Genomic DNA, 61,001 nt, shown 5'->3' with positions numbered 1-61,001 from the left:
ATTACTCTGTTGATTCAGGTAGCAGAAAGAACTGGAGAGGGTCAAGTGGACAGGGTACTCTACCCAACATCACAGTGCGTTGCCATGGAGATACGTAAAATTTGGTTTGATTCGAAGGATGGATAAATTAGTCAGGCATTGTATCATGATGAGGACCTAGGACAGCACTGGCAATAGGAGATGACAAATTGGGATATAAAGAGAAAAATATCCATAAGAAGAAAATTGAAGCAACATCACGCCAAATTCAATTAACCATCATGTATTTAAATGAAGAGGTTTTGAGAGCATTAGTAATTGTACAGAAAATGTAAAATACATACAAAAGTCTGTGGCATAATTTCCAGAGGAAGAATATGGAAAAAAAAAACATGGTTTTAATGGGACTCTAGACGACCCATTTTTCAGTCCTTGGCTCCACTTTTTTGACGAGTCCTTCGCCGATAATGCAGAAATCTTCTAGGATGGCCTCGATGTTCGGCACCGTAGAAACTTCTGCGTCAGTCACCTTTACACTCCGGGCGTTTATCAGAGACGTCTGAGAGAAAGAGGGGAGGAGAGGAGAGGAGGGGAGAGAGAGAGAGAGAAAAAGAGAGCTCACATAAGGACTTGTTTGTATGACATAGCCCTGTTTTCAATGATGCCTTTCTGGTGTTGTCAGCATATACGAAATACGAGGTTACTGCTTCCTGCACCTGAATCCTTTAGATCATTACAATCCTGAACACTGTCACTGTGCGGGAAGGACCAGGACGGTTTACAAATGCAGACCTTACGTGGCCAGAGAAGCATTACTGTTACACTGTCACAAGGCCCTTGGTTCAGGTTACCTTCAAACATAAATATCACACATGTTTTTATAAGGCTTGCAGTCAGGATGTTATCAGTTTAGGAAAAGAATGAAAACGCAAATTTCTTCCAGTTAAACAGTTAATTTTTGGGGAAATAAAATTTACAAACACCTTATGTAGATGAGTGAGGGATATTTTTGATATTTACGAAAACGATAAAGCAAAAAAAGAAAAAGGAAAAGAGGAACAGAGAAAAAAAAGACTGTCAGACACAAAACTAGACACATAGCACTGGTGCTCATCTCCAATATCCAATCAAGCGTCACTGAGTTGACACCTTCATTACTGTAAAGTACCTTAAAGGGTTTTGGCTCAAAAGCTTTTGGCTTCCACAGCACAGCAATCACACTTCCACCATACGGATCATAGAAAAACAAGGCCAGCTCTCCAAATGCATCCTGGGAAACACAACACGTCCAATAGAATACAATTTATCTATATGTATACACACACACACACACACACACACACACATGTATATATGTATTAGTCTAAATCTGCTTACACGCCCGCGCACACACACTCATTAGATCTTTCTGGCATATTTCTATGACTCCAAATGACTCTCCTCTTATTCCTAAACAGAATAATTATTTACCTATAAGAATATGACAACACAGATTAAAGTGGTATGTAATGACACTGTCAGTGGCCTTTATCTACAGTACTGTGGTATAAACTGATTTTGAAATGTAACCAGCTCAGGCTGTCAGCAAAGTGTAAGGGAAAGGCACAGAGAAGAGACACAGACCCTGAGCTCTGTCAGGTACTGCTTGACGGGGTCGTAGTCGATTACGGGCAGAGCCCCTCCACTGCTGGCCACTGTGCCCTCCTTGATGCCCTGGTAAAAGGTGGCACGAGGACGGTCGACGGCCTTGCCAATGAGAGGCACCTGCTTGGAATTCAGGTGGATCAGCACGTCGTACATGTCCAGAGGCGGTCGGAAAGCCACCTGAAACGGAACAGAGGGAGGGAGAGAGAAAGAGAGAGGTCAAGGAGAGCAAGGAAGAGAGAAAGAGAGAGAGACAGAGACAGCAAGACAGTTCAGGTAGGCATGCTCAAGACACACTGCTCGTCTGACAATGCAGGTCAAGCTGATCATTTCTTATGTTTTGAACATTGGGGGTTCTGCTTGGATAGGGTTCTCTCAGTAACATTCCTCAATGTTTATGTGAAAAAATGTACTTTTTAAATAGTTTTTTTAATCGATAAATTTCGCTCATGGGAATATGATCTAAAACGAGCAGAGCCACACAAAATTAAATCAAACATTTAATAGTGTGAAACAGACTGAATTTAAACTTCTGTGCTAACGGAACATTACGCACAAGAGAGCGGGCACCTGAATGGAAAAAAAAAAAGCTGGGTATGATATTTTTCTACACACAGCCTATCTATGAGACATTTTTTTTTGGTATAACAGAGTTAAATACTGACCCGTACATCCTGCGTCTGACTGGGGTCCATAAGTTGGGCTTCCAGAACCCGTAGGCTTTCCGCTGCTACCATGACGATACGCTGAAGCATCTGCGGTGAATGGCAGAGAACACAGTGCATGAGTCTAAAATCATTTACATATACATACGTATGTATTTTCTCTGTAATGATAACTACACTGTTTGTTTCCATGGCTCTTCGCTAACCTGGACAGAAGGGGCCTCCCTGGTCCACATGGAGACTTTGCTGTCATTGGGCGTAGCGATGAACATGATGGGCAGAGAGTCACGCGAGGCAGCGAAGTTGTTCTTAATCTCAGTGTAGTCAGCAGCTGAACACAGAGATAATGGGAAATGTTTAAAAAAAAAATAAAAGTGTCCGAAATGTATTGGTCAGCCTAAATACAGTACTGTGCATTATGGCAGACTGTAATTCTCTGGGATTTGGGGGGGGGGGGGGGTGGAATAACCCACCTGTGAGTTTGTTACCGAGGTTCACCACCAGTGGGTTGTTCTTCCAGTCAAAGGAAGAGAGGAGGAAGAGGAAACGAAGAAGACCCACCTGAGGAGAGCTGGAGAGTGAGAGAGAAACACAGAGAGGAATTCAAGTTCATTCAAGGAATTCAGTACAAGTCTGAACAATTATCCTGGTGTGAGTTAAGAGCATTGAGTCTTCTTTTGGAATGAAAAGATGAGAGGTATATGTGTGTGTATGTGTAGATAAATATATAAAATTAAATAAAATGTGACCTTTTCCAAAGGATGGATGGTCTGCCATGAAAGATAAGACACAAAAAGAAAGAGGGAGAGAGAAAGAAAGAAAGTTACCTGGGAGGAGTATAGGGTGCAGGTTGGAGGAACAGTGAGGCCACTAGGATATCGGCTGCATCCTGTCCTATGTCTGCACTGAAGAGCTGGGCTGCTAGCCAGCGTTTGGCCAGACGACACACAGCTCCGAAACACGGGTACTGCTGCTGCAGCCTGCCACAAAACAAACCAAATACACAACATTGTCACTCACTGTACGTGTGTGTGTGTGATATTTATCTTAACCATCTCTTATGTGTGCTAATTACTTGGTTACTTCGTTGATTTTTTTAAGCTTGTTGTACAACTTCCCACCAAGATTTGCACTTTCGAGCAACAACAATTCGACTTTATTTTGAGTTTCATTTAATACACCTACTACGGCTACGAGGCTTTCACGATCCTCCTTGTTAACTTCTGTTTTGATAAGCTATGTCATCTGCTTCAGTAATTGTCCTTTTGTAGGGGGTTTAATGTTGTGTGTCAGTTTTTGGGCTCGGGAACACAACATTCTTCCCAATAAAATTAATGGTAATTATGTTTTCTGAATTAGCTATACGAGGGGGTTTCAAGAACGCACTACAGGGAAGGTCTGCGTGTTATGTTGGGTTGTTTTTTTTGCTTTGTTTTAGTTTTTTTTAAACCATGTTGCTAATTTTGTTATTTGAAAAGAACGCCCTTCATGCATACTTCTTGGTACATTGAAAACATAGTCAGGGAACCTCTGAGGTTAGGGAAACAATTTGGGGACAGCCACACCTGTGTTGATCAAGACCGTTCTGAACTTTGGACGAGTAGATGTTTCTAAAATGTGTGTCGGAAAATGTGTTTTTAAGCCCTCAAAGATCATTGTGCAAAATGTTCAACTTTAGATAACTAGAAAAACCCATATGTACAGACAAGGGAGATGTAAAAGCCTGAAATACACTGCTGAAGGCTGAGATTAGGCTCATTTCTGGGAATTACACAGAGACTCCTCAGGCTTTAAATGAGCACTTAACTCACGTTCTTCACCTCTGCTGCTCTTGGCTAATTTTCTCTAATAAGCTTTGGCAAGCCTCTGTCTCAGACGGTGTGTGGCTATAGGGTAATCTCTGCTGTGTGTGTGTGTGTGTGTGTGTGTGTGTTTGATCTATGCTTGTGTAATGAACTGTTGAGGACTGACTTGTCCAAAGTGTGTCTGTGTGTGTGTTTGATCTGTGCTTTTATTCTGAGCTGCTGAGGATTGATTTGTGCCAAATGTTTTGCATTTGTGTGTGTGTGTGTGTGTGTGTGTGTGTGTGTGTGTGTGTGTGCAGCAGTGTGCTTTCAATCATTGTGCTCTGCTGGCAGTTCAATGGCATGTGGTACTCTGTGTGTGTGTGTGTTTGAGTTGTACATAGTAGTATGCTGTTGAGGAATGCCCTGCAGCAGTGCATAAATGTGTGAGTGCCTGTGCGTGTGAACTGTTCCTGTATAGGAAGTTTTTGAGGAATGTATGGAGGGATTGTGTGAGGACACCGTTACTCCTTTTCCACTGATGGGGTGCCGATGCCTAATCTAGAACAGGGGCCACGTATTTCCACTGAAAAAATACTGGTGCTGGTGCAAAAAAGCTGGCACCAGCACCGCTCCCCAAAATTGCTGGTCCAAAAGTTGGAATCACTGACATCAGTGGTTATGCAAATGAGAACCACACGAGAACCAGTCAGTTCAGCATGTGATGTGTTTGGTATATGACGTCCTCTAGAGAGGCGAGAGTAACAAAAATAGTTGGAACAAGATGGCGGAGGCTCAAAGTTACATGTAGCATGAGAATATTTATATGATTAAAAGATGTGTGGGTAACCATTTGTGTTGACATCAACACGATTGTTGTTTACATGTTACATGAATGTAGTTGGGGTAGAAAAAACCTTTCTCAACGGCTCTGGCTGGGGCAAACAGACCACTGCAGACCTTCATTTGACCACTCGAACTTTTGAGCTAGGTGGCAGGCTTGCTGTTTTCGCGAATTTTGCCCCAGAACGAAAAGTGGTAGAGTAAAATTCGTGAGGTGTTTCGCTGTGTGGAAGCCTGGCCTAAAAGTACATTTCTAAAAAGCAAGCAAAACAGATGCGTTCTGTCCTCCATGATTTTTTTCCCCCCACAAAACTTACCACAAGTTTTGCTACGTAACATTCGGTTCTCAAACCTGTCAAAATGCAGGCCGATTCTCAAAAGGCACCAAGGCAGAAACTGGCTTCGCACCAGCACCGTCCTGGTGGAAGAGAGCTGTGTGTGTAATCCTTACCCGTGCAGTGTGCTGGTGGAAGAGAGCTGTGTGTGTAATCCTTACCCGTGCAGTGTGCTGGTGGAAGAGAGCGGTGTGTGTAAGCCTTACCCGTGCAGTGTGCTGGTGGAAGAGAGCTGTGTGTGTAATCCTTACCCGTGCAGTGTGCTGGTGGAAAAGAGCTGTGTGTGTAATCCTTACCCGTGCAGTGTGCTGGTGGAAGAGAGCTGTGTGTGTAATCCTTACCCGTGCAGTGTGCTGGTGAGGTGTGTTCTGTGCTGTGTCTCTAACTCCAGTGCTCTGGCCTCTGGGTTGTCTCTGTGTATGAGCATGCCTTCTGCAGTCACACTCTCACGTAACACCTGGGGCTCCCTGTGATACGCCACCTGGATACGGAATGCCACCCCATCCTGCATACACACACGCGCGTACACACACACACAAAACACAAAAACAGAAAGCAGTTCCCTATTTAGTCACCATTTGATTAGTGGTGTAAGACTGCACTTAAATAAGTAAATATGTACTGTATTATGTTTTAAACACACACACGCAGACACGCACACACACACGCAGAGACAGGTAAACCCAACTGTGGTCACTGACCAGTGGTGTAAGAATACAAGCAAAACATTTGGGAATTACTTAAAACAGATGTGCACGCATATGTGCGCACTCACGCACTCACACACACACACACACACACAGACAGACAAACACACACACACACACACACAAACGTTACCTTCCAGACGTCTAGGTGTGTTGGGGAGGCTTTGCATGTGTATTTGTGTTGGCTGGAGAGTAGCTCGGCCAGGCGGATGTGGAAGGCTGCTTTAATGTGACGGATCGCCTGCTTGTCATGTGGCCACTTCCCACTGCCCTCCACATGACAGATCACTGCATGGACAAGAAACAACACACAAACTCAACACAATAAAATCTTATACCATCTGCAGGAAAAACAAAATCACTCTGTAGTGTTTTTGATGCGACTGAATATTTTGTGTGTGTGTGTCTGAGCTGAAGGCACAATGTAGCCAACATATTTCGAGCAGTGTTTCACACACACAAATGAACAAACATCTTATGCCAGTGATACAGATACAGTGATAGAGGATAGAGGCTAATAAGAATGTGTGGAGCAGTGACAGGGTGAAGGGCGCGGTCACCTTTAATGGGCGTGATGTAGACGGGACAGGGTTTACCCTGCTGTGGAACTAAAGCGCGGGATGTTTTCTCCCTCCCAAAAAACGAGTAGTCCAGCTTGAGCGGGACAGGAGGAAAAACCTAGAGAGCGTGAGAAGGTTAGACAACACCTGTTACTCCACAAACGACAAACAGTGCACAACCAGATGATGGTTTGAACAGGAAATTAGAAAAAATTACAGTAAAAAGTACTGCTTTCTGGTCTGCAATTTAATTTTTATGTACAGTTACGCAGAGACAAATATCTTGAAGTGAATAAATATCAGGTATTTTAATGATAATTTGTATGAGGTCTCTGGTGAGAGAGAATAGTATGACTTTTAGTAGAGAGAGTAGGCAGTCTTTGTGTGTGTGTGTGTGTGTGTGTGTGTGTAAATACCTGTGTGTGTACATGTATATACGTGTGTGTGTGTGTGTGTGTAAGTACCTGTGTGTATCGGAGGGCAGGATGTGCTCCCTGCACGGCGGTGACTGACAGCGGCAAATCCTCCAGCTGCCACAGCTTACGACTCAGGTCATCATAACACTGAACCACCTTCAGACTCTCCTCTTCACCTGTGCTCGGTGCCTACACTCATGCATGCGCACACACACACACACACACAAAAACATATACAAAGAAATACACACACACATGCACACTTAATGAGCTTTGCGTCCTAAGATTGTTGTAAGATAATTAGCAACACCTTCCTCTGCTCATACATAAATGCAAACAACCTTCCATACCTCTCGTCCCACTCTGATGACATCATCCACCTCTCCTCCAATGAAGCGCACACATGACTCTGGTATATCAGCATGACTGTGGAGAGAAAGAAGCAGAATACAGAGAGTTTTCCAAACCAGTTGCTGTGTGTGTGTGTGTGTGTGTGTGTGTGTGTGTGTATGTAATGGTTTTGACGGTACATGGTGAAGACATATACTGTAGTTGCAGTGGGGGTGTGTGTGTGTGATATGGTTTTGATGGTACATGGTGTAGACATATGGTTGCAGTGCGTGTGTTTGTGTGTGTGTGTGTGTGTGTGATGGTTTGGATGGTACATGATGAGGACATACAGTTGCAGTAGGTGTGTGATAATCTGCAGTGGGACCAGTCTCCTCTGACAGGCTGTGACTCCAGACCACAGCACGGCCTCTGTGATCGCTCCATCCTGGAAACGCCGTAGCTCTGACCGCGAGCCCCACAGCTGCCGAAACTCTGCCGCCTGCACACACACACACACGCATGTGCACGCACGCACACACACACACACACACACACACGCAGGCGCATGCACGCACACGTGCATGCACACAGACAGACCAATAAAGACAAGAGTGTAGCAGTTTACCCAAGTTCATATACAAACTACGAAAAGCACACTTATACAAAATGGAGATTTCCACTGGAGGCATTTGACAGTGTGCACTGATTACTGTTTCTGTGATACACACCCCACAGTAACGGCAGCTGAAGAAAGAAAGAAAAAAAAGAGAGAAAAAAAAAAAAAGCAGACGTGTGTACCTGGGGGCTGTCTGCTGGAGGCCCCCTCTCCAGCACCGAGTGGGCGTGCTCTGGGGTTAGCAGCAGGCCGAAGCTAAGGGGAGCTTGGTCCTTATGTTTGGGCGGCTCAGAGTCTACAGGCCACTGAACGAGTCAAAAAGAACAACAAACCACAATCACTGACGGTCAGACCCTAACAGAGGGCGGGGCAGGAAAAGTATGGGAACAGCAGGACAACATTTACCTCAGGATCAGGGGGAAGGGAGTGCGTGAGCAGGCAGATTCTTTCTCCAAGTCCGCGTTGCAGCAGGGAAAGAAGAAAAGGAAGCACCGTTACAACGTAGTTTCCACTGTGGTCCATGAGCTCGCCAAGCAACTTCAGCTTCTTGCAAGAGGCCTGTAGATTCACCAGACCACTCAGTCTGAGAGAGAGAGAGACAAAAACTGTCAGACACAATTCTTTACACACGAGTTTTTCTTTAATGAGATTAACCCATGTAATGCACAGTAGTGGATAGGAGAGAGGAGAGGTTGAACTCACTGGAAGATGTTATCATATGTTCTGATGAGGGGTTTGGGCGTCATTAACAGGGCCTGGAAGCCGTTCAGAGTGGGGTCGTCCCAAAACTGCAGAGACAGCGATGCCTCATGCTGGATCTGTGAACACAGGTGGGTTTCGACCAGTCAAGACGATTAAATTAAAAAAAGAGATGTCATCAAACATCAACTCGACTTTATTAAGTACATCCCATTCACGATAATAAATCCTCCAGATAATGAATCACTTGGTCCACTACAGAAACAGGCAGAGAAGAACTGAGGTATCCCAGTTTGTTTGAATGTTAGAATGGGTGGAAACGGCCGTTTTCCAAGGGTTTTTTCACACGCCATAGTGTCTGCTGTTGGCCTGACAAGCAAAAATATCCAGCCCGTAGCATTCCTGTGGCTTCACCAACTGAGTGAAGAGAGGTCAAAGGAGAATGGCAGGAATCCTACGAACGAACATGTATGGCCACAAACAGGCAAATAACAGCACTGTACAACATATGCGTTCTGTAAGGCATCTGACAAACAAACAGCTCTTTGGTCTTTGTCAAAGATGAGCTACAGCAGCAGATAACCACACACAGTTCCACTTCACAATAAGCAGAACTGACCCCACTGGACCAGTCATATCATGTAATATCATTGTGGGAGAATGTTTTCCTTTCCATTTGTGTCTAGCACATGCCATTTTGGATCACATTCCTTAAAAATAACAGTGTACTACTTTAGACAGAGGTTATTTTTTTCTTGACCTCACAACACTGTGTATCGCCTTTATGGTCACAGTTCACCCTTTGCTACATTGATGCTGCCAGAAGAATAATGTTCCCCTTGTATCGTCTCAGAATAGCTTCAGGAATATGACAGCGAGTTCACTTTAGTTTACGGGCCTGTGCTGTTCCCAGACCTCAACACAACACAGCATCTTTTGGTAAGATGAAATAGACTATTAACAGCATGAATATATCATCTAGTACACACAAATTGTGTAATAACATTGCATCGACACAGACCAGCATATCCTTGGAATGTTTCCAACATGATGCAGGGTCCATGCCCTGAAGAACTGAAGCTATATTGGGATCAAGGGAGGTTCCACTTAACAGGTATACCAAGTAAACCAGTCACTGAGGGTTAATTAATAGGCCATGTGATGTGGTCTGGGATTACTGAACTTCGGTCTTCAAATACAGGTTTTCTGAAAGGACACTAAAGAAAAACACAAAACCCTGCAGGACAGTGCCCCTCCAGGACCAGGTTTGAACAGTCAGGTGATAACAGCAATGCTCACCTGTTTGTAGGTGCAGGCAGTCATATCTGCACACATGTTGAGGTGCCCTGAGGGGTCAACGAAGACAACCTGAAACGCAGCCTGGAACTCAGCCACAGAGGGCTGCAACAGAGAGCAAAACAAGTACAACCTCACTGAGAGGAAAAACTCAAACAACAACTTCCGATTGATGATTTCACAGTTTGTTATCATTACATGAAGCAGCGACTCAGGTGTCAACATTCTAAGGGTCATGACGAAGATCTTACGTAAAGTTTTCATTTTTCTTTTTCATTATTTTTCTGTGTTTTTCCTTTGCTTCTCTACTCCTAGAAAACCTGATCGATTTTCAAACGTTCCATAAAGTAATATTGTTCCTCTCACCGCTTTTGAGTCTGGATCCTTGGCCAACGTAATTCCATTCTCTGTGAGATCTGTGGAAGCTGTAAGAGGAGGCAAGCACAAGTGAGACACAATGAAGTGCAGACACTGATCGGCTCCCTGTGAGGATTACACCTTTCCAATAGTTCAGATACACTTGAGCATGGTCTCAAACAACCAATCAGACAACTGCTCCTGATATATGTAAATACCACAGATGAGCTCATTGCTCAATGACCGGGGGTGAGGCAACCAGCACAAACCACACATTCAATCAGTCCCATTCTTACCCAGAAAGTGGAGAGCATTTCGGAGGAGCTGGTAGGCGTTCATGCTTTTTCCCACGCGGTGTGTGGAGAGGAGGTAGGCCAGCAGCATGGAGGCGAGAAAACCGCTGAAACAGCCTGTACCCTGAGGAGAATGGAAACACAATGAGAGACCAGGATTAGACATAACATAGATTGTGACAGCACTCACTATTCAAAACCTATATAACAATACACACAATTACCACTGTCACAAATAAAGAGTTATAATCATGCTTCCTTTGCTGTGAATGAATTTATTGAATTAGGAATGTCAGTGATCACCATCGTGGTAACAGTTGCAATGCAGTTACCCCATAAAAACTTTTTTTTTATGAAAGGTGTGAACATGGCGAATTTCTACAATTACAATTTTGTTCATTCAGCAGATGGTCTTATCCAGAGGAACTTTTACAAAGTGTGTTCATGTGGGCAGAAGGGAACAAAGCCATGGTCAAACTCAAGTTACCTGGTCGAGCTCTCTCTGTCTGAGCCACACTTTCAGAAGGGCGACGCCGTCTTTAAAGGCCGGGCACTGGTCCCTGACTGCAGACAGGAACTGGAGGTGAGCCTGGGGAAGGTGGTCTCCCAACACCGTACTGTTATAATGAGGAGTGGGAGTCTCGCTGGTCTCTAGAGAGGGCAGGTTAAAAACTGTCAGTTAATTAAGCCCAGTATGAATGGGTGTGTAGATACACAGAGTGGAGTCGATGTACTGGAATGGTTTCTCCCACCTTTTTCTGGTTCTTCCATGCCGGTAAACCACTCTTTGCGGATGTTGTTCTTCTGTGGGTGGAACCGACTGGGTTTGAGGAAATCGGGTGGAGGGATGGCGTGTATACGCAGTGTCACACTGCTGCTGTCTTTCCCTGAAAGTAAAACAGACTAGAAATCACTGCTCAGCTGTCACACTTAAAGTGCATTAAATTATTATAGTGAACGGGTTTCACATCCTTTGAGTCTAAAACGACAAAAGAACTACAGCTCCCTCTACCTGGAGGCGTGACGAGTAAGAGCGGGCGGAGCCGGTTGCCATGGAGACAGGAGAAGCGCAGCGTTCCGACAGCTGGAGAGGAGAGGAGATGCTGGGCTAGGCCAGCGAGGTACAGGGCCCTCTTTCGAGGGTACCTCTGATTTATAGCATCCATGGGGTGCAGGATAGCCTGAGTCACATTACAAAAAAAACCACACAGACACAGAAGAGTGTCAGCAGCTATTAGATGCAATTTGAATAATTCATTCTGATGGTGGAATGAAGGAATGCTAGATCCAGCCAAAAAGAAAAAAACCCCTGCAAAAAGCAAGCTAATTAAGACAAAAAAAAAAATTCATCAAGAAAATATTTTTTTCGTTCTGAATATATCTTTGTATATCTGATCCACTGTCTGCTCAGCTGAGATTAATGATAACAAAACAAACATGGTCGTCTGAATTGTCTGAGTTGTTCTGTTACTCACAGATGGAATAGTGACGGCCAGGTCGACAGTGACCCGTGGCTTGATGCATGTGCCCAGTGGGTAACTGCCAACCAGAGTGACAGATGCTGGGGGCTCCATGTGAAACTTGCCCTTGACTGCTTTAGGCACCAGGAGAAACGGCACCTGAACATCTGTTAACCACGACAGGTCTGTCAACTGAGAGACAGACATAGAGAGAGCATGAGAAGGAGATTGGACGAGACATGCATGAGAGAGAGAGAGAGACAGAGACAGAAAGAGATTGTGCATCACTATTTGTCCAGGATTATGCTTTCCGTTGTCCATGAGTATCATTTAACACTGACAATGACATAATGACTGTTTAATGGACACAGTCAAGGTTAAGCCAACCAGTTACATCTCTGTAGCATCTATGTTTTATTCCTGCTTGCCTCTGAGCCAACTAACAGTTCTTCAAATCAGAGACACTCACCTCCACCACTGGAGAGTGAGGCACAGAGTGCAGAACATCTGTGATCTGTAGCACGAATGAGTCCACCAGTTTCTTTCTGCGCTCACTTAAGGCTACCTCTTTCAGCAACTCCTCCATCTGTGAACATAAATTATCAGCAATGTAGCAGAACACAAAGGGAATAGCTCATTTATGTCAAATCTGGAGAACTTCACAGACAAACACATTCGGTCTAGATTAACACCACAGACAAAGGATAATTTTGTGTCCAGTGCTGACCTGCATCTTGAGGAGGCTGCAGTGAAAAAGGCTTTCAGCTTCTTTAAGCTGGTTCAGCTCCTCTACTGTCGGCGGTCTGTACAGCTCTCCGCGGGTCAGTTTAATCGGACGCAGGACTCCATCCTCCGAGTCCACGGGTGTAACGGTCTTTTTGGAACGTTTGCGTTTCTTACCGTTCTCTTCCTCCGTCTCTCTGTCTTTCTCAACCTCCTCCTCCCCCTCGTCTTGAGAGGAGCCGGACTCCTCCATCTGTGGTATTGGATTTTGATGGTTAGTCATTTCGTCTTTATTACGGATTTAATAATTCACAAGTAAACGTGTCAACACAACTGGAGCAGTAATACTGCTGCGAAAGCACACGTGTTTACGTAGTCAGTGAAAGGATCAAGTCTCAGACAATGCTATCGAGGGTAAAGCAGAGAGGCCAACGTGACGAAACAAAAAAGACTGAATATGCATGTCAAATATTTAGCTAAATAATGTATGGCACAAGACTTCGCTCATTGACTAACGTGTCATATAACTTTGGTTTTGCTGTCAGTGATAATTAACGTTAAGAAATTTCACCAACCTCGTTTTCCAGATCCTCAGGCAGCGGCGAATTCTTTCTCTTCATCTTTATGCGTTTAGACTATAAATAATAAGTACTCGACAACACTCTTCTTTTTCATACATACACAACTTTCATTTGGGGTATGTCGCATCTCACATGGAGAGCATGGGACATAAAACTTGATCACTGCTGTTGAGTTAAAGCCTGTCTCTAACTGGTCAAGACCCTGATCTGCTTAACTGTGATTGGTCTTCTCATTTGAGAAACGCCTTCCGAAAATAGTAAAGGCTGGTTGCACGTTCACGAGGCGATAGTTCCGCAAAAACTGTAGCGCCTCTAGTGTTTGTGGATTAAATGGACATACCAGTTAATCGCAGCTCCATGGAACGAGGCTTTACATTGTAATGCATTTGCAAATATGGCAATTACACAAGTCTTTGCTGACGTTTAATTTTAATTATGTTACGCTTATGTTCTAGGAACACTTTAATCAAACAGGCAGACGTTTCTAACTAGATCATATGGTAACTTCCTTTTAGAAGCAATTTCAATGTACTACCCTCATGGGCAGCTGTAAATATGAGCCATGGAAATGTTTAATCCAAATTCACTAACAAAAATACATACGTTACTAGAATACAACTGAGTAATTGAGTAACTACTGCCCTCTTATGGTCAAAACAAAGAATCAGGCTACACGATGACAATACCAAAACAGGCTGGCTAAAGGCCAATTTTGAAAGTAAAGTTGGAAGACAGAAGAAAAAGAACAGTCTGACAATCATTCAACAGAAAATGGCTTTAATTCGTTTATTTACAAAGAATACAAAAAGCCCAGAAAGGGAACATCAACTTTGACACAAACGCTCAAGCATTCATCATCATCACTCACTCTGGTTAAAATAACAATAACCTGTGAAAGACAAATAGGGTATGAATTAGGTATGATTAAACATGTGCATGGTAGTAAAATGTATCACAACACTTTACTTGTATTAAAGCTGATAAAATAATGGGAGAACAATGGAAAACCTAACTTCAAAATGTAACTGGCTGTGAATCATTATAAGATGCACAAGAACGGCAAAATCAGTCTACCTACAGTTTACACACGAGACAAAAACACAGATGAATTACCAGACTTAGGGCTTTGACTGCCAGGCTTCATTTGTGATAGGACCTCTTCGACGCTGCAGCCTCTTTGCGGCCTTGTTTCAATCCCTGAAACAAGACATGAGAAGTTATACTCCTCTAAAGATCCACCACACACGTGCACAGAGTATAAAAGGTGTAAACCAGTCAGGACATGGTGAGTCAGTGGTGCTGGTGATCATGTGGGATCTGTACCAGGTAGTATCCAGTGTGATATCCACTCATGTACCAGGAGATGAGCATGCTGCCCAGAGCCTCATCGTCCTCCAGTCCGTCTGGGCTCATCAGGGGTGGGGGAGGGATCATCTGGGCAGGCAGAGAGAATATAGGCCTAGCTCATCTGTTCCCATTTACATATACATATACAAATGATTCACTAAAAGAAAAAACTACTCTATCCAGAACTTAGACTATTCCATAAAAAGCATGAGGCAGTAGTTACAAATAAAATGCCATTAGACAATGTTGGTTGTGTGTTGGTTGACCGTTCTCCTCTGAAATGACCTCATTATGAATAAGTATTAAGGTTTATTTCACAAAGCTTAGTGCTTTACTAATTTTACTTATGTGTTCCAGTCAATATATAATATGTTCTAATAAGTTGAAGACCACACTGTGAGATGATCACTTTTTTGTTGCATTTGAGCGCTCAGTCTTTGCTTTGTGACAAGCCATTATCATGTGAAAGTCCATCCCAATAAAGCTACCATGAGTCTGCTGTCCACTGCATTTATTATCACAACAGAGCACAACTCAGTTCTCACAGATTTTTCTACTGCAAGAATTTCCACAGCTTAAATATTACTCTGCCATTCAAAAGACGTGGTACCGAGTAATGTCAGCGTCTTACCGGTGGACCGGGAGGAAGCATGGGAGGCCAGCCAGGAGGGGTAGGTCCAGAGACTCCAGACTTTCTGCTGTCACGCTGAGACAGACATAGTCTTAATGGACACATTATACAAAACAAGATACTAGCTTTTACCTCAGGAAGAAACAGTGCAGGCCAGTCACATTTCTTTGTTCTCCTGTCATCTCTGACAGTACTTTATTCCAAACCTTTCTCACCAAACACTGGTCAAGGGCATATTTTCTTCTGTTGCATTTTATTTTACTTTGATCCAAGTGAAATTTAGGATGAACGTGAATTAGATATTTATGATTAATTGTGAACAGCTGCGTTGTACACAAAGGGTAGTTAAAGATTAAAATGTACGTTTTACTTTCTCTTTCAATGTACAAGGTGCACTTACCATTCGAAAGCTGGGACCTGGAGGGAGACCTGGGGGAAAACCAGGACCCCAAGCAGGAGGCGCAGGGGGTGGGTTCAATTTGGGTTTAGAATGCTGGTGGTAGCTGGAATGGTGAGGGGTAGACGATCTATCACTTTCTTCAGTTGAAGACTCTACATCTTTCACCTGAATTCAAAGTAAAATGATCAACAAATAACTAAATGTCATGGTCCTATCATATCTCACAAACGTTATGATAACGACACAAATTAAAACTGACTAAATATTTCATCACAAAATTGAACAAGTCACTTACGCCTGTGGTCTTCTGAACTTCATCGTTGACCTCTGACCCCTCAGATAGAAGGTCACAGAGGTTCTGTTCCTCCTCATTTCCATAGCCTGTATAAACAACAACGCAGGTGCCTTTCTCCTGGTCTATTGAGGAGATTGTGGCTGGATACAACTGCCCATCCTCTGACCAGAAGGCATAGCAAGAGTCCCCAACCTGCCACTGGTGGGGGAAAAAAAAGCTTTTGTTTCACAAGATGAATTTATTCAACGTTTAGATAGGACAACACAAAATATGGAAAAGCACAGAAACTGAATGGAGTGGATAAAATTTTAGAGATGAAGAAAAAGTAAAGTACCTCTTTATCAGGAGAAGTGTTACTCCGCTTTCTGCCTTTGTTCTTTTTGTTATTTTTACGTTTCTTTCCAGGCTTATCTTTCTTATGGGTCTCCACGTCATCCTCTCCTTTTAGTGATTTCTACAGGTGTCAGAAGTTGGGGAAAGAAAATGAGAGCACTACACTTACATAAAAAAGAAGCCTTCTGCAGCTGATAAACTGTCGTTTCTGTTTGTTTGTTTTTTACCTTAAACGATGCAACCGCTTTATCATATGCCTTTATCAGAGCGGTGTCATCCCAGATGTCAGAATCGTCACTCTGTAGCGAGGGGAAACATTTAACTGACTTTTGGCTAACTTGATATCTTAGCAGACACTATTTACTTAGCTGGCGTTGAAACCATTTGTCATCTGTCGTATGCAGTGAAAGACTGGGGCAAATTCACTCCCTACATCCGTGCATTTTATTATTTTTCTTGTAAGTTACCTTCGATAACATGTTACGTTAAATTAGCCAGCTAGCTAACAGAGATCTGACTACTGACTCCAGCTAGCTAACAAAGAATAACCAAAATACCGTGGTTTACTTAATTACAGTTTCAAAACACTTACTTGACCGGTTCCCCGAGTAAAGATAACTTCTTCACACCCATTTGCCATGGAAAACAACAGGCTAACACAACAACTGAGGTTTACAAATTTACTAAATACAGCGTGCGCCACCGATGCGCCAGCTATCAATGACGTACAAAATATGCGACAGCAGGGGTTCAGTTGGCTGCTTGGCAACGAGAGTTTGGCCAATCTCACGGCGTTAAATTGGCTTGTTGCTGGTTGTTCTCAAGTGAAACTGAAAAACTAATAATGACCCATACTGCTTTAAGCTCTGCTCAGGTTGTTTTAGCTTCGTCCGGTGACGAAAACCATCCGCCGGAGAACATTTCTGATGGGTGAGTGCCGTTTGATTGTGTCAATGGCAAGTCTTGTTCGCTAGCATGCCTTTTTTTAGCGAACGTGAACGATTAAGATGTCATCAAAAAAGTCTTGTCTGAAAGAAGACAGCTGTAGACCAGTAAACCGATTATTTCATCCTCACAGAAATACAGAAACGTTTTGGATATCTACGGGCATGTTTCCACAGGAGTTCATCATGCGCTTCCCAGAAGAAGTGACAATTTCGGCTTTAACAATGCACAGTTACAATGGTATGTGCGGACGCATCACTTTGCACCAGTGTTTGAATGCATTAGTACTAATAGATGCATCGTCAGTTCATTGAACATGGCAGTCAGTGGAGTGGCTACAACATGACCCAGAGTAATTGCCATTTGTTGTATGTGATCGCGGCAGTTTCACGTTAACAATTTCACATGCATTTTGTTGCAGTTAAAAGTTGTAGAATAGAGAGAAGTACCTCTGAAGAGGCTGAGAAGTTTGAAGCAGTTGAGGAAAAAGGTACGTGCCCGGAAAATAGCGACCGAGCGATTCAGTATTATTTTAGATGAACCAAGAGTGCACGTGGTAGACACATGTAAATCTGACCTTGCTTGCAGAGTTTGAACACACGGATGGACATCTACAGACAAATGACATTTCCGTGAGTGAAGTTTCCCACATTTGTCTTTGAATAATGCATTATACACACGTGCATTCGTGGATTAACTTGTTTACTTCAAAAATATGTCTATTATTTTCCATAGGTCCCTGGAATCAGTGCAACGCATTTACGTTTTGTAATCCTATCAGGATATGATCATTTTGTATCCATACACAAAGTGAGTGTGCAGTGATGACGGCAGCAGCTTCTCTGGTGGACTGTGGTAATTTCAAAAGGCCTTTTCTTGAGGTGATGACTCAGTTTGCAACACTTGTATAGTTTACAATATTTCATTAAAATACAGTGTTCTTGTCTTCATTTAATTTTTTTGTAATACTATAACTTCTAACTTTAAGGGGGCAGATATCCTGTTAGCACTATTTCTGCTTGTATCTGTATGTAGTTCACTCTCTTACTCCCTTCAGCTTTTCTTGTATCTGGTCTGATACTGAACGGACACCAGTGGCACTTATGCCACAGACATATGTCTGGCTACATGCTTGGTTCTGTATTCTACCTGTCTTGGAAGTCACTTTGGAGAAAAGGATCTGCTTAATAAATGTAATATTTTACTGACTCTACTGAAAAAATATCATCCATCTGGTTTGGTAAGAGGGCGGCACGGTGGCGCAGTGGGTAGCGCTGTCGCCTCACAAGTTCTCGGGCTCGACTGCCGAGCGGCCAGAGTCCTTTCTGTGTGGAGTTGCATGTTCTCCCTGTGTCTGCGTGGGTTTCCTCCAGGAGCTCCGGTTTCCTCCCACAGTCCAAAGACATGCAGGTTAGGCAAATTGGACACTAAATTGCCCCTAGGTGTGTGTGTGTGTGGGAGCGTGTTTGTCTGTGTGTCTGCCCTGAGATGGACTGGCAAGATGTCCAGGGTGTTTCCCATCCTGAAGACACCTTTTGCCCTATGAGCACCCCCACGTGACCCTGATTGGAATAAGTGGCTTAGATAATGAGAGAGTGGTTTGGTAATAACCCTACAATTAATGGTATATATAAATGTAAAGCAGACGGCAAAACTGTCAGACTCACAAGGTCCTTTTATTGTTAATGGAAAAAGTACTAAGCACCTGACCATGGTTTATGAAGTTCCTTTCTCAAAAGAAAACAAAACAAACAAACAAGAAAAAAAACCACACACACATTCCACCTCAGATGTCTAAATCTAAGTAAAGGCAGCACAGGTGGTGACATCCTCACATCCTGAAGACACCAAAGCGAGTCTTCTGTGTGGGGGCGTTGAGAGCAGCACTGAGACTCAGGCCCAGTACCAGACGTGTGTCAGCAGGGTCAATGATCCCGTCGTCCCACAGCCTGTGTCAGCGGAGAGAGACATTTATTTCACACTGTATTTACAGTACTAGAGACATGGCATGTGGTGTGTATATATATTCATACAGACAAAGAGTATAGCAGTACAATACAGTCTTTTAGTGCTTGTATTAAATTAGGTGATAGAAAGGCATGTCCAAAGTCCGGGGCCATGCTTTTTTAGGGCTGTGCTCTTGTAGGATTTTGTTTCAGCTCTCATTCAACATTCATAAACTACTACTCAAAGCCTAACTAGAGCTTGGTTAGTTCAATTAGATGTGCTTCTACATGGCTGCCGGCCTAACCTTTGAAAAACTTACAGGGGAAAGGGACACCTGGTGAAAATTCTCATATAGGTGAGAGTTTACCTGGTGAATATTCTGTTATAGGGGAGACTTCACCTGGTGAATATTCTATTATAGGGGAGACTTTACCTGGTGAATATTCTGTTATAGAGCAGAGTTTACCTGGTGTATATTCTGTTACAGAGGTGAGGGTTTACCTGGCACTTGAATAGTAAGGACTTCCCTCTTCCTCAAACCGTTTAATGATGGGTTCCTTCATGGCAGCCTCCTGCTCTGCTGTGAACTGAACAATAAGCCATTTTGGATCAATGTTTCTCATGTATATAACTCTATTAGGGAAATAAAATACACCAGACCAGAAAAAAGGAATACTCTGTTTTATACTGTCAGTAAGCCTGACAGTATGAATCAGTCTTTTCCTTACTAGAGATGAGGTCAATGCACTCAGTTAATGCAATGAACTGACATTCAGTTCTTTTCTAACATTCAGTTCCATTCTTGTGTATCACTGCTTATTTCACATCAAGATTTTTAAACTGAGTGACTTCTGACTAGTGAGAATGAGAGTAAAGAATGAGTTTACCTCAACCCAACTCTCTATTTTCTTGCAGTGTGTAAATATATCCCAACACATGTGTCCTGAGAGAAGTGATTGAGGACTGTGATTTCTGCTGTGGAACAGGTCTTTACCTCTTTGCCCTCGCGAGCTCTCTGGTCTTTAGTGATGGTGGCCAGCACAGTGGCAGCCTGCTCTCCTCCCATTACTGAGATACGAGAGTTTGGCCACATGTACAGGAACCTTGGGCTTTAGATGGAGAGGGCATAAAAATAAATAAATAAATACATACATAAAACGGGACAGTCCGTGCGTGCTACGTATTCAAACACACCTTCCATGGGGGGAGAAGCATGTATGGATGAAGGAATCAAACTAGACCCCAACCCCCCCCCCCCACTATTTCCCAAATTTCCCTACCTTGGGATCAATAAAGTCTTATCTTATTTCACACACACACACACAGGTCATCACTGTCATGTACAGACAGGGGCAGTGGAGTTACCTGTACGCTCTGCCACACATGCCGTAGTTGCCCGCCCCGTACGAGCCTCCGATGATCACAGTTATCTTGGGCACGTTGGCACAGGCCACTGCCGTGACCATCTTGGCACCATCCTTGGCGATACCGCCGGCCTCATACTCTCTCCCTACCATAAACCCTGGAAAAAAAGACAGAAGAGATCACACAGGAGAAGAGTGTTATACTGACAGTTTTAAAGTTTGGACATTTTGATAAACGGTGAGGTAACTGAGAAGAAAGACTGCTAGGGTGCAGTGAGGTAATAAAGTGCATGTATGATTTACCTGTTATATTTTGGAGAAAGATTAGTGGAATGTTTCTCTGACAGCACAGCTCAATGAAATGAGTCCCCTATTAAGAAAAATAAGAATTAAATGTCAAGCATCAGAAAGACTATAGTCGAAGAGTAAAACAAAACATCTGCAGAGTGTAAATTAACTGTAGGTAACAGGCTAACTCGTTAGCTCAACATTCACCTTCTTCGCCGACTCCGAGAACAAGACCCCATTGTTACCAATGATTCCGACAGGATAACCAAATATCCGTGAGAAACCTACAGGACGAAGACAAACACAACCAAACACAGATGTTCAGGATCAAGGCAGAGAAAGAGTGTTTTAAGAGCTTGTTTGTGATTAAGTTTGAAAATAAGGAAAGATTGAAATTACTGAACGCATGCACCTGTGACAAGTGTGTCTCCATAAAAGGCCTTGAATTCATCAAATTTACTCCCATCAACAATTCGGGCAATGACCTGCAATTAATCAAAATCAACCACTAACTTAAATTACATCTGCATATGAAAGATAAACCCAATCAAACTTGCAACTGATAGATTTATATTGTTTGTTGATATATGTATATGACAAACAACTAGAAACCACAGCTGAGGCAGCCAAAATAATAAAAAAAAACATTTTAAACATGTATGGCAGGTGTACAGACCTCTCTGATGTCAAAGTTGCGTTTGAGGTTCTCTCCCACAATGCCATACAACTCATCAGCTGGAAACAGGGGGGCCTCTGGGGGCTCCACGGTGACCTGGACAGAGTCATTACAACAAAAATAAAAGTGAATTTTACCACTCATGTGAAAGAACAACATTTCACATTTCTGAAAAACTGCTAACAATACACACACACACACAAAAAAGACATGGATGTTCTGTCATCAACAGACTAATATGCCTTAATCCACACTGTGGTTAATTGCATTAACTACATTTATTACCAAGTCAGAATATGCAAGGCTTCAGACAACTGCCCTTTACAGGCTTTCTGATTAAAAATCACACTAGTGAATCCTTAGTCAGAACTACGTGATACTTACAACTAGCATATACTAATTGGCATGTGTATTCAGGCACACTGGAAGTGTGTAAAAAAAAAAAGCAGGTACTTCCGAAAGAGAAAACGCTTATTCAGCTCATCCTTACATCCACTTTCTTTCTGTAGTTTAGGCTGCGCACAGCTTTCCTGGCCAAATGGAGAGAGTGGCTGTCATCTAATGCATAGTGGTCTGTTACCCCTGACTTCCTGCAGGAAAAAAGAACCACATTCAGTTTGTTTTTAGTCTTATAAACACTTACAGAATGCACATTCAGAACATACCAACTCATGTATCAAACCTGCAGTGAAGGTCAGCCCCTCCAAGGTCTTCAGCCGACACCTCCTCACCTGTCGCAGCTTTCACCTGAAATACACAAAGGAGTTTCAACTCATGCACGTTTACACAGGGATGGGTTTCCTCAGTTTGCCAAAGCAGCTTTTTTTGCAAGGTTGATTTGAGGGCTGTTTGAACATACCAGTGGTGGTCCTCCCAGAAAAATGGTCCCTTGTTTGCGCACAATGATGCTTTCATCTGCCATGGCCGGCACGTAGGCGCCCCCTGCTGTACAGGAGCCCATTACAACTGCAATCTGCAACAAAACCATGGTGGGAAAAAGAACCCTAATCATAAAAACTGACATGGGGAGTTATTGCCATTAAACTTAACACTGCATTCACAGTTTTGAGTCTCCTTTAATGCTGTCTCCCAAAGTCTGATGATAAAATTTCCTCAATATGCCCTATATAGCAAGAGGTCTCTGCTGTCCAGAGTTAAAAGAACAAACAAAATTAGGCTACAACTTAATCACCCTTAATATTTTTTTCCCCTCAGTTCCACGTCAAGATGAAGGAAAAACAATTCATTAACCATGCTAAGAGTGCACGGCAAGTGCCTGTCTTGTTTGACTACAATTCTGCTTTAAAAAAAACAAAAACAAAAAACATTAGCCATATACATTATTCAATATGTTATTTGAAACTACAACACTCAACACTTACAGAAATTTCTGGCCTTTCAATATCAGAATAACCGTTACCTGTGCTATGCCCTCAGAGGACAGGCGTGCCTGGTTATAGAAGATGCGTCCAAAGTGATCCCTATCAGGGAACACATCAGCCTGCCTGGGTAAATTGGCCCCTCCAGAGTCCACTACAGGAAACGAGACCAGGGTTGTCATAACCAAAGAGCAACACCATGTGCCAGTGTCATGACATAACCAACCCAGACCACATTTGAGTATATTCTGTACTAAAGCAGGACCTCACCCAGGTATATGCACGGCAGGTGATTTTGTTGGGCAATTTCCTGTGCGCGAAGGTGTTTCTTTACTGTTACTGGGTAATATGTTCCTCCTTTGACAGTGGCATCATTTGCAACTATGACACACTCCACCCTGTACCAGGATCAGAGAAACAATAGAAGTGCTATTGTGCTCAGTAATATCTGGCATTGGAAATCAGTATCTGATGAATATTATGGAAACAGGGAAGAAATATGTAAGTGCTGGAGCTGGACAGCTGAGAAGTTAGGGTCAGTTCACCTTACCCTGAGACTCTGCCAATGCCAGTGATGATACCTCCCGCTGGCACCTCCTCTTTACCATATAACTGATATGCAGCAAACTGGGAGAACTCCAGAAAGGGAGAGCTAGACAGAAGAAAAAGTTAAGTTTTGATAAAGAAAATACTTTTTGAAAAAAAAAAAGGGGGAGGGGGGGGCTTATATATTTCCACACATTTGTGGAGCTAACCACGATAAATTCTACATTCTACGACACGAACGGCGTTCGCTTTACCCTGGGTCCAGGAGTCTGTCAATCCGTTCCCGCGGTAGGAGCTTTCCTCTGGATGTGTGCAATTTGCGTGCTTTCTCTCCTCCTCCTACGCATGTTGAACATACATGAACTCAATGCACTACTGAGGTAGTTATGAATATATACACGCAGACTACATACAGAGCCTAGTGCAAGGATAGTGAACAAAATACCGCCAAAGGTGCCACGAGTAACATAAACGTTCACTTAACAAATCTTACCGAGTTTGATCTTGTCTGCTCTGTCCTTCAACTCCTTGACTAGTGCCTGCATTCGCTCATAGTTTTCCTATGATAAAAATGTTTGACAGATCAACATAACGTTCGTAAACTGTAATGTAAGGTGCAAATGAAGGACAATGATTACACATAAACTAACTTCATCAACTTGTACAGTGCAATGACTTTTCAGAAACTCTGTTAGACAGCTCTAGCAAGCTTGCTAACGTCATTGTCGTGGAAGTCGTAAGGTGGACAACACATTTACCCATTCATATTTGGGTACGCCCGCACAAAGGCTTGCAAATGAGCTCGTATGAGATACATGCAACAGTCAAGGGCATGTTCGCTTTTACTACGATCCTAGTTTGGATAATCTGTTTCTGGATACTGTCCATCCTACATCCCAGGGCTTTCCACTGGGCCTACCTGATATACGGACGATTGTGAATCTGGTTGCGAGCCTAACGTTGCCACTTTATCCGCATGGTAGAGTCTCGCGACGGCTGTTTGCACGCTCCTGCTCCAAAACAAAGACACCGATGGCCTGAGCGATTGTAGAATCATGTTTACTTTAAAATTTGCTTCATAACATAGCCAACACACAAGATGAGAGACCCAACTATCCCTGCGGTAGCCTCTGGAAATACATGCATAAGTTGACTTGTAGAGCTGAAAACTCCTCCTCCTCTAAAATTTAGCAAATAGAATGTGCACCTCATGGAACCGCCCAGAATTTATTTGATTGACAGCCTGGCCGACAGTTTCCAGACCTGTAACTCCGAGTAGCGGAGTTTGCGTGACCTAATTGCAAGTTATCGATATTACATTCTTGTTAATTCCATATAAAGGGCTGGTGAGTTTGCGATATCCATGTGTGTCAGCATAATGCCGTGCAGCCTTATTATGCATTTGCTATAAACTGTGGTTCAGCAAAACGACTTACACACACTTACGTAGTCCTAGTGTCCACCACATTGTATACATCAAAGTAAGTGTCGAGAATCGTAATCAGATCAGCTAACTGTAATGTCAATTTCTGTAATTGAGCTGTAATTTTCGGCACAAATACAAAAGAAATTGAATTCTTATTCGTTCTTCCATTTAAGATAATCCGGTAGACGTAATTCACTTATTCTGAATAAAGGTCATTCACACCCTATGCACAGTCTCAATACTTTCTTACACTAAACAGAATAAAGGACTATCAAGAACTTAAAATTATGTCCCACTGATTTAATGAACAATTGGTGCCATGTTCAAAATTATCAAAGGACACACTTAGTGAATCATTCTGTATTGACACAGGAACAAAAATAGGAATAAAGTAATTGCAGTACATAACACAAAGTTTTGTTTCTCCAGGAAAAAAAAAAAACACTAAAATATACGGTGGAGCAATTTTTTAAATCAGAAATATATTAAATAAATAAGGCAAGTTGGTACCTCAAGTGAGATGCAAATAATTAAGTCATTGCACATCACAACACCACTGAAATGTAACACTACACAGGACTGATGTCCTGACAGCACTTTTTCCATAGCAGCACAAAACAAAGGGCTTTTCATCTCCCCCCCCCCCCAGTTTCCTCACATCTGAAAGAATGGCTCTTCTTCAGGTCACATATTCAGTAAATCTTTGGGTTAGGAGTTTCACAGCCACAAGAGGAAAAGCATTGAAGTTAAAGAAATAATAATAATCACAAGCCCCCACAATGAAACTGAACAGTTACCAAATTGAACGAAACTTTTCATACAACATTAACAGAGTTTCTCCATTTTAGTGTTATCCTACACTGAAAAGAAATACACAGCATCATAAGTTTGCACATGTTAAAGCAATTGTTCATGGTTTTTTCCCCTCAAGACTGCAAGACTGGTTTTAACGTGCTTGTGATTCTATAGATCAGCTCAGACAGTTGAAGTGTATGGTTGAATCTACGAGATGTTTGACAAGTTCATGATTATGCAAGTTTCACAGTTCATTTCCACATTGTCAGCACTGATCCTACATTTCAAAATATGTATGTAAACATTTCAATAACAGTTACACCAATCTGTGTCACAACAATATCCAGGGCTCTCCCAAACAAAACGAAACAAAACTACTACTACCACTACAAAAAAAAAAAGAAAACCTAATTATAAAAAAAGAAACTAATTGTTCAGAGTTCATCTCAAAAGCCATTGTTCAGACTGTTCTGTTTTTCAGTAAGACCACTGGATAAACTCTCAAACAGTGACAGTGGATTTTAAGATGAATTCTATGATTAGAGAGGATTACACTGCTCTGGATCACATGTGTTGACACTGTTCTGAGATAAAGAGGGGGTTGACAATCATGGGAGCAAATGAGTTAAACCAAAACCTGCCATAAATGTCCCTTAAATCAGATATAATGCTTCGAAAACACCCCTATTTGGTTGGTGATCTGAAACATTACAGGTACAATGTCAATTATGTAATGACTGAAAAAAGAAACAAGTGTATCAATGTAAAACAGCTGGAAAACACTGACATGTTTTAAAAAGTGCAATTTGTTTTGTTAAGGCAGCAAGATAATCATCATTCTGAATCATCAACTAGAGTGAAGATGTCATTGAAGATCAGCTGAGACACTTGGGTTGGTTCTTCTTCGGTGGACGAACTCTCATGTGTTGAAAACAAGACTGGAGAACCTGTCGGCTAGAGAAGAAAAAAAAGTGTGATTAACTTATTGACTGTAGTAAAAGTATCAGGACCAACGACCGCTGAATGGAATTAAAAACAAGGACTTTAGACTTTTCCTTAGCACAAAATGTTTTGGTTTAGAAAATATCAGCAGTCACTAGATACGACTGCTGAACTGTCAGAAAAGTCCTTAAAAAACAAAACTCACTTGAAAGTTGTTTCAAATATCAGATTTCAACGTACGTTCATTACTCATGCATTGTGAAAAACAATTTAACTCAGAGACTTCATCATATTCAGTCACACATCATCCACCGAGAATCATGAGTAGAGACACAATGGGTTATCTGTAAAGAGAGGAAAAGGGAAAAATGTGGGCTACTTAAAACTCACCCTGCTTGCTTCTGTTGGGCACTCCCTCTGGCTACCAGGATGACTCACTGCAGTGACATCATCATTCTGAGAGCTGCTTTTCAGGGGCTCCGTCGCATCCATTTCATGCTCCTCACCAAGCTCTTCACAGACAGGCACCAGGAGGTCTGTGAGGACTGTATGAGAGACCTCCAGAGACCCAGCAAGATGTCCTTCAGCAGAAAACCCAGTCTCTGAGCTTTCACTGCTCTCTGTGAGACTGGTTACGTTTGGTATGTGCTGGACGCCCTCTGATTGTGGGGACATCCTTTGTGAGGCCAGTTCTGAACTCAGATTGAATGCAACATCTTGCTGAGATGTTGATGGGGCTGTTTGAACTGGGCTCAGCTGATCAGGGTCTACATTAAGAGATGCTGGGAGGTGAGAGGTAGTAGTTCTGGCTTGGGTTGGCAAAGAGCTTGAGGTAGAAGGGGAGCCTGTGAGAAGCTTTGCCTCTGAAGCTTTGCCTGCTGGGTGGGGGATGTTCACCCTGGGTCTGCGTGGGGAGAACTTCACTGGTCCAGCAGAAGATTGAGGAATACTGCTGCTGCTCAACAACGAAAGGAACCCTCTGGGCTTCCGTCCAAACCTTTCAAAAGACAGCAGGCTGTTAACTGTTTAAACGAGTGGTGCAGATCTAGTTAGACAGATAAATACCAGTGGTAAAGAGTATAGTCAAAGAACATGTAACAAAGAGGTTCTGGCGATTCCACTTGCTGAAGGGTGAGTTCTTGCCAAGTCTCCATGGGGATATTGCCCCTGCAGATTTGAGGTGTAAGCCCCTAGCTCCTATTTCCAGTCATGCATAGGTTTCTCAGCAATAAGTAGCACCCTTCACAAAGTCCACATTTCCTAGTATGGCCAACATTCTCACCATGCGGCTTATGCTAGCATGTTTTAGCACTGTGACACGATGTTCGCCTGTGAATATCCAAACTGTGTTATGTATATCCACCAGCTATATATCTGCATTCTTATTACTTTTACTACACAGTTCTGCATAGGTGTCCCAGTGCATGTTTTATGTGCCACTGTGACATGATATTCCCCATTGTTTTATGTACATCTACCAGGTTGGACATTAAACAACTGATGATCCACCAAGCCTCGTCACTTTATTAAAAACAACAAAATGCCAAATAACACCGTCATATACACACTGGAGTGTTCAAGTGTGAAACTGCACACTTCATTATGCAAAAATGACATTACTTCATACGACAGCCTGATCTGGAGATGTTAGAGTCTCACCCTGTTGAGCTGGTTTTCACAGTGAGGGGTGTGGTCTGATGACTGAGCTGCACAGACTCCAAGCTGCCTGTGCCATCCGAGCCAGCAGACGTTCTTAGGTTGTCTGTGAGATCTTCAGTTCTCAGAGAATGCTTTTGACTGACCAGGTCTTTCCTGACTGGGCTTTCTGGAACTTTCTGGGATGTTGATGTAGATGTGGATGGAAATGCCAGATCAGATTCCAGGTCACGAAAAGCAGATTTTGGGAGCTCCTCCTTTGTACATTTCCTCAGGACCACTACTGGACTCATATATATCTTATCTAGTAAGAAGACAAAAAAAGTGCAACATTTAGTGTCTGCCTTACGATGACTTGGAGGGGAGATTGTGCCATGATTACATACTCAGGGGATTAGATCAGTATCCTGTAGGACATGCCCTTACCTTTCTCACTGAGAGGTGTCTGTGGTCTTGAAGGACTTTGACTTAAGTCCTCAGCCTGGTTGAACTTCATGTCAGGGTTAACAGTGTTCAAGAGCTCTTCAACAGTATACTTCTTTAAGACTACTTTAGGATCCTTTGTTTGTTGATCTTGTGAAAGAAAAAAAAAGAAAAAACAAAGAACTGCTTTTTACATTGGACATCAGATTGTATATTGGAGAGATTATGCTGCAATCATTCGCCAACTGCATTACATCAGCGTTTCATATTTCAGACTATGGAAGTAGGAAATTTCCTAACCTGTTCTTCTGAAGGGTTCTGAACTTGTTTGTGAAAGAGAGGGACTTTCACCTGACCCCACTGGCAGAGACTTGGTGAAACTGGGAGAATCATCTGACCTTTCCTGAGACACATGTGAGAAGCATTTAGATCCTCGAAGCCCATGAATAGAGAAAGAATGGGTCATCCATGAACAAAGAAAAAAGGAAAAATAAACTAAAAGACTCACTCTGTTTGCTTCTGATGAGAGTTCCGTCTGGCTGCCAGGAGGACTAACAGCAACATCATCATTTTGGGAGCTGCTTTTAAAGGGCTCCGTTGCATCCGTTTCATGCTCCTCACCAAGCTCATCACAGACAGGCACCAGGAGGTCTGTGAGGACTGTATGAGAGACCTTCAGAGACCCAGCAAGTTGTCCCTCAGCAGAAACCCCAGTCTCTGAGCTTTCACTGCTCTCTGTGAGACTGGTTATGTTTGGTATGAGCTGGATACCCTCTGATTGTGGGGAAATCCTTTGTGTGGCCAGCTCTGAACTCAGAGTGATTGACAGATCTTGCTGAGATGTTGATGGGGCTGTTTGAATTGGATTTAGCTGATCAGGGTCCAGATCTGAGATAGCCATTTTTTCTCCTTCATTACACATTTTTTGAGAAGCTTCAGGCATCTTGGATTGTTTACCTGAAGGAAAAAACAACCGCAACAACATTTGCCTCAGAATTTGTCCTGAGATGATGGGACATATTACTCTAGTCATGATAATTCTCACAATAGTTTGTACTTTGGATTTCCAAAACATCAAATACGTTTTTTTTTAATTACCCCACCTCTTTTTCTGGCAGGTGTTTTCTTTGTCTGTGACAACATAATTCTTTCATTCGACTCCTCGGCTCCAAATCCAGCAAAGCTAGGAAAACCTGCCGACACTGTTTCCTGCTCCGTCTCATCCTCGTCCCCTCTGTCCTCACAGACAGGCACCAGGAGGTCAGACAGAATCATATGAGACACCTCCAGACCACTCTCCTCAGTCTCCTCTGGTACCACTGGATTTGGGATGGAGCTAAGAGATCACACCAAAGAGGAGAGGACACAGCTGAGACACACCTGCAAACCAAAACGCTCATGTTCAATTCCCCATGATCATTCTAAAGTCATATTTTTGTTGGTCTCTCTTACCCTTTTGTACTGCTCCTCACAGTAAGTGGTGTGCTCTGGTGTCTGGGCTGGATATGTCCTCCGTAGAGCACGGATTGTGGGTTTTCTTTGGCCTCTGACCCACTAAGTTCCTCGGACAGATCTGGAAGATCTTTTGGTTCTGATGGTTGCTTGTGTATACGAAAACCTTCACAAACAGAGGTTGGTGGAGCCGCTTGCTTGGATGTTACAGCTAGTGTTTGAAATGGGTTTAGCTGATCAGGATGCAGGTCTGAGTCAGCAGGTTTGGAAGGCCCTTCCTTACTGTGTGCTCTTTGTGATAAATTGGGTTTCACCAGTAGCCTACCTGTACAAAGCAAAAAAATAAAGAGAAAAAAAGCACATCAATATTTGATTCCACATCATAAAAGGAAGAGATTATCGCCATAAAAAGTTAACATTTAAAACCATGTTGATAACTGCTAACCTCTTCTTCTGGGGGTAGCTTTACATGTTTGTGGATTTTCACTTGACTCCTGGATTTGTACTTGAACTGGGTTTGACGAATCGGACTCCAGTTCACAGAAAGCAGATTTTGGGAGCTCTTCTTTTGTACATTTCCTTAGGATGACTTTTGGACTCATATATACCTTATCTGGTAAGAGGACAAAAAAAAGAAAAGAAAAGAAGAAAAAAAAAAATCAGGGAATAGTTTTTAATATTTGTCTTGAGATGATTTACTGAAGAAATTGTGACTTTATTTGTAATAGATTTCATCAGTGTTTTATATTACGAATTATGAAGGATATTTTCTAACCTCTACTTCTGGGAGGCGTTTGCGGATCCTCTGACACAAATTTACGCAAACTATCCGTCAACTTGTCCTGCTGTAAGAAACATTTGAGAAATCTCATTCAAAGTCATGGCTTTACATGAGGTAAATGTTATGAAAAGAAATGTTTCATGATATGAAATAAATACTAAATAATTCAATTTAAAAAGTAGTTTAATAAGGAAATGTTTTCATTAGTGGGCTCCTCAAAGTTGCTAATTCAAAAAACATGAATAAGCCATAAATAAACTATAACATTGAAGCAAACATTAATTCTGTTGCTTAATGCTTTAAAACTTGATGTTCTTACTTCTGAAGAGAGCTCCTGCTGGTGGCCTGGAGGACCAAGAGCAGCATGTGTCTGATTCATCTCATCCTCCTTTTCCACCTCTTCACAGATAGGCACCACAGGGTCTATCAGCACCACATGAGACACCTCGCATCCTTGCTCAACCTGCTCTGCTACAATAGTGACTGGATCACAGCTGAGAGAAAAGGGAACACAATAGCTGAACCGTATAACCCACCTTAAACCTTGTCTTTTCCATTTTGCTCTAGCACGGCAATTCTACAGTCATGCTTTCGTCAGCACAGATCAGCTGTTTTTGGATGCCAAAAGAACACAGTGCATCAGTACCAACTATACCTGACTCTCCTCTCTTACCTTCTCAAACTGCTTTTCACAGTGAGTGGTGCGCCCTGAAGCTGGGGCAGCAGTTCTTCTCCACAGCATACAGACTGGCTCATAGAGCCCTCCTCCATAAAAACTCCATCACATGTCTCCAGCACATCCGAAGTATATTCAGGTCTCGAAGAATCCTTTGGAGAAGCCAGATGTTTCACCGCAGGAGTTACTGGAGATTTCTGTGATGTTGACGGTGCTGTTTGAACTGGGTTCGGCTGCTCGGACTCCACAATGAGGTCAGCAGCTCTGCAGGACTCCTTATTAGAGCGATCTCTTTGAGGTAATTTGGGCTTTATCTGAAGCTTACCTACATGAAAATCAGTCAAAGCATTGTGGTTTACATTCATATAAAATTCATATAAGGTTATTACATCGCGATGATTCATAGAATTGTTCATATATTTGTGAAGGTAATGCATTTAAAAATATTCCCAAACCTCTCCTTTTGGGAAGTGTTGTCTTCATTTGTGACACTCCACTTGTCTCCTCTTGAGTGGATGTGGGAAAACCTACTGCTTTTTCCTCCTGTAGGAAATTCAGAATTTAGAAAATTTCTCAGTCTTCTGATGAACATTTGGATATTTGAGAGTAATTAAGCAAAACTAACCATTCCAAATTTAAACAACCCATGAAATACTTGTATTAAAAATATTTGTATATATATAAAAAAAAAAAAAAATGTTTACTGTTTTAAAAAATAATGTTTACTCACCGTTTCTGCTGTAGGTAATACCCCTTTGCTGTCTGGGGAACTAACAGAAGACCTCTGATCATTTTGGGAGGTGCTCTTTGGAGGGTATGTTGAATCCATCTCACTCTGGCTTTCCACCTCCTCACTAACAGGCACCGTGGTTTCTGCTGGCAGCACAGGAGACACCTCCTGACTCCTCTCTGTATTCTCCTCCTCATCCATAAAGACTGAGTTACAGCTAGAATAGAGAGAGGAATAAGCCACTGCACATATCAAAGAACATTCATGTTTTGCCTAAGTAAATACAGAAAGGTGCTCTGACAGCAAAGAAAGACTTCATGTGGTGTACAAATGCCAAATACTTTGCAATGCCATTGGTATGGCTTTTTGAATAACATTACAACACCTGACAGAGAAAATAAAATTTGTGATTTACGTTAGCTCAGAGGTATGTTTACCTGGAGTCTCCTGATCCAAGGAGCTGTGTGTGAGACTCTTCATCTGAGAAGAGGAGGGGTGACTGGGCCTCCAGAGAGAGAGGACCAACACTGGAGACCTCAGCGTTCAGCTCAGACAGGGGAATTTCATACAGAGTCAGGATAAAGGTCGGCTCCTCATCCTCTGTTGAGACTAGGGAGAGGAGAAGAGCAGAGAAAAGCAGAGGAGGGGAGGGGAGGGGAGGGGAGGGGAGGGGAGGGGAGAGAAGAGAAGAGAAGAGAAGAGAAGAGAAGAGAAGAGAAGAGAAGAGAAGAGAAGAGCAGAGCAGAGAAGAGAAGAAAGGAGAAGAGAGACTTTTAGGAGCAGTGTCTGATTTGTTAATCACCTAATTGCGTGTGACATGCTTTAAAACATCAGTATCAAGAGGACTTCACTAGCTCTACCTGTTGCAGCTGTGATGTCAGTAGTTGCTCCCTCTTCAGCATAGGTACCAACATTCTGATGAAACACGTAAAAAAAAAAACAAAAAAAAAAAACAGCAGAACAATATCACTACTGCATTTTAGTTTTGACTGAGTTCAGTAAATAGAGAGAACATGTTATCCTCTAAAGATACTAGGATTGACTATTTTTCCTTCTTTCTTTTTACTTCATGTTCATGAGTCTTTGGCAAATGTCAATGGGTATCTTTGCTAACCTGAGATGTATCTGCTGTGCATGCTCTCTCTTGTAGACCAGTGACATCTATAGGCAGAGAATGAGGATATCCCAAGGTCCTTTGCTGCTCAGCACTCTGGTCAACCTGCAGTGTCTCCATAGCAACGGATTCACGAACATGCCCACTGCAGGACCAAAGACAAAAGAATATTCTTGTAGCATAAATTTGTGCATCAAGTACGTCAGTACACCTCGCTTTTCTTCCTTGTTCAAGAACCAAACCAGTAACGTGATCCAACTTTCCACTGTGAATTAAATAATTAGTACATTTAATTACTTTAGCCCTGAGTATGGTGTAATTACTGCAGTAATTAAAGTTTGAAATGCATACATGTGTATGTGAAAATAATAATAACAAATACATACATGTCCGTGCAACTCTTGCTGCTACTGTCCTCAGAGGGAGACACTGTCTCATGTTCCACGTTACCAGATTCACGTAGAGTATCCGTGGAGAGGGGTTCCCCCGCAGAGACAGGTGAGGAAGCGTCATTGCTGATAGTTGCTTTATACAAGATGGTTAGAAAGACAGCATGAATACAATGGAGGCCAATGCTCTGCAAATGAGTGGCCATAACCAAGATCTATGTTTAAAGCAAACATAAGTGAGTCTGCCTGTAAGCTTTGGAGTTTATTGGTCTAAATCAGGTCACCACTAAAACACCACTCATCATAATAGTGGATACCCAGAAAGTTCAAATCTAGTGTTAGTGCAAGGTAAAAAAAATATCGTGACCCTCAGCAACGAGGGGGTTTCAACAGCCCCAAGTAGCTGAATCCCAGTTATGTCTACTACTGTCTATGTAAGCTTTCAGCGATTTGCATACCTGCATTTGATTGGATGCAATCGGCAATGCATTCTACTGGCCTGTCTGTCAGAGGTGTATCAGTATACTGAGGAATGGAGCCTGATGCTTTCTCCAAGGTGTCACTGGCACTGAGGTTTTGTGGGGTGAGTTCAGCTGGATTTTCCCCATACGACACCAGATTCACTTTTTCTTGGCACAAGCTTTCTTTCACCATTTCCATGACACAGTGATCCAGTTTCTGAGGACTGTGAAGTTCGGGCTTCTCAGGAGAAAAAGTGGCAGTGTCTTCTACAGAAGAGATGTCAAATTTCAAAACCCCACACACAGCTGAGCATTGTAAGTAAACAGTTGTTAGTTCAGTATGACAAATGACTTGGTAAAATGACACACAATTTGGAAAAATGAGATGCCACCTCTACTGGGATCGGCCGTCTTTTGCCTCAGGACAGTAAGGTCCAGAGGACTGTCTTCATCAGACACCAGTTTCTCTTCATCTTGGACAATTCTTTCCTCCCCAAAAGTCTCCAAGTAACGGCAGCCTTCCCTCTCAGGACTCAGAGACCCGGGCTTCTCCGGACAGGCAGCTGCAGGTTCACCTACAGAAAGACGACTTTTAATTAGACGCAAAGTGAAGGGGGGTAAACAGAAATTTACATTGAGCAGGACTAGTCACAAAAACAGGATTTCACCTGTACTGGGCTTTTCTCTCAGGGGGGTAAACTTGAACCTAGAGGGCCGGCCCAGGTTGGGTTTCGGATACCTCCTCTTCCTGACTTGACTAACACACTGCACCGGAGAGTGTGTGGTACCATCAGCTGACTCCTCAGAACTGAAACACAAATAGGACTGTGACTACCTCGGAATTATTCATGACCTCAACCTGACATTTGACCCCCTTTCAAAAAGACATCATGGAAAAAGTGCTTGCGCAACCATGGGCCACAAAATCATGGCAGCTGAACAAAAACTGCGCTTGAGTGGCGTGGTGTGAAAGATGCTAGCTCCCCGCCACAGAGACCCGAGACCAGAGCCCAGTGGTGCCGCTTCTGGCTTGGCTTGACATGCACGTGGACGGACACGATGGGCAGCGTTTGCAGGCGGGAGGACGGAATCATCTCCCATCACTGCAACAGTGACTTTCAGTGACTGGATGGTCGGGAAGCCGGGGTAGTGGTGGACAGATCTGGGGAGCATAGCCAAAACCTCCATGCATGCTACACCTGCCCAAAAAAGCCCTCGATGGTCACGTTAAAAAAAAAAAAAAAAAAAGAAGAAGAAAACGGGAAAAAAAAGGCGGTGCTCGACTCCATGAATACCAGAGGAGACACAAAGAAGTCTGGGCCCTCCCCGTTGGTGTAGGGGGCTGTGTAAGCGACGTAGAACAGAGCAGAACTACATGGGAACTGGCAATGACCACACTGAATGAAAAGGGGGATAAAAATGTGGAAGAAAAACAGCAATTTTTCACTCTAGTGGTTCATAGATTTCGATCTTCTGTTTTCTGTGATAATGACTGTTCAAAGTGCAAAGTCTGAGACAGTGGGCTTCTCTCAAGAGAAGGCTAGAATGACTAAAACACACTGACGATTACTTTTGGTGAAGGGTTAGCTAGTTATCTAGTCATCAGTAAAAATATTGACTCACCTGGTTGGGCTGAGGTTTTCCGCCTGTTTTTGAGGCTTTTCAACTGCTGTAGAGGTCTTCACCTCAAGGTCATTTTTTTCAGTCTGATCAACCAAGTCAACAGAACATCCTTGACTTACAGTCTTGGGATCCACAGTGACCAGAGACTCAGGCTGAATCGTCTCAGGGTCACACTGCGTCTGATCAGCCAGAGCAGCATTTGGATCTGAGTCTGACCTCTCAATCCCCTCAGGGATCTGACAAAGAGGCTCTCCAGGCTTCAATTCCTCTGATTCAACAACAGAAACAACAACGGTCAGCGTTTGGCATGGACCACTGCCAGTACATTAGCCAGTCCCAGTTATTTTAAGACTCTTGTTTGGGTACTCAAGGCAGTGGGTAAAAAGCAAGCAACCCACCTTGGTCAAGACATCCAGTGGATTGACAATAAGGTTCTGTGTTCCACAGGCCAGTCTCTTGAGACAAACACAATTCTAGAGAGCAGTAATCAAAGTGAATACAAACAGATTAACTGCATTTTCATTAGCAATGTGGTGAAGTAGGTAGGCCAGATTACAACTTTACCCTCCTTACCAGAGAGGGATGAAGATTCTAATGGCGTGGAAACATCAGTTTGGCTCTACAAGGAAAAAAATCAAACGGAAAGAGCGTTGACTGAGTACACAAGTACTGTCTCCCCTACCTTGCTACACTGTCAAAGCTGAGAAGTTATGAGGATGAAAGGTATCACTTTACTTGGATAGACTGCCCATAAAGGGTTTACAGGGTATGTGTAACAGTTCAACATGTTGAATAAGTTGCAGATTAGCTGAGATTCAACCATTCGTATATATATTGTTGAACATTAGAATGTTCAACAAGATTAACGAAATGGCTTATTAATTGTTTGTTGAATACATGTATATACATTAGGTTATTGAACAATTGTATAGTATAGGCTGACCCTAACCCTAACCCCAACTATAGTTCAAGCTCAACTAAATTATTCTGAAAATATTTAGGTATGTTCATGAATTGTCACATGTACTCTGGAAACCCTCTGTGGGTAGACTATCCAAGTGAAGTGTAACCGGATGAAATTATGATGAAGATTAGCATCAGTCTAAAGGAGAAAGTTACTCATCCCTCTAACCTCAACAAGTTTCATCATCTCCATCTCACTCGGGCCCTGTGCATACTTTTCAACAGCAGCACTGGACAAATCCTCTCTCTCCAGTCCTTCAACAGCAGGGCTCACAGAGGATGCTGGTTCTTCATCTGTGGTTTGCTGTTGGACCACAAAGACGTCAGTGTCCACCTCTTTATCAGAAAAGGCTGGTATTTCCAGAGCGAGTGTCTCTTGTGTTTCCTGGAACATCTGGCCTGAAGGTGAGAAAAACACTTTTAGCCCAACGTCTCAAACACACATAGACAAAATTACTGGATTAAAAATCTACCTGGTTCACACAGGGGAGAAACAATAATCAGGTTCTGAAAGAAGGAAGAGAAATTAAATTCAGGATCAAAGTGCTCAAAACTCAACTCTAACATCTATCCCCAGTCCTCACTGAAATAGGTTTTGGCAGATGAGTAAACAAGGGTTTTTTTTCATTTCTCTCACCTCTTCTCTAGACTCCTCAGCATCCACAGACTGGTGAGTGACAGGAGACTCTGAGACTGTGGACTGATTGGTCTCAGGGTCACACTGTGTCTGATCAGCCAGAGCAGTATTTGGATCGGAATCTGACCTCTCAATCCCCTCAGGGATCTGACAAAGAGGCTCTCCAGGATTCATTTCCTCTGATTCAACAACAGAAACAGCAACGGTCAGCGTTTGGCATGGACCACTGCCTGTCCTTCAGCCAGTCCCAGTTATTTTAAGACTCTTGTTTGGGTATGCAAGGTACATGCGTGAACAGTAAGTAATTCACCTTTGTCAGGACATTCAGTGGTTTGACAATAAGGTTCTGTGTTCCACAGATCTGCTGGTCTCTCAGCTGAATCAGTCTCTTCAGATGAACACATTTCTATGGAGCAGTAATCAAAGTGAATACAAATGGACTAAGTGCATTTTCATTAGCAATGTGGTGAAGTTGGTAGGCCAGATTACAAGTTTTTACCTTCCTTACTGAAGACGGATGAAGAATCAAGTGGCGTGGAAACATCAGTTTGGTTCTGGTGGAAAAAAAAAAAAACAGAAAAAGGCAATGACTGAGTATAGAAGTACTGTTTTGCCTATCTTACTTCATTGTCAACACTGAGAAGTTACGAGGAAAAAAATATGAAGATTAACATCAGTCTACAGGAGAAAGTTACTCATCCCTCTAACCTCAACAAGTTTAATCATCTCCATCTCACTCGGGCCCTGTGCATACTTTTCAATAGCAGCACTGGACAAATTCTCTCTCTCCAGTCCTTCACTGAGTTTGTCCTCAGAACACTCCCCCGGAGGTCCAAGAAGACTCCTGGAGTATGTGGGAGGTGGTGGGGAGGACTGTTCTGTGGAGGAAGTTAAGACAGCAGGGCTCACAGAGGATGCTGGTTCTTCATCTGTGGTTTGCTGCTGGACCACAAAGATGTCAGTGTCCACCTCTTTATCAGAAAGGGCTGGTATTTCCAGAGCGGGTGTCTCTGGTGTTTCCTGGAACATCTGGCCTGAAGGTGAGAAAAAACTCTTAGTCCAGTTTCACAGAAAAACATACAGAACATTTTACTGGATTGAAAACATACCTGATTCACACAGGGAAGAAACACTGACCAGGTTCTGAAAAAGATAAAGTAAATGAAAAATCAGGATCAAAGTGCTCAAAACTCAGAACTTCCAACATCTATTCCCGGTCTTCAATCAAATAAGTTTTGGGAAGTGAGTGTGTAAGAGCTGGTTTTGCTGCTCTCACCTCTTCATTGGAATCCTCAGCCTCCATCTCGACAGATTCCTGGGTGACCATTTCCTTGAACATGGCAGTGGGGTCCAGGTTCTGCTCAGGCTCCTGTGGACTCTCCATTTTAGCTCCAGACTTACTGGTCACATTGCCTTTGGCAACAGGGCGTTTTTTCTTATCCCCACTTACATTGGGCTTTGTTTTTCTTGCCTTTAGGTTCCGTCTCTGCTGGCTGCAAGAACTTGGATTGTTTGGTGAAGAACATGAAGGCTGAGGTTCTTCATCACTTTGGTGTTGGGCCTCAGAGGACTTTGATGGGACCATATCCCTAAACAGCAAAAAAAAAAAAAAAAAAGAAAAAAGAAAAAAAGAAAAAGAAAAAAAAAAAAAGAGGATAACCCTGTACCACAGCTTCAGTGATCGCTATGGTCAGTGCCTCAGGAAAACCTTATTGAATGTTCACACTTAGCTAGCGATGGGAGATTGATCTAGCTTAAGGCTTGGTTCTACATGATGGTTAATCGTTTACCTTACAGGTGTGTTTGAATTGTCATCCTGAGCTGTGAGGATCATGTCAGGATCTGCCTCCTGATCACCTAATGTTTTCCCTTCTATTCCTACACCAGTTTTCTCGACCACTGCTTGTTCCTGAAACACAGTCTTAAATGAGAAGACACACACATCAAAGTAACTAATAGCATGTCTCTGAGATGTATGGAAATGTAAAGTCAGTCCACACATGCACTGTCACTGCATCAATATGCTGTAAATTCATTAAGTAGGTCACAGGACAGGACTATTTTTTGGCATCACGTTGGAACAGTGTATACCTCACACACAGACTTATTATTGTTCTCTTCTGGATTCTCCTGCATCCTGCTGACGTCTTCAGTACTGGGTTTTGGCTCTGACGTTTTCTTGGATCTTCTCTTCGCCAGTTTGGGCACAGGCTTTTTTGAGCGTTTTGTAGAGGACTTCTTCACTGACTCACTTTCATTTTCAGTTTCTGGAATCGCATCCTCTGACACTTCAGCATCCTTCTCATTGCCCACAGGGTCTGAGGGAAACAATGTGAAACCTAATGAATGGACCACAACAAGGCATGAAACATTCATAGCTCAGGGGGAAAAAACATTTAAAATGATACCTTCTTGTGACTTTTTGGTCTTCTTACCTCTTTTATTAGACCCCTCACCCTCCTTTGTCCGTTTGCGCTTCTTCTTAGCGGCCGCAGAGTCTTCCTCGTTTACGTTGAGGCTTTCGTCACAAACACCGACCGAACAATCTTCATGATCTTCGCTTTCCAATGATGCACCTGGCAAGAGATAAAAGTTGAAACAGTAAAAAAAAAATTAAGATTTAGAAAACATTTAGATTAAGCAATTAACCAGTTTCATGGCTTTTCTGGATCACTATGAACCAAGCAGTATCTTGCCATAAAAGATATACTCAGTGGCTGGTTATTAGGTCCATCCATCAAAACCCCTTAGTCTCCTCAACAGCCTGAATCCTTTGGGTTGTGGATTTGTTCAATGGCACTGTACAAATTAATGCTGACACAAAGACCTATGGATAGAATAGTACATTCATACTGTGTACAGCCCATTCCATTATATCCCAAAGTTGCTCTGCTGGGACGAAGTCAGAGGACTGCACAGGCCACTTAAGGAAAACAAACTCACCACAGTTCGCTCAACAGTATGCTGTGGTGTTTAGCTCAGTTCACATCAAGGGGCTAAAGATGTGCCAGGAAACATTCTCCACATCATTATACTACCGTTGCCACCAATCTGAGCCACCGACAACAGGCAGTAGACTCCACTGACTCCATGCTGATAGTCAAAAGTCGAGGTGGTTTGCAAGTTACAAAATGGAAAAGACACAAAATTGTCCATTGAAGACGCCACTGTTGGGACATTTTCTTATTTAGGCGACAAGAGCGGAACCAAGTGTAGTCATCTGCTGTTATAAGCCATCCATGACAAGAATCAAGCAAGTATGAGTGTTTGTCCTGTGACGCAGTTCTCCCCATTACTCTTGGACTTTTCCACTATTTGTCTGTCTGTGGCCTGTACGTTAACTTGCAAAAAATGTCACAATTTTCCTTCAACATTAGAAGTTGTTTAATTTGTTTTGCCCATTCTATAACATTAAATCGGACAACAGAATGATCAACAATAACTGGATCCGTCAATGCCTGTCTACCTACTTTATAGCAATCAACAGCCATGTAATTGCTGCAGGAGTGATTAGTTCCTGTGAAGGGAATGGTATACCTCACAACCTGGCCACGTGAGTGAATACTATCTACTAAGCTAAGCAAACAATTCTTGAGTTTTTCTTCTTAATGTTTTGCAAGAATTCTGTATATTGAATTTTGTACATTGAAATTTGAATTCTAAATTGTAATAGTTTGCAACCTGCATAAGAAACTGCAAATTGCATTAGCCCACATCTGGTCTTAAGTAAACACTGGTTCTTCAGATAAGACCTTCTGCTGCCTCTCCCTCCCTCTTACCTTTCTTTGAGCATCTGCGCCTCTTTTTGGGAACAGCATTTCCTTTCTTTGCACCCATCAACTCTTCTCCCACTGTGTCAGCGTTCAAGTCTGAATGGAAATTCCCATCCTCATCAGTGCCGTTTGTTGACTGTCTGTCTGCAAAGAGCAGAATTCCATGTTACAATCTCCGTTTAAGGTTATTTGTCGGAAAAGAAGAACAAAAAAAGGGATGTACTACTTTCAGTATCCCCTCTGCATCATATCACAAGGTTGTTCAAGGTTGTTCAATCATCTGAAGTACTGCAAAACACAGTGGGAACTTTTTTTTTTTCTTCTTCAATACAGTTGAAGCCTTCAACGGGCTGCAACACCCCATGTGTGACAAGGAATGGTGATACATGCAATGTGAATGCACCCTCTTCTGCACAAAAAAGTACTTTGAGCTCCTATGTTTATGATATAAAACACACAAAATGAGAGCAAACACTGTACGCTAACCATTTTTGGATTTCTTGGTATTTCTCTTCCTCTTTCCCCCTTTGACTGGCTTTTCAGATGAGGGCTCTCCATCTGGCTCTTCTTCGATGGATTTCTTGCGTTTGCGCCTCCCTTTGGAGGGGTTGGACCTTTTCCCCCTCTTGCCATTGCTGAGGTCCCTGTTCTCCTTCTCTGCATCGACGGACTCAGCAAGGCCCGCGTCACTGTCCTCTTCACTGATGACACACTCGACTTCGTCGTCACAATTGAGTGGCTTTTTTTTACCTGGCCGTCGAACATATACACTCATCAGTCCCATTACTCCACTGGGGGTCTAGTACAGTGGGAATGTTTTTATGAACACTTCACAAAAAGTAATGTTTTATAGGATTTTCAATAGGCAGGAACAAGGTGTGGGGAAATAGGGTTACCTTTAGGTTTTCTAGGCTTCTTGGGTAATTTAAGCATTATTCTGTTAGACTTGTTCTTTCGCTCTCTATCTTTCTGCAATATTTTCTCTAGTAAAGTGCTGAAGAACTCTGGCTCGTACGGCCTTCTGTTTCCTGAAACAAACAAAAACAGAGTAAAATACAAATACGTTAATGACTTTTTGTTCGACGAAAAGAGGCATCTAAGGATTATGACTAAAAACTTACTGAAGGCTTTGTCTACTCTCCAAGAGTTGTCTCTCTCCTCCTTCTTAAACTTGTTCTGTGGGGGAAAAAAACCCCACTGAGATGCAGACAATGTCTTTACATGTCACAATAAAACCCTGAAATTCACATAAAACTATAAAAACAAAAACTGTAAAAAGTCATTTTCGGCAAAACAGCAGCAAACAAAGGACAGTTTCATTCCGATTGTTTGAGTTTTTTCATTAAATGTAGAATAAAGCCTCTGGCTGGGGTGCACTTTGCAAAGAAAAGGGGCGGTACCTTAAGCTCAGCGCGGCCACGGTGAGGGAACAACTGACCAATCATGGAGAAGTCCAGCCCCACCATGCTAATGGCCAGGAAAAACATGTCCGTCTCTGTGAGAGAGAGAGATCAAAAGAGACAGAGAGAGAAAGAATATCTTGAATATATCATTAGCAAACCCATCGTTGTTACATTAGAACACACTGCCTAACATCCAAAATTCACAAGGAAACATGAAGCCACATGCAGGCCCCCCACCTCTGACCGACCAGGGTCTGACATAGAACGATTTCCTGAAGCTCATGTAGGTCGTTGTGGAGCCCCTTTCAAACAGTGGTGTTGAGTCCTCAACCACCTTAGTGCAGTCTTGCCTCTCTACTCGTACTGTTACACTGAGAGGCAAAACAAACAAACAAACAAAAAAAAAGACACCCGAGATCAATACTTCTTAACATAATGGTTCTTAACATAAATAGTGACACGTTAAAACTTCATGGCGCTGTAAACCTTTGAATGTAAGTGATGAGAGTTAACAAGAGAATGCTTCAGCAGTAGAATATGCTGAAACAGTGACTTGATATGTCTTCACAAAAGACAGAAGTGACAAGTGTCAGGTGACTCAGTTGTATTGTTTTTTTTTTCTGGTTGTTAACTGTTACTCATATAACTCCCTCATAAAAAATGAAACCGTGTCAGACTACTGCGTGTGTATACCTGTCCTCATCTAGAATAAGAGAGCCATCTTCTGCCACCTTCACTCTGGGCACCAGTAACTCCGGCTCAGCTTCACGCTCTTCCTCCTCATCCTCCTCTTCATTGACGACTTCTGGTGGTGGCGTCGGTCTAAATGCACAAACATTCTTGTTGCCAAAACAAAAGCTCAAAAGTCCACAATATCAGAATTAGTGCTGTCACTTAATGTTCACACTTAGCACTGTATGGTCCATTGTAATTTTAAATCATTTACATATTGGGACATTAAACTCTTCAAGGAATGGAAGTTGTCTAAATATTGTCTTTTAAATTAGAATCCTTCTTTTATTACTATAAACTGTTACTTCATCATCAGGAACTTCTGCAACAGCGCTGTGAATTCCTTTCTTCAAACTGTTTCATTCAAACTACTGAGCTTTCAAAACCCTTGTGGACAACATAGTCAGAAATATATATATTTATATCCCAGACAGGTTAGAGTAGCATAGCGTGAGGACTTACATGGGGGAAGGTGGAACTGTGTCCACTGTTTCAGTTCTCTCCTCTGGCAGGGTTGTCCTGAAATATTTAGCGAGACAGAACAAGAAAATTATAAAGACATCCTTATAAACATAATGTGTATCCCACATATATCTTAAGATTCAATCATCCAAACTACTCCTGATTCAGGAAATTTTTTCATATACTGAAGTGTATTAGCAACTGAAATTCAAATTTCCATTTTACGCATCCAGCCTTTTTTTTTTTTTTTTTAAATACAGTTAAGTAAAGGAAATTAAGCATTAAAAGAAACTGCCATCCACACAGGAGCTCATGATTCCTAAAAATCAAAGGTGCCAGATGAGCCATAGGACCCTACGTCATGGGGTTGGTGTCAGGGAGGTAATAGATGAGGTCCCTCATGGTCATCTTATTTCGGTCCAGTACCTCACCATGTTCAAATTTTCGAGGCCTCTTTCTCCTGCTCTTAAAAGTCGACACAAGAAACACCAATTACTCCCATAACAGAGTGATTTGGCTTGGAAACGTGATACAAAATACCTTTTAATGTGTACATAATCTTGGTTATCATTTTAAAGAAAAACTGACTGAAACACCAAGCAACAATTAAAAATTAAATGTAAAAAATAGCTGCGTTAACAGTATTTAGTATAGTATTTTATTTGAAACATATGAAAACTAAGAAAAATAATGAAAAAAACTTATATTTGGGGATTTCTTAAATAAAAGAAAATAAAATGGGATAAAAGAAAACACGCTAAACTGAAACTAAACTCTATTTGAAATGACATTCAAAATTAAAGTAGAAATGTAAAAAACTAATGGACAAGGGAAAACTACAACAACCTTGACACAAACTATATAAAGTTCTACTTAGAACTGAATGCTGCTAACATGACTTTGACTTATTTATTTATGAATAAAAACAGTCTGTTTACCATTCTCTCTTTCCTCCTCTCCAGTTTCATCAGCTCTTTCAGTTTGATTCCATTTAAGATCCTCTGCAGGTCACTTTTCTCTTTCTGTGGTGACCCAGGGTGACTGACGTGTGTCAAACTCTCCGGCGATGAGGGAGTGCTTGGGTTTGAGGGGACACTGTTTTGAGACTCTTCTTCAAACACCAGATCATCCTCTGCTGTAGCACGAGAATCCTGGTAAGATTTCTCTCCCTCGACCAGACACGGAGCAGATTCTAATGGCTCGTCCGCTGTGCTAGGCTGCTTGACCAAACTAGACACCACCTCCTCTGCTGTGAATGAGGAATCTTTGGATTTGTCATTTCCACACTCAACCAGTACAGGGTTCTCTTTGTTAGGCTTGGAGGTTTCGGTGGCAGGTTGTTCCTGTGCTGGTGAACCTGAGGGGGTCTGAGGTGTTCTGGTAGACAGTTTAGGCTGAGAGGGTGCGACTTTGGGCCTGGATAAGTTTGGTGCAGCTGATATTCTTTTTCTCCTCTGCAGTGCTGAAGCTTGTGGATTACTACCTCTAGAGGGCGCTGCATCGCTCCTACGTCCAACACACAGACACACACAAAATTCTCATCAATGCAAAGAGGGGAAACAAACACACAGAAAACAACTACAAACACCCATAGCATTAACCTGTAAATATACACCAGACAGTCCTTAAGTCCCACAAAGGACATATTTAATGAGATCACTTCATTGGCGGATCAACGTACAGGCTCTCTGAGACGGTTTCTGAGGGAGGGTCCTCTGAAGTCCCTAGACCAGCAGATCCAGCAGGCTGTTCCACGGGGGTTTGGGTTAACAGTGGGGATGTGGTCACAGGATCGCAGGCTGGGCTGGATGAGGGAGCGCTATCCACTGGAGCCTCTCCATATGAAGTCTGATCGTCTGCAGTTGGGACAGGTCCTCGAGCCACAGGCTTGAGGTTTGGCCGCACGCTGATCCGAGCTCTTCTCATTATCCTAAGAGGACAGACACATGTCTGGATTCAGTAAGTCTCTGTTAAATATACAGAGACCACAATTTGTTTGTTCTCAAGCACAGAATTTAGGCTCAATTAACTGCAAGTATCACTATCTGCACTTGTACTGACAAATCCACTTAGTCACTCCCATCGTGAGCAACGCGTTTATTTAAGGGGAGTTTAGTCGGCCCGAAGTAAGTACAAATCTTCAGTTTTCCAGCTGTGGCTGTTGCTTTATGGTGGTGACTAGGAAACTAAGGCAAGTTTCTGAAAGATTACGGTAACATAGTTGAATTAAAATGTAAGATTTCTGAAATGTAAGATATGTCTGCACAGAGTTCACGTGAGATCCGGCAGAGAGTCTGCCTTGATAGGGAGTGACAGCTGTAGCTTGTTGGGTCAGACACCTACAAATTTGGTGAAATCTCAACGTAGCTGTAAGCTTTTCAAGGACAGTAGAAGATAAGCTGAGCTACAACTGAATCACTCTCAGAAAGTCAGATGGTTGTTGTAACACCTCAAGTTTAACACTTAAAATTCATGCGTCGGAGATTCACTATCACACTATTACATGGGAAACTCAATCACTACGTAATACGCTACAAAAACCACCTGACGATGCTAAACATCAAACTATATGCAAAACACCCCAAATTAACCGTATTTTACAACAGAACACTGCATGATGAAACATATAAAAAACATAACTCACTTCGCTTCAAGTCACTGTGTGGCGTCATTAGTGAGAGTGCTGAGGTTGTAGATACGTAGTCAATTAGTACATAGTCATTCTGATATGCATTTGGGTACATTCCGCTTAAACTGATAACCACGCCGGTTGAAAGTGCTGTCCATGCACCCGTCCAGAGAGGTGGATTGTGGGATAGTGTAGTTCGATTGCTAATGAACTATGTCTACACTTTCCGGAGAAAAGACATCATTACCCATAAGTCACAAAAACCACTTTAAAGGGCCAGTATAGATTGTTTGAAACACGTGGATGAAGTGTTGTCAACGTGAGCCATTCCTCAGCCTCATGTCTTCGGAGGGTATTGCGTCACAGTATGACAGCGTGGTGCAGTTTGACCGATCGTCTAAACACATCCTCAAACCGTCAGCAAACTTAATCAAACTGAATTCGACTAAAATATTACACAATAATTTGGAATGAACTTTTAAGTTCATGTTCCCTTGCAAATACTGTTAGTTTACGTTACATGGTTTTTTTTTATATAAAATAAAACAATTATGGTTTGTAGAAGTATGCAGTATCAAACTACTGTATTAACAAAGATTAAGTTTACGTTACATGATTTTATATATATATATATATATATATATATATATATACATATAATAAAACAATTATGGTTTGTAGAAGTACGCAGTATCAAACTATTAACAAAGATTAGACTGGTTGTTATGTGTTCTTATACACATAAATGATGGATCAGAAGAAACAGACTCTCTGTTCATTCTCATAATTTTATTACATGGGATACCCGAATATCATTTAATATTTGAATACAATTTTTGTTATGCATAAATAGGACACATTCAGAGTCCATTCCACTAGCTAAAAATTCCAGTTTATTGCAAAAAGAAAAGACTACATTTCTGATTCATCTTCATGACATGGCAATATCCAGGATAAAGAAGGGGTAGTGCACAAGGGAGTAAATACATTTGTGTACACACACACACACACACACACATACACACACACAGCAACACAGACATTCATACATTCATACACACATTTCTGCATTGCAAAGTGTACTTCAGTTTCCAGAATAGAAAATAACAGGGCATCTCTCCTTCTTTTTACTTAGACTACACATCATCGAGGTAAGCAAAAAAAAATGAGATTATTCAAGGTCTCTAAGAGAATGTCTTGCAGTACTGGAAAAAAGGACAGCCTCACTAGTTAAACATGTCTGGCTTATAAAGCATATCTCCTTCATGATGGAACAGTGGAATCTTGAGTCCAGTTAGCCATCATCATAGCAATAATGACCTCACTCTGATCAGTGTATACAAAAGAAAACCATTCTTCAGATAATCATATGTGAGAGTGAGAGAACAAAAACATATTCAGATCTGTGAACTAAAACTGATTAATGATGGAGAGAGTGAAGAGTTAAGTGCCCACTTCACAAACCAAAAACACACAGTTCTGAATGAAAATCAAAGTAAAGACGAAAACAAAAAAAACAAAGCATGTGCACAGTATTGAGGAGATTCTTCTGATTAAAGCTTGAATAAAATGAAGAGGGAGTATACCCATCTGTCTACTAAAATAGCAAACAGTAGTGTTTGTTTGTATGTGTGTGTGTGTGTGTGTGTGAGAGGGAGAGAGAGAGAGAGAGAGAGTATGTGTGTGTGTGTGTGTGTGTGTGATCAAGTCAAACCATCACCATAGGAATGATTTTTATTGTGTGTCCACTGTTCATCATTTTAAAACAACAGTTGTTGAGTTTGTGTTTAATTATGTGTTTCCTACATTTCATGGTGGGGGGCATTTGGCTATGAAGCTATAAAAAGGGGTAACATGGAGTCCACATGGAGTAATGCAGATCAGAACTTTCCCTGTGTATATATGATATCAAACCTCTCAGTGATCATAGTTTCCAGCGATGATGCATTTCATTGAGAGAAATGTTGCAGTGAAAAGGTATAATGGTTTTGGTATGGAGGTCTTGAAAGTTAAGAGATAATTACAGAAATAATACTGTACTGAAGAATATTTCATTTCACAAGACCAACTGAATGAACATCTGCCCATGAGAACTCATTGTTTATGTTTAAAGTAAAAGCAGAGGGGAGGTTTCAAGAATTCAAGATGTACTGGAGAAATCAACCATCTTATCATAACATTCTCTTTCTGTCCTCTTAAATTTCAGCCAAGAGCTTAGTCTCCTCTGATGACAGGCTTTGTGCTTGTACAGATATTTGAAACAATGGCCTCCTACAGTTTAAATGCCGTATTTTTAAGGCCTTTTGTCTATAAACACAACGGGACTTTCAGTTTATTCTTTAGGTAAAATTCATAGAGGGAATGAGCAGCTAAAGAGTCACTAAGGTCTGAATGAATACTCTTCTCAGGCAGTGTGTTTCCTCAGGGTGAGTCCACACCACATTTCATCGGTTGGGCAAGGGAGGCTAGCGCCCTCTGGTGGTGGTGAGTGTCATCTACAGGATGAGCAATAGTATGAGGACATAGAGACCTGCTCTGGAACAGGATGTGTTTGGGGAAATGTAAGATCACAAATGGGCTTCCTGCAAGAAGAGAAAAAAAACAGATAAATAAATCCACAACTTACTGACAACTACAATAAAACAAGTCTCATTATGGCTAAGTGGTACTAAACAATACAATACATACTCCAGGAAAAGGACAAAAAACAAATCAGATTTCTTTGAATAGCAGGTAGCAGTTACTGAGTAAACTATATAATACCCTCTCCAAATCATCATGAAATGTTTACGAATACATATGTGTGTATGAATAAAGCCTTATGAAACATCCTCTCTCATACTGACATAACTTTGCCTGAGGTTGTCTATGTAAGCATCTTATAATGCTTATGTATGTCACCTGAGCCTGTTATGTATTCTTCATGAATATTCTATTCATAGGAATGACCTTTGAATCAAATGTCACAGAAAAATCTGCAATATATATATATTTATATGTAGCAAAGGGTAAGAGTGAGCAGAATCCATTGCACACCCTTTTATGTTTAGAATCATAATTGTGGAAGTTCTGAACATAACTTAGCCACTACTGATTCATAAATATTAAAAACTAGGAACTTTAAGGATTTCTGCAGGTCATATCTCCAAGAAGCATTACAGAAAAACAAAGCCCTCATTCTTCGGGGATGTTTTTACACTTACGTGGACCATGAAGTGAGTAACTGAGGTTGACGGTCACGCAAACGGGTTTCCAGATGTTTCTCTGAAGGGGTCCAATCCCACGGCCTTAATGGCAGGTGCACTCTGTAGAGTTCAAAACACAAGGGGTCTGATCCTTTAGACACTTCAATTCTCAGGCCAAATCAGTTACAACATCTAGTCTGTGTTCACTCTTAAAACAAACTTCATTCACATACACCTATTATAGTTACATAAACAGAACATTTAGGCTAGGTGCACAGTACAGCTAAAGGTAGTTGCCCATCCTTATTTTAGCACTTGGCACGTTCACAGGGAGGACACTTAAAAACAGGAGTGATAAACACATTAACTGGTCCTGATGAAAGCAGTTAGTGACAGCCTAAGTTATCATGTACATGAAAATGACAGTGTGAGTGCAGAACAGCCAGGATTGACAAACAGCAGGTACTACACAGTGCTACGTTTGAAAAAACAAAAGCCCAAGACAAACTAGGGGGGTATTCCAGAAAGCAGGTTTAGTGAGAACTTTGAGTTAGTTACCTCAGAGTAAGTAGTATACCTCCTAATAGAAGAGCCCTAAGGCTTCATCCTAGCAAAACAAAGGGCTCTTCTATTAGGAAGTTTACTACTTGTTCTGAGTTAACTAACTATGAGTTTTCACTAAACCCGCTTTCTGAAATACCCCCCAGCAGGTACTATACAGTGCTACGTTTGAAAAACGAAAGCCCAAAACAAACAGCAGGTACTACACAGTGCTACGTTTGAAAAAACAAAAGCCCAAGACAAACAGCAGGTACTATACAGTGCTATTGAAAAACGAAAGCGCAAGACAAATGGCTAGCCCAGAGATGAAACAGGTTTACAGATGGAGGTCGGGGAAACTGGATGATGATAAATGAAACATATTAGTTTTTGAGATTTTTGCAGGGAGATTGACGGAGTGTGTATCTGTAGCCAGCTCCATGGTTGTATACAGTTGAGCCCATGTTTTTGATAACCTCAGGATGATAACGTGAAAGCAGTTTTTGACTCAGTAATTCTACAGTGTCTGAAAGAAGAAGAGGCTACATACTGTGGCAGTCGACGTCACTCCGAAGAGACCAGCTCCAAAGGGGTTTTCAAACAGGCCCTGTCCAGTGGCTTTCAGCGGTTCTGTCAAGAGAGGGTTTTTTTTTTTTTAATTTCAGAATGTGTCAGCAGCAAAGCAAACATCAGTCTAATATGCCAGACACTGCACACACATTTTATGGTTATGGGTTATTTTGTTAAGAAAAGCCAATTCAATGGAGGATTTACTCACCTTTCCTGGCTGGTACAGCAGGTGGCTTGGCCATCTGGAAATCTTTAAACATGTCCTTGCCATTCCTCCGCTCTCTCTCTCCGAGCGGGTCCAGGTCTACGAAGGCATTGCTGTCCACCTTCACAGCCTCTTTGGTTGGTGCAGCCCGGGGTGGAACAAGGGGCGGAGGGCTAGGGGTGGTCTGATGTGACCCCAGTGTGAGCCCTGATGATGGGGGGAACACACTGCTCTGGAAGGGATTCCCCACAGAGGAAGGCTGCGTCCAGGATCCATTGGGGACCGAGGTGGAGGTTTGACCCCAGGCTGGGAGCTGAGGGTTGGGGATTGAGCTGAAGGCTCCAGGGGCAGAGCCCCAGGTAGGCAATGAGGAGCTGGAGAAGGTTGGATTCTGGGAGAAAGGCTGAGAGACACTTCCGTTACTGGGGAAGATGGAGGAGAGAGACTGGCTCCATGGGGTTGAAGGAGAGACTGTGGTGGGAGGTCCCAAGGAGAGCCCGCCTTAAAAAAAAAAAAACAGCCAAGCACATCTTTAAGCGAGTTTTTAAGGCCTTACATGGTAAAACATTTCAGAGTAAACTTCAATGTAAAAGTGTTTTTAAAGTGTTTAAATGAAACAGGGTTTTTTTAAAAAACATTCACATTCAGACTCTAACCTAGTGAAGCTGTTATATATATGTAAATGGCACATGCAGACCTTTAAAATGCCATTTTGGATCCTTAAATACATCTGTAATTAAAATGCCATTTTGGATCCTTAAATACACCTGTAATTGCCACCTGACTGTTTCTGTCTTACCGAGAGCAGCAAGTGTCTCAGAGGAGCAGGGAGGGCTCTGGCTGAAGAGGCCTCCTGTGTTTGCAGTGCCACCCTCTGGTTGGGGGGGAGATGGCGACTCTGAATGATTGGGTGACGCGAAAGGATCTGTCTCTCGCTTTTCATTGGTGGGAGACTGCACAGTTCAGAACAAAACACACTTAAAATTCAGTTCACAGATTGATTAATGGAATGATTGACTGACTGTTTCATTCATTCTTTTACTGATGGATTGATTGACTCATTCATATGTCAATTTGCTTTGTTCAAGTCACATGCCCATTAAATCAGTTTATCTAAAGCAACCAACTGTTATTTTTTATGAGAGAATCAAAAAATCTACACAATGTTATCCTACCAAGAAAAAAATATATTAGAGGTTGATAGAAACCCACCATCATACTAGCTCTTACCTTATAAGAATCATTCACTGAAGCATTAAAGTCAGACACAGAAATATTAGCAGAATATGATTGGTTATTACAATATGTAAAGTGAAAGAATATGCCATTGATTAACAAGAGTAACAGGGTGGAAATTAAGAGGTGAGTGTACACACACACACACACATGCACACAGAAATCAAGTAAATAAACATGAATAACTGCTACCTACACACACAGAAAGCACACACACACAAGATGCATCTCACATTCATCAGAGACCCAATGCCTCACCTTAAAGGTCCGCCTTCCCCGCCCAGCCTTCGTGTTGACTGGTGGAGGGCTGATGATGACAGAGTCCTTGGCTTGACTGACAGAAGACTCTGCTTTCCCGGGGGCTTCAGCCTTCACTCCATCCTGCGGGGGCTGGCTCTTTTCTGGCACCTCCACAAACGGGTTCTGCTTGGCTTTACCGTGGTGATGTCCGTTACACTCCTGAACAGGGACACTGCCATTCTGAGTCCATGCAGACACCTCTGCTGCTCTGCCCTCTAGTGGCCACTGCCCGTTACTGAGCGTCTGGATCACTGTCCGGTTGGATATCTGGTCAAACTCCTGAGCCAGGTAGTTGGAGTCCCCGTTTTTGCCGCTGCCGTTGACCAATCCGCCAAAGTGTCCAGAGGCATTCTGATTAGTGGCTAGGTCTTTGTCATTTTCTGATTGGTCCTTTTTGGAGAAGGGGTCGTCGCTGAATGGGTCGTGGATAGGGGTGGGGAAAAATGTGAGGCGAGAGGCGAACGGGTTCTCAGAGGTTCTGAGGGGAGAGGAGCACTCAGAGATGAAGGGGTTTCCTTTAGTACAGTTCTGATTATTGTCTATTTCAGTAGACAGATCCAACAAAAGGATATCCTCTGTCTCCTAAAGCACGAGAGAGAGAAAGAGAGAGAGAGAGAGAGAGAGAGAGAGAGAGAGAGAGAGAGAGATGTTACTTTTGCTTACTAACTGGTGCCCACTCTGTGTGGACAATAATATATAATAAAGTCATAAAGGACCCATGGGTTGTGAAAAGGTGTAACACCAGACAGTAATTCCATGCTCTGTAAACACACTGATGAATGCTCGGCAGGAAGGTATGATTGGAGAATTTACTGATGTGTGGTCAGGACTATAAATGAAGAGTGTCTTTGTGGTGAATACACACATAATTTTGAGATGGCAGAACTGTCCAACACTGACAATGGTTTTACACAAACGTTACCTGACTGAGAACTCTCACAGTCATTGCCATTGCAAGTAAAAAAAAAAAAGCAGAAACAAACAGTCTGTCAAAAGGAACTGAAGCAGTATGACTGACTTAGCACTCCACACAAACACCTTTAAGTACCTGCAACTGTTTCTACACTCATACAACTGCCCAAACAGATTATAATATCTTCAAAGTGTGTGTGTGTGTGTGTACAGACAGCATTTACCCTTTACATCATAAAAAGTACAGGTTATCACAAATATGTGGGTCTTCATGTCCATCTTTATTCTACCCTTTCAAAACGTACAAAAAACTTAGAAAACTTACGCTCTTGAACTCATACTGATCTCTGTATTATTCGGAGTACGCTATACCTCAGTTATACCAAGAGCTTTTTTTTCATTGATTTTCAAAGTTTTTATCCCACAGGAGTAGAAGATACAAAAGGTACAAAACACATATAACTGACTTCAAGACATCTACTCATCCCTTAAGTACAGAGAGGCACTATTCATCAGACATGTTAACAAACTGAAATCCCCATTCCCATCTCTACCATCCTATCCACCCACCCACAGGATTACAGGTTGTAGGATAGATGTAGGTCAGAGAGGGAAAAAAGGAAGAAAAACTAGAGAAAAATGAATAAATAAAAAAAAATAAATAAATAAAATTAAAAAGGGGGGGGGGGCTGCTCACTGTTATAACAGAAGCTGTACAGGAACCACTCTACTCTTCATCAAGAGGTTCCTGTAGAGAGAAATAAAAATCCAAAAAGGGCCTCCACATCCTAACAAAAGTTTGAGAGGACCCTTTGAATGTGTATTTACTGTTTTTCTAGTTTCAAGAAGTACATTACATCTTTGACCCATTGGGAAAGGATGGAGGAGCCTGCTGCTTCCATTTTAAAAGGATCAAACATCTTGCAAGGAGTGTAGTGAATACGAAGAGCTTTTTGTTGGATTCAAAATCTAGCAATCCAGTCATGTTACTTTGTTCAACATGGATCTCTCATGTGGAAAAAGGAGGAAACTTCAAAAATCCACCAAACCCTCCGAGGGTTTCTGTACCTTTGGCTAATCAACACACAAAACTCATGAAAATGAATCTGGGTGAGACCAAACATACACACACACACACACACACACAGAGCAAAAACACTTCTGGTGTGAAGCCTCACACCTAACAACGGGGCTCTTGTTAAGAGAAAAACTGTGAGTGTGATATTATTGTTGGCGTCTACCCAACACCTCTACTCGCAAAGTCCTCAGCTCATCAGGCAGAGGTCAAACAGGACTGTTTGAGACTAAACAACAAGAACAGTGTACAGAATGCCACCATTCACACTTAAGCTTGCCTAACGTAGCTTGTCAGTTATGTCATTTGTCTTCTAACTGTGTCTGGATAAGAGCATCTACCAAATGACCCACAGGTCAGTGTCAGTGTAACAAAAACAACAAGGATAAATGTTTCTAAGTACTTTTTTTTCTAGGTCTGAGACAGTTTTACGTAACCTGTGTTACTCAAGCAGATTTGAGTCACATTTTTTAAAATGCAACTCCCTCTGTTGATAGATACTCTATTTTTTTGTTTTGTTTTGTTTTGCGGTTTTTGGGGTTTTTTTGGTTGTTGTCCTGAACAAAAGACACATAGAATTCATGTCACAGACTGATTCACTGAGTAACTGACTGACTGATTGGTTGATTCATTTGTTCATTTATTTGTCCATTGCTTTGTTCAAGTCTCAGGCCCATTAAATCAGTTAATTTTAAGCAACCAGCAATTCAATTCTGTAAAAAGATTAAAAGATCCACATAATGTTTTTGGTTGTGTTTGTTACCATGGGAGTGTGGAGATCCGGTGGGGTGGACATGTCTCCAAACAAATCCAGCTGTTAAGGAGAGAGAAAGAGAGAAGACAGTTAAAAAAAACAGTATTCTGGTCAAAAGATCAAAACCCTAGTGTTTTTATTTTGTTTAAGAATCAAAGTTATTCTGAGGACAGACTGACCATGACAGTAATTTAATCCCGTAATGCTAATCCTTAACCCATCTCCTTACGCAAGTCTAATCTTAAGAATCATCCAAAATCAATCTGCCCTCTGAACAAATAAAATCCTCAAATATGACTGCCAAGGCCTTTGACTGCACTTATAAGGGGAAGATTGGATGAGTTTGAGACGTAATCTGGCATGTTTAGAAGACTGAAGCGCCCGGGGAGCAGTTGCACTCAGGCTGAGGGAGAGACTGCAGGAGGTATGGGATTTGTCTCACTGACTTCCTGTCTGGTGGTTCAACTCCTCTAACCTCCCCCCCAGAGGGTGAGCAAGCCAGGGAGCAGCTAAATACAACCTCCCTGTCAAACAGACACCTAAGCAGGAAAAAAACCTAGGTTTTTCAAATCAGCTCCCTGTGTCCTGCAGGTATATAGTCTTTCCAAAAAAAATCCAATAATATCCAATTTAACTCAGTTTTTAGTTTTAAATGTAAATATGTGGCAGTAAGGTGCACTACTGCAACAAATACCTGCAAGACATGCACCCCTGCAGGCTTGGTCTAATTATTCTTGGGTTTGGTTAAGAAAGGGTGTAACTATTTTGGGTTTTGGTGAGGAAAGGGTATAACTATTTGGGGTTTTGGTGAGGAGGGGGTATAATTCTACTGCTTAACTGTAATGTATTTACAACCTTAGTTTGGACAAAATGAAGTTACACTCTGGACAGACTGAAGTCAGATGTAAAGTGAAAGTTAGTGGGAGTCTGACTTTGATTGTGTTTTTTGTCTGTATTTTGTCACTGAGAGGTAAAAATTCTTACTTTTCCTTGGCTGCCATTGATGTGTTCAGTGCCATTCTGGAAAAAAAGCAAAGAAACAAATGTAAATTAGGTCTCCAAATGTTGCAAGTAATGTATCTCAGCACAGAGACAGATATAGTCAGATACATACCTCTGCCACTTTACTGCCTTCATCCTGGAAAGAAAGCAATTTTATTCAAAATGGTCAGAGATGGAAAATATGACAACAAAAGTACAACAGATAAGACTGTAAAAAGATGGTAAATGGGTGTATTTTTTATGACCTGTGATAGTTTTGTAGTTTTTTAGTGTTGTACCTTCTTTAAACCCTCTGCTTCTTTTTTCTTCATGTTAAAGATGAGCTGGAAAAGGTCCTTCAGGTCAATAACTAAGGGCTCTGCCTGAAAAACAGAAAAAACCCAAACAGTAAATAATGTGTGTATTTGTGTATGTGAGATAAAAAAAACATTTCTGAATTGAACAGAACTGTATTGAATTAAATTGAACTGAATTAAATTTAACTGAGGTGAAGTGAATTGAAATAACTTCAAGTGAATGAAATTGCACTGAACTGAACTAAACTTCACTGACTTGAACTGAATTGAGTTTAACTGAATTTGACTAAATGGAAATAACTTGAAGTGAATGAAACTGAACTGAACTGAACTGAACTGAACTGAACTGAACTGGATTGAACTGAGTTTAACTGAATTGAACCGAGAAACAAAAAGAGATCCTAGTAAAGGGACCTTACTTGCTGTGCAGTTTTTATGGCAAAGAACTGGTGCTGGCCCTCCGCACCACAGACATAACCAAAGGCTCTGTTATCTGTCACATCACGAGCAATGAAAGAGATCTTATTGACAGCATGCTCCAGTACGGTGGCCTGGAGGAGACAGAAAACATGAATACACAGCGAGCCTGAATCATGAAAGACACCTAAAATCGAGTAACAATATTGATCTATCAGATGACGTGACTGAGAAGAAACAGAAGAGACTCACTCCTGTTTTCTCGTCCGTGATGGTGATTCCGGAGAGAGAGATGTTCACCCACACCCTCTGTTTATGTTTTCCTTGAGAACGGGCAGCTGCTGCTTTGCCCTGTTTCAGTGCAAAATAAACAACTCATCTTAATCCATATTACGAATAACCATTGCACCCTAACAAACATATTAGACTCCCTGCATTTTGTCAGCAACAAAACCTTTTGCTTAATTCTCATAATATCACAGTCTTACCATATCACTTCCGAGTTACTTGACGATCAAGATTTAAACATGAGATTTGTAAAAAACACATTCAACACAGAAAATAAAAACATAATTTATAAGTCTACTTGAAAGACTGTAATTGCAGTAGGTCGGAGATCTGCTTCTAGCCTATTTCCACTGGCCCAGACAGAAAAAAGGACTTTTACCACAAAGTGACTCTTTGACCTTTGACCCACCTTCAGTTTCATCATGGAGTCTTGGCTCATTTTATCTCCTCTGGCCTCCGGCACGTCGTCCACTCCGATCAGCTTGGCCTTGTACCGAACGCCATCTCCTTTAAACCGCGCAAGCAGGTACTCATCTGTCTTCTCTGGGGTAGCTGCAGCTAAGAGGAAAGAACGAGTGAGTAAGTGGGTGAGTGAGTGAGAAAGAGAAAGACAGAGAGAGAAAGAGAGAGAGAGAGAGAGAGAGAGAGAGGTAGGGAGACTGTTCCCAGTCATCTTCACATCAGTCAAGGGTATACACACCTGATAACCTTCTCATCCCTCCATATCTTCACCTCCTTTTTTCCTAGCCTTGTCGCATACTCAGAATGCTACACACACATTAAACATTACACAAACCTTTAAACACACGTCTTACTTTTCACCCAGATCTGACAGCTACTGGCTCTCACCTCCCAAAGCATGCATTATATGTCTTATTATAAATGCGATAACAAACACACAGAGAGATTCAGCGTCAGTGGTGACATCATAAGGAGACTGGAATACAAATAAAGCTAAAGTAAACTTAAGGACTGTGTTTAACTTGTATTCAGTTGAACTCCTGGACTCCAACATCCACAGGTGATTTAAACACCAAACACCAAGCCAACGTTCCCTGTCTGGACACCAAATGAACTCTCCTCCTAACCCTCTATGCTAACCCTCACTCCAATTTATCACTATATACCTTCTCCCTTTCCACTCTATGATAAACTGTATACCTTCTCCCTTTCCACTCTATGATAAACTATATACCTTCTCCCTTTCCACTCTATGATAAACTGTATACCTTCTCCCTTTCCACTCTATGATAAACTGTATACCTTCTCCCTTTCCACTCTACGATAAACTATATACCTTCACCCTTTCCACTCTATGATAAACTATATACCTTCTCCCCTTCCACTCTGTGATAAACTGTATACCTTCTCCCTTTCCACTCTATGATAAACTGTATACCTTCTCCCTTTCCACTCTATGATAAACTGTATACCTTCCTTTTCCACTCTATGATAAACTATATACCTTCTCCCTTTCCACTCTGTGATAAACTATATACCCTCTCCCTTTCCACTCTATGATAAACTATATACCATCTCCCTCTCCACTCTATGATAAACTATATACCTTCTCCCTTTCCACTCTGTGATAAACTATATACCCTCTCCCTTTCCACTCTAGGATAAACTATATACCTTCTCCCTTTCCACTCTATGATAAACTGTATACCTTCCTTTTCCACTCTATGATAAACTGTATACCTTCTCCCTCTCCACTCTATGATAAACTGTCCAAGCCTTGGTGTGAACTTCCTGTGAGAAAACCACAAAGTTAAGATGGAGGCTCTCTTTGTCAAAGCTTTACAACAGATGAAAAAATCAGTTCACGGTCGTTCTGTCAAAACACAAATCTTAAATGAAGATCTTTAAGAGCTGGCTTTGTTGTGTGTCATTTAAACCTCTCAGATTCTTATCACTGTTACAGCCCTCATCATCAAAGAGGGGCCGACTTAGTTCTCATACGCCAACACTGAGAGGAAACAAAATCATAAATATGATTATTGCTATTCAAAACTCTGGACTGGACAAAAACGCCACCCTGAACAAATACAGTGCACCTTTCAAAACAGTCCCCTTTGTTCTCTGAACCAAAATCTACAGTCAGAGAAACTCTCACAAAACCACACATTCATATAAAAACAACAACAACAAAAAAAAAACAGAGCTGTAATTAGTGGCCCTGCTGTGACATTTGGCAGAGACTAGTGTGGCCAGAAGGGATGGGATTGGTTAAGATTTCCAAATGGTATGAATGCAGAGCCAATCGCTGCTTGCCATTTCTTTTAATCTCCTTCCTGCTATTTTTTTAACCATATTCTCCCCCTCTCTATTCCTTCTTCTCTGTTTCTCAGCTCTCTCTCCTTGCTCTCTGTCTCTCTCTCAGCCTTTTTTCCTCTTTCCTTTCTTCTCTTTTCCTCTGGACTTTGTACTGGTGTTCAGCTGACCACATGGCAGGGCTCCATCCTGGCCTGCAGCTTTTATGATGTCTGCTGGTCACGCTTAAGCACTGGACGCAAGGGAGAACTGGCTGGGGCCCAGGCTCCAGGCTCCAGGCTCCAGGCCTGGGGAACGCTATTGACATTCACACCATGCAGTGCCTGAACAGGCTGGAGGTTCCCCCTGTGAACACCAGGCCACAGCGAGGCCCCTACTCCCTGACTTTTTCTCTCTCTCTCTCCATCTCTCTCTCTCTCTCTCTCTCCCTCCCCCTGCCCCCCCCCTCTCTCAGCAAACACAAACACTTCAGACTAGTCAAACCTTGCTTTTCCTCATTTTCTTGTTTATTTGCGTGCCTCAGACACAATTTTATCATCTCATGTTGTCAAAGGTCAAGTACATCAAGCAGTTTAGACACTAAAAAAACACACACACACAAAAAAACAATTCAGTATAAAAATTACTTTTAGATTACACAGCCCCATAACAATGTCCTACTGCAATCTAAAAATATAAAATTCTATTTAAGAATACATCTGCAATAAAGACTTTAAGACAAAGTTGTTGTGTGTGACTCTAAACCACTAATGTCACCAGGGGGTGTTTCTGTCATTTGTCACACCATACAGTGCCTGTGTTACCTCAACAAATACACCATTTACAATCTGACCTTTACCTTCTGAGGCTCCTTACATGTACACAGTGAGCAGGATTTCAGGGGAGGGAGAGAGTTCCTTCCATGTTTCATTTGAAATATGGGGTGTAGCCTGATGTAGGCAAGGGCCACCTACTTAAAAATGACCAATTGTTTACAAATGTGTCTCCTTTCAACAGCAGGTGCTAACCTAACTTTGACTTTTACAAGATGCCTAAAAGTCCGTCACCAGCTTTTAAACTGACTTTATCAAAAAGGAAAGAAAGAAAGAAAGAAAGAAAGAAAGAAAGAAAGGAACAAACAAACAAACAAACAAACAAATCACTGTCACCATCTCAGCCTGTGATAACATTTCAGCCTGTGACAACGTCTCAGCCTGTACCAACATCTCAAACTGTCTCACCTGCAAAACATAAACCCAATACACCGGAGTCACCTGTTCTGCTACAAAGACAGTTAGCATAGCAATAGCTCACCACAGCTATTTACCGCTTTACAATACTCGTATTTACACACTTTTATGTAACATTGGAGTACAGCTTAAATGCTTCTTCATACATGGAAGTCATGGTTCCATTTGAACATTAATTTGTTTTAACGTTTATTGGCATTTACACATTTATA

The 61,001-nt window shown here is 42.0% G+C and overlaps 5 protein-coding genes across 6 annotated transcripts in view; 1 reads left to right on the top strand and 4 right to left on the bottom strand.

The window, feature by feature from the left end:
• Positions 1–366: 366 nt before the first annotated feature.
• Positions 367–13,370, bottom strand: nol6 (nucleolar protein 6 (RNA-associated)). Its single transcript, XM_030777991.1, has 26 exons — positions 13,283–13,370; positions 12,712–12,960; positions 12,454–12,570; positions 12,000–12,176; positions 11,537–11,705; positions 11,277–11,411; positions 11,012–11,175; positions 10,528–10,648; positions 10,241–10,299; positions 9,878–9,979; positions 8,582–8,697; positions 8,285–8,462; positions 8,062–8,184; positions 7,614–7,762; positions 7,284–7,359; positions 6,982–7,122; positions 6,518–6,635; positions 6,091–6,245; positions 5,592–5,755; positions 3,116–3,268; positions 2,762–2,859; positions 2,495–2,619; positions 2,289–2,378; positions 1,603–1,803; positions 1,148–1,249; positions 367–538 (listed from the first exon to the last, which is right to left on the bottom strand). Exons 1-26 carry the CDS (start codon positions 13,325–13,327, stop codon positions 389–391), a joined length of 3,477 nt encoding a protein of 1,158 aa, XP_030633851.1. The 5' UTR covers positions 13,328–13,370; the 3' UTR covers positions 367–388.
• Positions 13,371–14,090: 720 nt separating this feature from the next.
• On the bottom strand, positions 14,091–16,991 carry smn1 (survival of motor neuron 1, telomeric). The gene is made up of 9 exons (XM_030780457.1): positions 16,887–16,991; positions 16,522–16,593; positions 16,296–16,415; positions 15,962–16,159; positions 15,667–15,831; positions 15,267–15,341; positions 14,612–14,722; positions 14,402–14,485; positions 14,091–14,177 (listed from the first exon to the last, which is right to left on the bottom strand). The coding sequence occupies exons 1-8, from the start codon at positions 16,932–16,934 to the stop codon at positions 14,429–14,431; spliced, it is 846 nt and encodes a 281-aa protein (XP_030636317.1). The 5' UTR covers positions 16,935–16,991; the 3' UTR covers positions 14,091–14,177; positions 14,402–14,428.
• A 147-nt stretch (positions 16,992–17,138) lies between these two features.
• On the top strand, positions 17,139–18,064 carry hspb11 (heat shock protein, alpha-crystallin-related, b11). The gene is made up of 5 exons (XM_030789502.1): positions 17,139–17,224; positions 17,373–17,479; positions 17,661–17,729; positions 17,828–17,871; positions 17,975–18,064. The coding sequence occupies exons 1-5, from the start codon at positions 17,139–17,141 to the stop codon at positions 18,062–18,064; spliced, it is 396 nt and encodes a 131-aa protein (XP_030645362.1).
• Positions 18,065–18,902: 838 nt separating this feature from the next.
• Positions 18,903–24,565, bottom strand: mccc2 (methylcrotonyl-CoA carboxylase subunit 2). 2 transcript variants are annotated; one of them, XM_030774240.1, is made up of 17 exons: positions 24,359–24,565; positions 23,933–23,999; positions 23,694–23,778; positions 23,444–23,545; positions 23,164–23,291; positions 22,935–23,047; positions 22,374–22,487; positions 22,197–22,261; positions 22,005–22,104; positions 21,515–21,610; positions 21,251–21,323; positions 21,046–21,122; positions 20,854–20,920; positions 20,552–20,708; positions 20,181–20,295; positions 19,688–19,773; positions 18,903–19,188 (listed from the first exon to the last, which is right to left on the bottom strand). In XM_030774240.1, the coding sequence occupies exons 1-17, from the start codon at positions 24,494–24,496 to the stop codon at positions 19,071–19,073; spliced, it is 1,701 nt and encodes a 566-aa protein (XP_030630100.1). In that variant the 5' UTR covers positions 24,497–24,565; the 3' UTR covers positions 18,903–19,070. The 2 variants fall into 2 exon arrangements, with proteins under 2 accessions (XP_030630100.1, XP_030630109.1); XM_030774249.1 differs by lacking the exon at positions 22,374–22,487.
• A 24,464-nt stretch (positions 24,566–49,029) lies between these two features.
• The window catches only part of si:ch211-204c21.1 (disabled homolog 2), a 14,324-nt gene continuing 2,352 nt past the window's right edge, over positions 49,030–61,001 (bottom strand). The window contains exons 2-14 of the mRNA XM_030782786.1: positions 57,696–57,844; positions 57,251–57,349; positions 57,001–57,132; positions 56,564–56,647; positions 56,398–56,421; positions 56,264–56,303; positions 55,293–55,348; positions 52,501–53,124; positions 51,806–51,959; positions 51,010–51,507; positions 50,782–50,861; positions 49,710–49,811; positions 49,030–49,088 (exon numbers count right to left, since the gene is read on the bottom strand). Coding sequence (XP_030638646.1) covers positions 49,743–49,811; positions 50,782–50,861; positions 51,010–51,507; positions 51,806–51,959; positions 52,501–53,124; positions 55,293–55,348; positions 56,264–56,303; positions 56,398–56,421; positions 56,564–56,647; positions 57,001–57,132; positions 57,251–57,349; positions 57,696–57,844 — 2,009 coding nt within the window. The 3' untranslated portion in view covers positions 49,030–49,088; positions 49,710–49,742. The remainder of the gene's footprint in view (positions 49,089–49,709; positions 49,812–50,781; positions 50,862–51,009; positions 51,508–51,805; positions 51,960–52,500; positions 53,125–55,292; positions 55,349–56,263; positions 56,304–56,397; positions 56,422–56,563; positions 56,648–57,000; positions 57,133–57,250; positions 57,350–57,695; positions 57,845–61,001) is intronic.

Source organism: Chanos chanos, chromosome 1 (assembly GCF_902362185.1).
Source record: "Chanos chanos chromosome 1, fChaCha1.1, whole genome shotgun sequence".
NCBI classification, from domain to species: Eukaryota; Metazoa; Chordata; class Actinopteri; order Gonorynchiformes; family Chanidae; genus Chanos; species Chanos chanos.
The sequence above is the reverse complement of the archived record's forward strand: the minus strand, read 5'-3'. Positions and strand labels throughout refer to the sequence as shown.

What these genes read in the sequence shown, in the direction of transcription:
- hspb11 (XM_030789502.1), top strand. Translation starts at nt 17,139, where the DNA reads ATGACCCATACTGCTTTAAGCTCTGCTCAGGTTGTTTTAGCTTCGTCC. An exon ending in TGAAGCAGTTGAGGAAAAAG is followed by an intron (nt 17,730 to 17,827) that starts GTACGTGCCCGG and finishes CCTTGCTTGCAG; the next exon opens with AGTTTGAACACACGGATGGA. An exon ending in TACAGACAAATGACATTTCC is followed by an intron (nt 17,872 to 17,974) that starts GTGAGTGAAGTT and finishes TATTTTCCATAG; the next exon opens with GTCCCTGGAATCAGTGCAAC.
- mccc2 (XM_030774240.1), bottom strand. Translation starts at nt 24,496, where the DNA reads ATGATTCTACAATCGCTCAGGCCATCGGTGTCTTTGTTTTGGAGCAGG. An exon ending in GGGGCTGACCTTCACTGCAG is followed by an intron (nt 22,105 to 22,196) that starts GTTTGATACATG and finishes TTTTTCCTGCAG; the next exon opens with GAAGTCAGGGGTAACAGACC. An exon ending in GAGCTCGCGAGGGCAAAGAG is followed by an intron (nt 19,774 to 20,180) that starts GTAAAGACCTGT and finishes CTTATTGTTCAG; the next exon opens with TTCACAGCAGAGCAGGAGGC.
- smn1 (XM_030780457.1), bottom strand. Translation starts at nt 16,934, where the DNA reads ATGGCAAATGGGTGTGAAGAAGTTATCTTTACTCGGGGAACCGGTCAA. An exon ending in TTACTCGGGGAACCGGTCAA is followed by an intron (nt 16,594 to 16,886) that starts GTAAGTGTTTTG and finishes CCCTCGCTACAG; the next exon opens with AGTGACGATTCTGACATCTG. An exon ending in ACACTTCTCCTGATAAAGAG is followed by an intron (nt 16,160 to 16,295) that starts GTACTTTACTTT and finishes TTCCCCCACCAG; the next exon opens with TGGCAGGTTGGGGACTCTTG.
- nol6 (XM_030777991.1), bottom strand. Translation starts at nt 13,327, where the DNA reads ATGAAGAGAAAGAATTCGCCGCTGCCTGAGGATCTGGAAAACGAG. An exon ending in CCCTTCCCCCTGATCCTGAG is followed by an intron (nt 8,185 to 8,284) that starts GTAAATGTTGTC and finishes TGACTCGTTCAG; the next exon opens with TGGCCTGTAGACTCTGAGCC. An exon ending in TTGAGCCAAAACCCTTTAAG is followed by an intron (nt 539 to 1,147) that starts GTACTTTACAGT and finishes TCTTTCTCTCAG; the next exon opens with ACGTCTCTGATAAACGCCCG.